Source organism: Lactuca sativa, chromosome 8 (assembly GCF_002870075.4).
Source record: "Lactuca sativa cultivar Salinas chromosome 8, Lsat_Salinas_v11, whole genome shotgun sequence".
Classification (NCBI taxonomy): Eukaryota; Viridiplantae; Streptophyta; class Magnoliopsida; order Asterales; family Asteraceae; genus Lactuca; species Lactuca sativa.
Window position 1 is genome coordinate 52591305 of NC_056630.2, and position 70889 is coordinate 52662193.

The window sequence follows — 70889 nt, forward strand, 5'->3', positions numbered from 1 at the left end:
TCGAGTCGAACTGACTGATAATGGTTTCAAACGAATTGAGACCTACATGGAATTGTTTGAAAATCATGTAGACACAGCTAGTTTGCATCGGATGCAAGTTCCCAGTTATCGGCCAAAGATGTAATCTAATTTAGAATATGGATATTGCAATGTCTTTTGAAACCGAATTTTGTAAAAGGAACAATATGATTATCTAAAATGACAATTATCCTTTTTTTTTTATTAACATTATTGCAAAGAGCGTTATAAATCCTAATACATACTTAGATTAGTTTCCACAAATTAGAAAATTATAAGGGATACATATTTTGTTCCCGGTCAATAAAATCTCCTCTAATTCTAACAACATCTATTAGACGAACCCGTTCTACACGCAACTTATTGATCTCCGCATTTGATTTTCAATTCACTTATTATCTTGTTTCACTTCTTTCATAGCTTCAACAACCCATTTTTCTTTTTCATTTACTTGTTCTGCTAGATCTTCTGCATGCTGATTTAGTGTGTGACTTCATTCAGAGTCCCCTTCGCTTTCTTCTTCAGCAACGTTCATAGCTTGGAAAATGTCATCAGACATTTTATTTGGGAGTGGGAAATCTAGGCCTTCCGGAAACGGGTTATTATCTCAACAAACATAACAATCTTCTTATTCACAATGCCAAACACCATTGTGAGGTGAACTCATTCTGATTCTATTTCAACATTGAGGATGCATGCTAGGTACATTTTAAGGTCCAAAAGCAATGTCTGGAATAAGTTTCCGAAATATCCATTTCGGAAAGTGGCTCTGGAATGGGGTTCTGGAATGAGTGTCCGAAATACTGTCAGGAATCTATGACATTTACTGTTCGGAATGACTACACATACTGTCAGGAATCTATGAATTTTACTGTTGGGAAATGACTACACATATGTCAGGAATCTATGATAATTACGTATAAAATCAATGTCTAGAACAATGGCTCGAAATAGCCGATCCGGAACGTGGCTCCAGAATAAGAGTCTGAAATACTATCAGAAATCTATGACATTTATTGTTTGGAAGTGCTACACATATGTTAGGAATCTATGACTTTTACTGTTTGGAATGAATAGACATATGTCATGAATCTATGACAATTATTGTTCCGAATTTAGGGTCCGAAATATCAATTCTGGAATGTGCCTCCGGAATGTGTTTCCAGAATAGTGTCAAGAATCATAATTGTAGTAAATGTGATAATTATATAAAGGAATTCAAGCGTCTAAACTCTTAAATTTACTACTAAAAATTCATTTCTCATAATCCAAAGAAATGGCATAATGCGATTGTGGCTCTCAAGGTATTATAAGGAAATCAACGACTAGAAATAAACCTGGACGGATTTTTTACTCTTGTCCTAAAGAGGTATGTGGGTTATATTTTCTTTGAATTAATGTCAATTTACACAATATACATCGTGTGTTTGATCTTAAATTTTCAGGGATCACAGTTTGGGTTTATTTGTTGGGTTGGAAAAGCAACAGACAATAATTCGTTGATAATCAATTACTTATTTCGATCGAAGAAGAAACTTGAAACCCAAAATATGCACTTGAAGATAGTGTTAATTTATAGTTGGATTTTCTTTTTTGGAATTGTTGTGTACAAGTTGTAAGTTTTATGTTCATCAGTTTCCCTTCTGTAACGCTTATTAATCTTTTTAATATGAATGTTTTCTTGTTTATTAGTATTACTATGGTATTGGTAAATTATGTTTTTTCTATCTTTGTAATATGTAACAAATATTAGGAAAATAATAATATTTTTCATTACACACTGCAAATCAATTACAAACAGAATTAATTGCAATTACATTGGCAATAAAAATGCAATCAAAGGGCATGGTTTGTGTTTGGTAGGTAGTCTGAAACACATCAACCCGATAATATGTCTGAACCATATCAGGTAATTCATGAATGTTCGAATGACGTGATGTCGTAATAGCATGACCGCACGCTATACCCAGACTACATCATTTCCCACATGAACATGTATGACAGTTCAGATCAACAAAAAAGTTTTTTTTTTAAATCAAAAACTCGATAAATGTCGTACGGGAGCGGAGACGGGATCTCTGGCGGGATCTTTCTTGCTTGCCACCGACCAGACTTTTGCATCCTTTTATGAAGCACCATTACAACATACAGGGTGAGTATGGTAGTCAAACTCGTTGAAAAGTAAATATGATCAAATAGAGTTCTTATACAAGTAATTAAATAAATTTAATATTTCACCCGATATTTTACTTGCCATTAAACTGCATTCAATGAAAGTCCGTTGAATGTAGTCACGGATTGCCTCTCTAAGCATTATTATCGGTACATTGTATTGATTTACTGATAACACATAAAAAATAAGGAACATCAATGTTGACTACATTCCAACGGATGTTAGGGAAATAGGCTCTTGCCCTTTTCGCATGACCGATGTTGGAAAACACTTCTCGAGCATCAGGGTTAGCCGACGAAAGTTTTCTTCAAAATCAGACACGGTATATGAGTTGGATGTCATCCATAACAAATGTTGTAATGTTATGCCAGAGACGCCTCATGTGCGAATATACTTGAACACACTTTTAGAAGAATACACATGATAAGAATCAAGCAATACATGTTCTATGCAAGAACTAACGACATCTTCCATATTTGTTATGAACGATACTTCCATACCTCGTCTAAGAGCTTCTATTAACCTCATAAGGAACCAAGTACAACACTAGAGATTATTTTCCACAACCAAACTAAATGCTATAAGGAGGACTTGGTTGTTCCCGTCGATAGCAACCGCTACAAACATTGTTTTTAGGTAGTCCCCTCTAAAAGGGACACTACCTATGAAGATCACAAAGATCACAGGCAAAAAGCAGCCTATGAATGCATGAACCTGTATTTTTTTGGGAACAAAAAAAAGAATTAGTTTAGATGTAGAAACATTATCAATTTTAAAGAAACAATAGAAAAATACAAAAAAAACAAATATATCACTCATCCAATAGCCACAAAACAAGCTTCAAAACGATCCATCAAATCAGTTTTGATGTAAGTGTAAGTATGTGGGTTAGTTCGCCTAAGGTTGTGAAGGTAAACATGCAGGTTGTTAAACTTTTTTTTTCGTGCCGACTCTCTAAGAAACTATTTTAAAGCAGTTTGATAAGAGATAATTACGAATTACTTAGTTGAAGGTAAGGTTTTATATATATATATATATATATATATATATATATATATATATATATATATATATATATATATATATATATATATATATATTATGGTTGCAAAAATCAGGATTAATCGGCGATTAAATGTAGATTAATCGCTTGGCGTTCTCCAACTGTCGAGGATTAAAGCATTAATCGGAAATTTAGGATTAATTGGGTTTGGCGGGATTAATCGGCCTTGGCGGGATTAATCGGTCAACAAAAGTCAACAAAAGTAAAAAAAGTCGTAAAAAGTCAAAAAAAAAAAAGGTCAAAAAATTTTTAAAAAAAATCAAAAAACCAACTTTCTTTTTTTACTCCAAAATTTCGAATATTATACCAAAATATTCATATTTTCGTATTTCCAAATTTCCAAATTACAATTTTTCTTATTTTCTAATTTTGAAGTACTAGTTTTTCTTAAAATATATTAATATGTAATTAATTTTAATATTTTATTAATAATCTTTGGTCCCCGATTAATCCTCGATTAATCCCCGCCAAAACTAATTAATCCCTTAACACCAATTGACCGTCGAGCTACCGTCAAACGATTTTTACAACCTTGATATATATATATATATATATATATATATATATATATATGGTCTTAGAGAATATGTGGCTGTCATGTACCTAAGCTTATATATAGAACCCTCAAAACAATGTAGTTTTGATCCATTTATATCCAAACTAATCATGATATCTCTTTTACTATTCTTCCTTAATCATGTGACTTACTAAATCGATCGAATTTATGTTTTTTTCTTCATTATTTCTAAGAACTTAAAGCATTAAAAGTCGTGACCATTTAATCAACCTATTAAATTCTAAATGAAAACTAAGAGAATACAAGATGAAAGAAGAACATGTCATAACTTAATCAAGACTTTCACAAAATCATTGGATATAGTTTTTCAAATTGAAAGACAAAATGTTTGAGTTATATTCGTTAAAAAATATTGGTTTTTTATTTTCTCTATAAACTTCAATAATTATTTGTAATAAAAATATATATAGTTGATCTTTTTCATTCTATAATTGAACTTAATTTAATGGTATTCTATTAAAACAAAACTAAGTGAAAATGAAATTGGATTTGTTTTGTTTAAAGCTATGTCGTTTAAAAGGTTCTATACATAATCTTAGGTACATAACAGCCACATATTCATTTTTTCTTATATATATATATATATATATATATATATATATATATATATATATATATATATATATATATATATATATATATATATATATATATATAGGGAGTGGTTAAAATGAGAACCACAAAAGATTAAGAAGAACCCCATTTTATAAGTAAATATGTACATAATACTTATTAAACATGTTAAAATCCTTTTTTTTGTCTTTTTGGTACGAAAAGGGAAAAATTGTGATTTTTGCAGTCTAAAATTTTCATTCATACATCGATTCATATTTTAACACAAAAATTATACAAAAATTTAAAATTTAATACAGTCCATTCATAGTTTAATACACAAAATTTACAATTTAAATACAATCATAATATCACTAATTCACTAGTTTAGGAGAGTCAAACCCAGACTCTACCACCAACACCACCAACTACCACTCGTCAACACCAACCATTTATGTCAACGTCGCAACCATCATTTTTTTCAAACCAAATTTGTATATAAAATCATGCGTTGTTAGCTTAAATATTATATCCATAGTTTAATAAACCTATTAATTCACTAATTTAGAATTTAATGCATAATTATAAAAACTAATACATTATTACATATTTACTCTACAAAAAATACTCACAAGAAAATTAATCCAAATATTCATATTTTAACATAAAATTCATAAAAAAATCACAATTTAATACAATCAATTCATAATTTAATACAAACAATTCACAATTTAATACACAAAATTAACAACTTAATATATTAAATTCACGGTTTAATACACAAAAACCATACCTTCATATATATATATATATATATATATATATATATATATATATATATATATATATATATATATATATATATATATATATATATATATATATATATATATATATATATATATAGTTTTTGTTAAAATGACCGTTTATACAATTTCCCTTCCTAAATTTCCATTTACTAGCGTCAAGATCACTTACTAGCATCAAGATCACATTATTGAGTGGCAAAAATAAAGTTGAGTGGCAAAAGTTGTTCCCTTTCCAAATGCATAGTACAAAAGTTGAGTGTCAAAAATAAAAAGTTAGAGAAGTCGAAGGACTTTTTTGAAACTTCACTTCTTTTATTAATGGATCGTTGACGCATATCGAATCAATCTCCATATCTCCGCTAGCAAACCCATCGGGATCACATTATTCATCTGGGTGGATTTGCGCACAACTCAACTGGAACCTGTAGGTTTCGACATGGGTATCGTCGATGTTCTAAACTCAATTAACTTTGAACACGAATCATATCCAACCTATGGAGATTTCGCAGCTCTTCCTGTCTTTGCTATCTTCTTCCCAACTGTTAGATTTTTCCTCGACAGATTAGTTTTTGAGGTAATTGTAGATTTTGTTCTTCATCTACTTATTTCATCGATTTCTTTTGCTATTTCATCAGTAGTAATAACGAATTAGATCGAATCAATCAGCTTGGTGTAAACACTAGCTCCATTGATTGTCTTTTTCTCGAGAAACTTTATACTAAGTATATATGCTTGGAAGCCCTCCAATCCCAAAAGGGATATGAGGTTATTTTTGGAAAAATTGGTATTGAAGTTTGAATTGGTTTATAATAGAATATTAAAGTCCATATCAAGTAAACAACCATGGAAAGTGACTATGAGGAACAAGTCACACTTATCTTTAGTGAAAGAACAGAATATTAGCTCATTCACATGTAAGTTTTTGAACAAAAGGTTATCTATCCAAGAAAAAGTTTTAAGTTTTTATAGGCCCACATTACTTTTGATGGTGGCTCAGTTAAATGGAAACTAACTGGAGCTTCAAATTTACATAGATTCCTAATGTTTTAGGTAAATTATTTTAGGGTTTGAGCAGTCCATTACTTGGATATGGTATGTAACATTAATTGGAAACATAGTTTTAAAGAAAGCTTGAAGATGATGATGATACATCTATGTCCTTGATAATAACAGTTACATATTTATGCCTATTTGTTTATACAATATTGATATCTATAGCGATTTGGTATAAGTGTATAACTGAGGTAGCATTACTTGAATACATGCTATGGTTTTAGTGTGAGCAAATGACTATTTTACCCTTGTGTAGAAAAGACAAGCCAAAAAACCAGGTGGATTTGCATAAATAAGATCATATTTAGGACATAAAAAGGAGGAATACATATCTTGAAGCTTTTAAAGACGATTAATAAAAAAAGTTGTTTCTTTATTGATTGTCTTGGAAATTTATAAAGACAATCAATACACAAACCTGACTGGATAAACGGTTTGAATTTTAGTAAATGACCATTTTACCCTTCTGTGTATAAGATAAAGCTAGAAACCCAGTTGGGATTTGGATAAATAGGTAGAATAAAAGGGCACAATTCGAATCTTGAAACCAATAAGGGATGATAATCAAGACTTGTTTCTCTTTTCGTTTCAAAGAATGTGAGTAAATGACGATTTTACCCTTTTTGTGTTATGATTGTTGCAGCGTGTAGGTAGGTGGTTAATATTTAACAAGGGGCAGCAGAAGTTGGATGTTGAGACAGATGACAGGAATAAAAAGATAAGAAAATTTAAAGAATCAGCATGGAAATGTGTTTATTATCTTTCAGCAGAAATCCTAGCCCTTGCTGTAACGTATAATGAACCTTGGGCGACTAACACCAACAATTTCTGGATAGGCCCTGGAGATCAAAGATGGCCTGATCAGAAAATGAAGTAAGCCCTCCTCCCAAATTCCAATTCCATTGGAATCCATGATTCCATTCCATCACATGTTTCCTTAACAAACACACACATAAATCCAAATCCTTTTGCATCTTTCAAATCCCATGTTTGGTGGATTCCAGCAATTTCACCATTGGGTTGAAGAAATTCAATTTCATTCTTCATTTTTGTTAAAAGACCAAAATACCCTTTTGATTCCCATCGTTTATACTAAGTCATCTTCCTTGGTTTAACAATTCTGAATTAATTATCAGGCTGAAATTGAAAGGACTTTACATGTATACGGGTGGATTCTACACCTACTCCATCTTTGCTTTGATTTTCTGGGAAACAAGAAGATCCGATTTTGGTGTTTCCATGGGGCATCATGTTGCAACTGCTATCCTCATTGCAATGTCTTATATTTGCAGGTATCTCCACCATTAGATCTCCATAATAGCAACATACTTTTTATATTTGTTTACCCATAATAGCAACGTAAATTAAAATTGAAAAAAAATGATGTTTCTGAATATTCGATTTTGCATGAAATCCAAATTAAGTTTTCTTGGCTTATCCCAAATATGGTTTTGTGTTATTCTGTCATCATGCCATGTCAGTGCCACATAACCAAATAGTACATGAAAATACGGTTATAATATAATTACATACTTATAATTTATACATAACATTATGGTTTGAATGTAAAAAACCTTGTATTTATACAAAAACTATGGATTTTAAATGAAAAAATATATTTATATGGTTTCAAATGTACAAAAAAATATTTATACGGTTTCAAATGGAATTTAAAAAATGATGTCTGATTTGGAACAAATATGGAGTGTCACGTCATCAAAACAGCAAAAAAAAATGATGATCAATTCGGAACAAAAAAATCGAGTCTCAAAATTGAAAAAAAAAATGAAAACATAGTGTCAAAATTGAAAAAAGTGAAAATTTAATGTCTTACAATAACATTTTCTTTGGGAAATCTCTGATAAAGTCCCAATATTTTGGGTCAGTTTATGATTAAATCCCAACATTTATTTTTTGAACAGAAAAGTCCCGATTATCTAATTTTATACGATAATCTTTCATTTTCTAGTTTGAAAAAAAATATGGACTATTTCATTAATTTAGGCAAAATATAAAATAATCAAGACTTTTCTATTCAAAAAATCAAAGTTGGGATTAAACTGTAAACTTATCCCAAATATTGAGACTTTATCGGAGATTTCCCTTTTTTTTTTTTTTTTTTTCAATTTTGACACGTCATCATGCCACATCATCAAAACCAGATTGACCGGTCAAGCGGTCAGAATTGTAACAAATCGGAAAACACAGTGTGAAATTAGAATTTTGGTGTAAACTTAGTGAGTTTTGTGGTATTTACCCGTAATAAAATATAAGTACATTGCTATTATGTTGCTATAAATAATGTGCAAAGAAATATAATAAGTATGTTGCTATTTCATGTTTTTTTTTTTTTTAAAAAAAAAAAGAAAAAATAAAAAATAATTTGTGTAGGTTTGCACGAGCTGGATCGGTTGTTTTAGCACTTCATGATGCAAGTGATGTGTTTCTTGAAGTTGGAAAGATGTCTAAATACAGTGGAGCCGAAGCACTTGCAAGCTTTTCATTTATTTTGTTTGTAATTTCATGGGTGCTTCTTCGCCTTATTTATTATCCGTTTTGGATCTTATGGAGTACAAGGTTATTACATTTTTTTAAAAAAAAAAAATCTTTTTTATTCCAAATTTTTATTATACTAATAATGATTTGATAATTGCAGTTATGAAGTTGTTCAAACATTGGATAAAGAGAAACATGTTAAAGAGGGGCCCATGTATTACTATGTCTTCAACACCCTTCTTTTCTGCTTACTTGTTCTTCATGTTTACTGGTGGGTCCTTATGTATCGCATGCTTGTCAAACAAATTCAAGATAGAGGCAAACTTAGTGATGATGTTCGCTCTGGTATGTTTTTTTTTTTTTTTTTCTAAATTTTTTTAACTATAAAATATAAATATAATAAGTAATAACCATTTTGTGTAATTTACCATATTTTTTTTGTTATTGTGATGTTTGTAGATTCGGATAGTGATAAAGAACATGAAGATTGATTGGTGATGAGAGGGAAGTCAAAATGAAGTCAACGTGGGATGGGAGTCTAATATTTAAAAAGTATTAAGATCTTTATGGATTCAGTTGTTTTGTTATTATTATTATTATTAATTTGCAGGTGGAGGGATGTTTTTTCAATCAACCTTAAATCTGTGTGACTAGTGAGGGAAAGACTTGTATAGATAGAGAGATTCAAATTGCTATAAAAAAAAAGTCGATCTTTCCTCATTGCATGCTAGTTTGCAGACAAGTTATCTTTTCTATTTTTTTTTTTTTTAACTTTTTTTTTTTGTAGTTTGTTGATAGTTTTTTAGGTTTTGAAGAGACTTTTATAATCACCAAGGAATTGATCTTGGTGGGATTCTTGGATCAACTTCATTCATGTACCATTAGTAGATTTTGCAATCGATTCAAACTTTTTTTCATTTTGCTTTCACTTTATATTATTGGTTTCTAGGGTTCTTCTTTTGCCCATTATGTGAAAGCTATTTCCTTTTATCTAGGTTTTAATTGGTGTATCATGCATCTTGTGGGTTTTGGGTGATTCGAATTGCTTTAAATGGGTTTTACATGATAAACCTACATTGTATTATAGTCGTTTCTTTTTAGTTGTATGTGAATGATTATTAATTGTCAAAGGTTGAGTCTTAGCAATTGTAATGTGGAAGTTTAAACTTTTTATAAGATTCGTATTCATTAGGCAAATCCAATTATAGATTCAAATCCAAGAATTATTCAAGAATTTGTTTGGATTTACATAACATGTGATGTTTTTTGGGGTTAGATAGTGTGGGCAGTTGAAAGCTATTGTAAGAACAACCCTTTGCAGAAACAAGTTGATTTAAGAATAACTTTTTTATAGAAATAATATATATTGTTATTTATAGTATATCTAAAGTTTAAAGAAGACAAATAATTTTATCGTTTGTCTATATATATATATATATATATATATATATATATATATATATATATATATATATATATATATATATATATATATATATATATATATATATATATATAACAACCAAATAACTAAAAGTTAAACATATTTTTATGATTTTCTACATCTATCATCATTGGAAAATACAACTTCTTGTCAACAAGCTTATTAAAATAGTTTCAAAGAAGTATTTGCACTTTCAATATTGAAGGACCCAACTTAAACAATGTAAAATTTTAAGGTGGCTATCAGAATAATATGTATAGAAAAAAGGGGCTTTTCTAACAATACCCAAATACTTCAGGGACCAAAGATGGAAAACAAATTATCCCGATTAAGACGAAATGCATAAAAGAGGCAACCTTGAAACCTCAAGGCAGATTTCAGTGGCCATTACCGGATTTCTGCCGGAGCTTTTCACTTCACTACTCTAATTTTGATTAATAGACGCCGGCTTGATTGTAATCGGTATGTTTTCTTTCAGTTCTAATGCATTTTTAATTACAATCCAATCGTTTCTTTCTGCTCACGAAATCTGGAGATTAACTTCTTGTAAGGGTTTTTCTCCCGCTTTCGTGTCGTGATCGAGTAGACGTTTACGTTCTGAACTAATCAACGTTTTGATAAGTAGTTTAGTTGAATTGTAGATGGTGTAGCTGAGCAAAGTAGTAGATGGATTAGGGTCCGAGGTCAAAAAATTCTGAACTATTTTATGTTTATTTGTATGATTTGTTTGACTAGAAAGGTAAGTTTAACAACACGAATATAACTAAATGGTGTATTCTCGTTGATTTTGATCTCATATAGTCAGTAGGAAAGTTAAATCAGCTATAATTGGAATTGTTTTATCGATTTACAAGAGAAAGAACAACGTGATAATGGTTTACCTAATTATAAGCCTCTGTTAACTAGAGTTAGACCTAGGATGTTTAAATTAGTACTCATTGTAAGTTTCTAGTTGTTCTTCCCAAGAACTTTTGATTTTGCCCAATGTTACGTATCAGTATCTGAATACTGAAGTCATCAGTTGACATGGAATTCATCATGATGCCATGTTTGACTACTCTGAAAAATGGTGTTTTTACAATAGTTAGACATTGTTACCCTTTTGTATGCATCATTAGGTCATATTGAATGACCCAATTCCATAAATTTTGTATCTTTTACATATGCTTGCTTTCATCAACTTACAATCTATGTATTGATCACACTTGGACCTAAAGTGATATGAAATCATCTATTCTGATTATAATTTATATCTCACATATTCTTGCATAAATAAATTCAAGGTAATAATCAAAGAAAGACATGGAAGATGTACTAACAGAACAACCACCTCCTTCAAGGTTCTTCTTAGAAGATCTCAATAACTTCACCCCACCCTCACCTCCCCTCCCATCCCCCTTCTTATTCCTCTCTTCTCCAAATTCCAAAACTACCCTTCAACCCTCTCTCCTAATCATCGCCCTTTCTCCCCCATCTCTCTCCTTACTCCACCACCTATCCTCAAAAACCCTAATCGGAACCCTAATTCTACCCGAAATCTCCCCCTCAGGAAACACCATCACCCCATCTCCAAAAGACAAATCTTGCAACTTATACGCCATTAATGACTCCATAATCCTTGCAAACTTCCAATACTCAGTTCCTTCAGAAAGAACACATGCGATTGCCAAAACCCTAATTGGCGAACATATTCTTCCCAAAAGGGTTTTGATTCTTGATTCGATTCAAAGGCGTAACTTTCGTGGAAGAATCTCAACAGATGATACATTTGCAATGAAGCTAGAGACAACAGCTGAAAGAAAAGAAGCTCCATTGTTGAAAAGCTTGGACTATTTGCCCTCAGGAAGTGTTGTTGAAGGGTTGGGTGCTGCTTTGTTGGGACGGTGCCAGATGAAGGGTATAAAGGGAATTTTGTGTGTGACATGGCCAGAGGTTGGTGGCTCTGTTACATCAATGGTTAAAAGTTTATTGCTTAAAGATGTTTTCAATGGAATGGAAGTTAGATTTGATGATAATGGTGAAGATGAAGGGTTGAAGTTTGGTCTTAAGAATCATTACTTTGATTCTGAATTATACACTTAGTTATACTTTATAGTTTATACACTATGTTTATTAAGAATTTAGGTTATGACTTATGAGATGAGTCTTGAATATGGGTTTTTGATTTGTTTAGAAAAAAAAAAAAAATATGGATTTTGTTTTGTTTAATTTTCCTTCATGCAAGACTAGTAATTTAAACTTGTTGGTCTTTGTTTTATGAGTTGGCATATTTGTTTAGTTCTATGGTAACTTGTTGAATTAAGATGTGTGTAAGTGAAGCCACATTGTTGTTGATTGCCATAACTCATAGGCATATGATTTTGTTATTTATTTATTTTTCTTTCTAGGAGTGAAATGATGTATGTTATAAAATTGATTATTTAATTAAAGTCGTAATAATCAGTTTGAAGCCCTAAGGTTTGAGGGGTTTGGGTGAACAAAAGACGGCTGAATATCTGATTTTTATGTCACATGGTATAGACTTTTGATAGTGTTGCGTGATTGGTTTTTAAAGAAATCAACTTTTTGGGGTTTAGACTAGAACTAACTATTCGTGTTCTTGTGCTCTTTGTAGTCATGAATTGTAAAATGTGTTTTGGGTATCAAACACTAACAAGATACGTAATTAAAATCAGTGTACATGTATTTAATTTGTGTGTACATGTATATACGTGTCACATGTTCATATATGTGTTTTTACATGTTACGTGTCACAAATTTAATTCATGTGTTTTTTGGAAAGAGAACTTCCCTACTGAGGGTTTTCAGGCCAGCTTTTGTGCACCGACTAATCTCCCGTTGTGAACATTAGTATATGTCTCATGTCATGGAGTCACTGCAGGTGAACCTCCATGACCACAGAGACTGAGTAGTGCTAGGATTTGAACATGGGTCAATAGGTTATCTACCATATCTTCTACAACAATACAAGTGGTTAATTTAATTCATGTCATATACATGTTTAAACATGTAAATTCGTATTTGACATGTGTAAGACACGAAACACAAATTTAGAATTCGTATCGACATGAATAGACACGAAACGTGAATTTCTAAAACTCATACATGGAAAACTTGTCATGTATCGTGTCATGTATCAAATTGACGGGTCTAGTTTGAACGGATAATTGGTTTGTAATGTATGGATAAAGTGATTTTGATTGTGATTCATAGATTATGTAAGAGTTCAATAGTTAGTTTGGAGAATGACTATCACATTAGTTGCAACAATATAACTAAAGTTGCTTATTAATATATCCTTTTTACCTTATTCTAAAATTAGTTATGAGTTATCCATCTTTTTTCATCGGTTTTGTTAGGAAAATAATATTTATCAGAATTATTGATGATAATTTTTTAAAATCTATCTATCAAAATTGTTATCATGGTTGAATATTTGACATTTCAGTTCTTCTAAAAATATAAGAAACAGGGGCGAGTTTAATATATGTTAAGATGTGTCGTTTGATCCATTTAACTTTTTTAAAACTTACTACAAATAATATACAAAAAAAATATTAGAATCTATCTTTAAAAATATGAACCTACCTTAAATAGGGAGGTACACGACGACAAAAACCATATTTAAAAAATTAAAAAAAAAAAAAATGCAAGTTTAGGTCCCAAAAGTTAAAAAAATCATGAAACTCAAAAGATTATTCTTTCAATTTACTTACAGTATAATATTTAGTCAATTTATGTATATTTGTTTTTACCATCTTTCGTCAAGTAGTCCAATAAAAAGGTTTATCGGTTTTAAATTAGTATTTATTAGCGGTATTATAAGTGAAATCTTTTTTTTTAATTATTATTTATCAAGGCAATCACGTAAATATTTCCACAATCATCTCCATTATAATATTTAGGGAAGTGATATTTCCACTTAATAATTTGATCCATTCACATAAAGTACAACACCTTTGCAGCTATCGTATAAGTTGGTAAAACATACATTTTAAGTGGATAAATCAATTTATCAAGTGGAAATATCACTTCCCATTTAATATTTACCATATTTAGTTAGTCAAAGTTTACCATGTATTGTTATTTTAGGAGTAATTGACAGCTACCTTTATTCCTGTAAATACTCCTGTAAAGGCTTTATATTGGTCACTTATTTTCCCTGTAATGTGTGAAATTCAATATTAAAATCAATACTTTAACATGGTATCAGAGAGCTCTTTTTCTCCTCTGAGAAATCTCGATCCCAACTGCCTTCCTTCTTCTCAAACTTGCAGAATCATCACAATCATGTCAGAAAAATCAACTCCTTCTACCACCATCATTCATCTCACGGCCACTACCCACTTCCCTATCAAACTTACAGCATCTAATTTTCCTGTTTGGAGAAAACAAGTTCGTTCCACCCTCATCGGCCTTGATCTCCTCCACTTCATCGATGGTTCTTCAAAACCTCCCAGTAAAACCAATGCTGAGTACTCTCACTGGTACAGACAAGATCAGATCTTGTTCAGCGCCTTACTTGGTAGTTGCACAGATGCTATACAACCCTTGCTATCTTCAGCTGAAACATCACATGAAGCTTGGTCCCGTCTCACCACAAGCTATGCCAACGCTTCCCGTTCCCGAATCATCTCGCTCAAATCTAAACTTACCACCAATCCAAAAGGATCACGCACTGTTACTGAATATCTTCACGACATGCGATCCATTGCCGACGATCTTGCCTTAGCCCAAAGTCCGGTCACTGATGAAGACTTGATGATTCACATCATCAATCAACTAGGAGATGACTTCAAAACCATTGTTGCTGCTATCAAAGTCCGGGAAAACCCAATTACTTACTCCGAACTCTATGACAAATTAGTAGATTTTGAACGACTCTTGAAGGAAACAACAATTCCTCCTCCTGATGTTGTCACAGCCAACTACACCTACACTTCACGTAATGGGTCTACTCCTCTAAACAGATCCATGCATCCCCTGACCTCCAATCCACGGTCACATCATGGGTCTCGCCAGGGATCACGTAACTCACGCCCACAATGGTCAAAATCGCCAAACTCCTACACCGGAAATCGCAACACTCGCTCAAACTCTCACTGCCAATTCTGCTCCATCGATGGCCATGATATGAAGGAATGTCGTAAACTCTCACGGTTTCTACGTGAGAACAACATTGAAATAAACATAGGACCAGTTGCCAACACCACAACAACTAGAACAAACCCAGTTCAACCCACTTGGCTCTTTGACACGGGTGCATCACATCACTTTACATCAGATCCATCTAACCTGCAACCTCTAATGGACTATGGAGGGCCTGATGAAATTGTTCTTGGCAATGGTATGGGCCTCAAAATTACTCACACCGGTGACAGTAGTATCCCTACATCGTCCCGCTCTCTCTCCCTACCTCATATATTATGTGCTCCTAATTTACGTCGTAATCTAATTTCGGTTGCCAAACTATGCAAAACTAACAAAGTTTCTGTCGAATTTTTTCCCTCGTGCTTTGTTGTGAAGGATCTACTCACGGGGGCGCATCTACTTCGGGGAGTGAACGATCATGATGTATACTATGCACCGGCCTCATCTCTTCCTCAAGCAAACACAATCACAATATCTCCCGCTCATGATTGGCATCATCGTCTTGGTCACCCATCTATCAAGATTTTTAAATCTATTGCAAAGTTTCTTGGCTTTCATTCAAATAAAATAGTGAATCCTACGTTTCACTGTGAATCATGCTCTATAAATAAAAGTCATAAACTTCCATTTAATGACACATCATTTGTGACTACAAAACCATTGCAACTTATATATACCGATGTATGGGGACCAACTCAAAAATCTATTGATGGTTACCAATACTATGTAATATTTGTTGATTTCCACACCAAATATGTATGGCTCTATCCCATGTCCCATAAATCTGATGTTTCCACGTTATTCCCTCGCTTCAAAAAGTTAGTGGAACATTACTTTCAAACACCCATCATCTCCATTTTCTCGGATAACGGGGGGGGGGGGGGGGGGGGGGGGGAATATCAAGCCCTTATTCCTCTTCTTCAATCCCTTGGTATCTCTCACTTCACCACACCACCTCACACACCGGAACAAAATGGTACCGCTGAAAGACGTCACCGCCATGTGGTGGAAACTGGACTAGCTCTTCTTCACTATGCCGGTCTACCTTTAAGTTTCTGGTCACATGCATTTCAAACGGCAGTTTACTTAATCAATCGGCTACCTACACCCATCCTCAACCAAAAAACGCCATATGAACAATTGTATCGACAACTACCAAACTACACCAAACTTCGACCATTCGGTTGCCTTTGCTACCCATGGCTCAAACCCTATTCACCATCTAAACTTCATCCAAAATCCTCCCGGTGTCTCTTTCTTGGCTACTCCACCTCCAAATCCGCCTACAAATGTCTTGATATTGCTTCCAACCGACTTTATCATTCTCGCCATGTTCAATTTGTGACACATGTCTTCCCGTCACGTGATTCACATACTACCACCACCACACCTACTCAACTTGATGATTTTCTCTCAACCACACTACATTCCTCACCCACTACTTCCCCAACGTCATCTACTACTTTCCCTTCTCATGCAAACCCCTACACACTTCCAAATTCAAACCCCACTATCCCTACAACATCTATTAACCCACCTACCATCAACCCATCTTCCACCTCACTTACCCCTCCCTCCTCTCCAACTACATCTACTACACCAACAACTGATGTCTCTTCACCATCTCCAGTCCTAAATGATCATCATGATCACCCTTCCACACCAACGACACACCCTCCTACACCTCCCACCTCTCCCACCATCACCACCCAACCCGCTTCCACCTCGCCCTCCACGAACCCGGAAACTTAATTCCAAATACTATGGTGACAACTATGTCAACCACACCACGGTTCATCCTCTACCAACCACCATAGAACCCACTTGTGTCTCCCAAGCCATTAAAGATCCTTTATGGAGACAAGCCATGGACGAAGAATACAACACCCTACTTCACAACCATACGTGGGAACTTGTTCCACAATCGTCCAACACACCCATCGGCTGCAAATGGGTATTTCGTGTCAAACGGAAACCTGACGGGTCTATTGACAAGTACAAAGCTCGTCTTGTGGCAAAAGGTTTTCATCAACAACACGGCAAAGACTATTTTGAAACCTTTAGCCCGGTAACCAAACCGGTCACCATTCGAGTTATCTTATCTCTCGCCCTTTCCAAAAATTGGACCCTTCGTCAACTTGATGTCAACAACGCCTTTTTACAAGGTACTCTACATGAGGATGTTTACATGATCCAACCTCCGGGGTATGCAAATAAAGAATTTCCAAGTCACATTTGCAAGCTCCGAAAGTCCCTCTACGGCCTCAAACAAGCGCCACGAGCATGGTACATGGAACTCCAAGCCTTCCTCTTAAGTTACGGGTTCAAGAGATCTCAATCGGATGCCTCCCTTTTTATCTATTGTCATAACGGCTTGATTATGTATTTTTTAGTATATGTGGATGATATTGTCTTGACAGGAAATTGTACAAGCTTCTTGAACAACTTTGTGACTCTTTTGTCGAAAAGATTCTCCCTCAAAGACCTTGGCAATCTTCACCATTTTTTGGGCATCGAAGTCATTTCCACACATCAAGGCATGTTCTTATCCCAACATCGACACATCAGTGATCTTCTGACCACCTTCCATATGGATGGCGCAAAAGATGTTGTCACTCCCTTAAGCTCAACTGAATCTCTCACTTTAGAAGATGGCTCATCCAAAATCGATCCAATCACTTACCGAAAAATTATTGGATCTCTACAGTACTTAGCATTCACTCGCCCAGATGTTTGCTTCGCAGTCAACAAGTTATCTCAATACATGCATGCTCCTTCCACAAAGCACATGCAAGCTCTCAAACGGGTCATGCGGTACTTAAAAGACACCATTCACTATGGGTTGTTCTTAAAGCGTGGATCACCGGTTCACATCACTGCCTTTGCAGATTCTGACTGGGGTGGTATCAATGATGGGGGCCGATCCACCTCGGCATATCTCATCTACCTTGGATCCAACATAGTCTCATGGAAATCCACACGTCAAAAAATTGTGTCCCGGTCCTCAACCGAAGCTGAATATAAGGCTTTGGCTAATGCTGCAGCGGAAGTAACTTGGGTTGAACACTTGTTACAAGAGCTCCATATCACAACTTCTACACTACCGAGCCTATATTGCGATAACACCAGTGCCACGTATCTGTGTTCCAATCCAGTCTATCACTCCAGAAGGAAGCATGTCGCACTAGATTACCACTTTGTTCGGGAAAAGGTTGCTGCCGGACAGCTAAAAGTCTATCATATCAACTCCAAGGATCAACCAGCCGATGCTCTCACCAAGCCGCTCGCTCGTCCACTATTTCTCAAATTTCGATCCAAGATTGGTGTCTCCAATGGAGCCTCCATCTTGCGGGGGCGTATTAAGGCAATCACGTAAATATTTCCACAATCATCTCCATTATAATATTTACCATATTTAGTTAGTCAAAGTTTACCATGTATTGTTATTTTAGGAGTAATTGACAGCTACCTTTATTCCTGTAAATACTCCTGTAAAGGCTTTATATTGGTCACTTATTTTCCCTGTAATGTGTGAAATTCAATATTAAAATCAATACTTTAACATTATTTTTGTATAGTATAAGAGTATTCACAATTAATACATGGTTCAGTAAAATGGTTTTAGTGAGATGAAATGTCAAAGTTCACATACAATGAATTTTGAATGGTTGAGAAAAAACATGGTCGACATTCTTAATTATTTTACATAATAAATATGTGTTAGAGTTTGATGGACAATAAACTAACTGACAAAGTGGTAATGTTAGTGATAATTCAAAACTTTGTAGAGTTAGGATTTTTGTAGAGTTAGAGTGTGTTTGGCATCAAACGTTTGGAAGAAGAAACTTTAGCTTTTAACAAAAAACTTCTTTTAAGAGTGAATTGAATAACAAACCGAAAACCGGACTGATTATCATTAACCTGTTCCAACAAGTTCTAGTGCAGGTTTGGTTCCACTATGAAATGTTCTATTTAAGAAGGTGTTCGGAACCAGAATCGGACCGGAACCAAAATAACCGAAAACCGAAAATGATGGATTGGGGGAACCAGACCGAGTACCACTAATCGGTTCCAACCGGTTTCGGTTTCAATCTTTTCAGTTAAAAAGTTTGTTCCTAGTTTAAACAAAAAACTTCAAATTTAAAAAATAGTTCATGTATCATTTAAGAAAAAACTATTGAGTTTTTTTAATAATTTTCAGAATTGTCTTTAAAAATATATTTTAAACAAATAATATTTGTTAAGGAGCTATGGAAATTAAGGATGAACATATTTGGAGTCGTATTGTTGAAGGTTGGTAATCAAATCATATAAAGTAATTAATTCCAGAATCAAATAGAATCTTCAATATGATGTAATTAACACTTCTCTTGCTACATGTACAAGAACCTTAGCTCCTACTATTTTTCTATTATTTAAATTTACAACACGCCAATTCCTTTAGTCAAGGCTAAACTTAATTATTTGCCTAGAACCAAAAATAGCCTCAAAAAGCAAGGGAACGGAGGCCTTTTAATGTAGGTCTAATTCTATATTTTTACTAAAAATTGACGTCACAATAGCAATAATCATTTGAAAAATGATGCTCACAATTCGAGGTATCAATGCAAGTCTTTCGAACCAAAAGGGGAGATAGCTAGGAATTAAGACAATTGTGTAGATAAGTTGAAATGGTAAAAACAAATATGTCGTAAGGAAAGTTGAATTTGGTAGCTTGTTTTGCTAATTCCCTCTTTCTTACACACAACTTGCAAATTTAATTTGGTTAGCCAATAGTGGTTCCATCTTCTTTGACTAAAACTATATTTTCACACGTATTACTCTATTATATAGCCTCAGTCGCAACCATTTTAATTAAAGTACAACCCAAGAAACCAACAAACAAAATGGAAATCAAATCAACCATGATCATCATCTTCAATATTCTTTCAGTTTTCAGCCTATGTTGCCTCACATTCTTGCATGCATCTGACCCTCCATTGTCTTTAGATTACTACAAGTCTACATGTCCAAATGCCGAAGCTATTGTCAGGAAAGAAATGGAGTGTGCTGTGCAATCTGATCTTCGAAATGCAGCCTTCATCTTACGTTTACACTTCCATGACTGCTTCGTGCAGGTCTGTTTATGATGATGATCCGAAGCTTCTTCAATTTCTTTCTTTCATTATCATTCCAGTTTTGTGATTTAAAGATTTCATGATTCATTTGAACGATGTAGGGTTGTGATGGATCGGTGTTGCTAGATGATACATACACGTTACAAGGAGAAAAGAAAGCTCCGACTAATTTAAATGCTTTGAAAGGTTTTGAAATCATCGATAGGATAAAGAACACGCTTGAATCTGAGTGTCCTGGAATAGTTTCATGCGCTGATGCTCTTACTATTGCTGCAAGAGATGCAACTTTGCTCGTAAGTTCATATGCTATTGCTATCTTTAAAGTTATAAAGATGGTGTTTTTAATTTGTTTTTTCCAAGATGATATTGTTTATGTTGTTAATGGTGTATATAGGTTGGTGGGCCTTATTGGGATGTCCCAGTTGGGAGAAAAGACTCGAAGGCTGCTAGCTTTTCGCAAGTGGAAACAAATATTCCAGGTGCAAATGATGGGCTGCTTTCGATGATTTCTAAGTTTATGTATCAAAGCCTCTCTGTCACCGATATGGTTGCACTTTCTGGTAAGAAGTTAATCCCTCTTAGTTAGATATGTGGAGTCTTGCATTTTCTTTCCTTATGAGCTCATCAATATTGAGGGTAGATGCTACTAGCTAGACTCCAAGCGTATATAAATGGTTAACACTTATAAAATGCTCTTTGATTTGACACCTTGTTACCAATTTTTTTGTAAAATTGTGACAAAAAGTTCAGATTTGTAGACCAAAGGTGCTTATGTGTAAAGTCATAGGTTCATTTAATTAACTTAACTTAGAGCCTCTAAAATATGCATAGAAGACTTGAATGCATAGTTTACGGGAGAGTTGAATGAGATGAAATGCTTAAGGCATTCACAATTGGAGGTATTCGTTTGGATGGATCGGTTTGATCCGATCAAATTAAGTGAATCCAAATTGATTTCGGTTTTCAAAACATGGATCCGAATAGTCCAATCTAAATTTAAATCTGATCCGATCCAATTCAATTACAATTTGGTTGGATCGGTTTTTTATAATTCGGTTTTCAAAAAACGAAACATTTTAAAATGATATATAATTATAATATTATCCAACTTTACACAAGAACCAAAAACAAATTATTTAGTTGTGTTTTGAAATTTATAAACACCTACTAAGAAGATATATTATAGTTAAATATTTTATAGATAGAAAACTTTTGATAGAAAATGCATAGTAATGTTTTTTTATCGGGTGAAACGTTTTGAAACTATTTGAAAAAATAGATTATCAAATTAATAAATAACTATGGATATATATTATAAATAGATAACTAATAAATGTTTATTCGGTTTTTTTGGAATATTCGGTTCTTATTTTATAAACCAAAACCAATCCGAAATCCAAAATAATAATTCGGTTTTGTCAAAAACCAATCCAAAAATCCGAATATCCGAACCAAATAGACCAATCCAAATTGTACAATTGGATAATTCGGTTTTATCCGAATAGTGAACAGTCCTATTCACAATTCATTGAACTCTGTAGAGTTTAATGAATTGTCACATCATCTTTCTACAATTCATACAATTCTATTATTTTTTTCTACAATGTATTGAACTCTACAAAGTTTAATAGAATGACACAAAATGTAATTTATAATAAATATTTAAGAATTAAAAATTTTCTTTTTTCTCATTGAAGTGTTCAATGATCATTGAACTCCAAATCCATTGAATGCAAATGTGGCATCTTATAATGATAAAGTTTCATCCATTAAATGACACATAGATTTGACACATCATTCAACTCTCCCATTGAATTCACTATTGTGGATGCTCTTAGTTGACATTTAATGGGTTAAAGTGTTGAACTCAACAATATTTGGCGTTCAATGAATATGTAGTTTAATGGACGTTTAGTCGGAGAAACGAAACTTTTTTAAGTTTAAAATAAATGTTTCATTAAAATTTTATAGAATTCAATGCATTGTAGGAAAAATTGCTAAAGTTGTAAGAAAAATAAACTAACGATGTGTAAATTCATTACACGCTTAATGCATCGTGGAAATCCTAAGAGCATAAAAAATGCATGTTTTAATATGGTCATTAGTTAATCATTCAATGATTTAAATTCAATCATAATAGGATGTCAAGTTGATATTCAATAAATTTGAAGTTTAATGGTCATTAAACTCTTAAAATAAATATTTTTTAAACAGATTACATTAAACTTTATAATTTTCAAATGCATTGTAGAAATTAAATTAATGATAAAGTTATATAAAATATGAAATGCTAAGGTAACAAATTGTGGATCCCCTAAACACCTTTTGCAACATTAATATCAAATGATGTACCAGGTGCTCACACAATCGGTAAGGCTCGTTGTACAAACTATCGAGCAAGAATCTATGGAGACTATCAAACAACAGCAACTATGAACACAATCGCAGAGTCAAACCTAAAAAGCTTGAAGTCAACGTGTCCAGCTGCAGGGGGAAGAGACAATAACGAAGCACCAATGGACTATATCTCACCTAATCTTTTTGACAACTCCTATTACCACATCCTTCTTAGAGGAGAAGGGCTTCTTAACTCTGATCAACAACTTTATTCCAGCATTCTTGGAGTACAAACAAGCAAGCTTGTCAAACAATATGCTGAAGATCAGATAGCTTTCTTCGCACAGTTTTCTGAATCCATGGTGAAACTGGGAAACATTACAAATCCTGAAACTTATGTTGATGGGGAAGTTAGGAAGAACTGCAGGTTTGTGAACACATAAAGATGGTGGTGTTAATTAGTAATCCATCCTTATGATCAAGAAGAAATTTGTTTTTGTTTGCATGAAAAAAAAAGTGAGTGCCAAATGATGGTGAAACACAAATTAAACTATTTTGTTACTTATAATTAAGGTTTTCATTTTATTCTTTTCATGTTCAAGATGTAACACATTAATTATTATCTTTACTGGAAATTATATTATATTGTTCTTAAACGTTTATATATGGTGTAATTAGTTAACACCAGAAGAAGTTGAATTAGGTGACTAGGTGAGCAACCTAGCAACGATGCCCGTAGGCCATACGCATTCATATATACGTATATATCATGAAAATAATCTACGACCCACGTCTCATTATTTTATTAGCGGGCCTCCTAATTAGGTTTCCCTATATAACTTAATTTATTGATTATTTTAAGTAATAAATTTTGTATCATAATACATTATTATTTTATCATAATGCACAGGTGCCGGAAAATGAAGCACCGCCATAACTGTGGACAACCACTATCGAAACCCCTTTTTACCGCTGCCACTAACCACCACCTCATTTACCCTCCTTTTATTAACAAAACCCAAAAAAATTGCATCAAAATAATATCAGAAAATTCTAAATCTTTTTGTAAACCCAAAAAATTATATCAAAACAATCTAAAAAATTCTAAATATTTCTCTAAATCCAGCAAATGCATAAAATTTTTAGATTGGTACAATGATTGACTCCTCCAGATGCATATCAAAAATGTCAATCGAGGGTTTGAATTTTGACACTTCAGATAGCGACGATGATTTAGGGATTGGGGTTACCCATCCCCTTCTCTAACCATCTCCTTTCCCTCCTTGGTCGTCTTTTTTGTCCGAGTTTGTCGATCTATTCTTCCTTCCGTCAAGGTTCGCTAGAAGTCGGTGTCTTCAGAGAGAGAGAGAGAGAGAGAGAGAGAGAGAGAGAGAGAGAGAGAGAGAGAGAGAGAGAGAGAGAGAGAGAGAGAGAGAGAGAGAGAGAGAGAGAGAGGGTTGTTGGAGACGAGGTAGAGTGATGAATGAGTGAGGGTTTGATGACATAGTCGGAGGTAGGGGTGTTCAAAACCGGATATCCAAAATTTCGGATATCCGAAAATTCGGATAGTTGATTATTGATATCCGAATCCGTATCCGAAATTTCGGATACCGATTCGGATATTAAACCGGATATCCGAATTTCATTAGTTTTAAATAAAGAAAATAAACCCTCCAAGAACAAGAACGTTTCCATGCATTTGTTAGGTATAATAAGACTTCATTTGGTCCGGTTAAATGCAAGTTACCTCATTATACCTGAAGATCTTGAGAAATCAAACACAAATTACTAAAATCAACATAAAAAAGTAACATTTATACCATCCTCACTTTGCGTACCAAGTAAAAATGTTAATAATTTGTCTTTTTGAATTTCAAATGAAAAAACCCAATGCATTAAAACTATTTTTAATAATTTTTTATATTATATATTTCGGATTTCGGATATCCGAAATATCCGAAATTTTCACATTTTAATATCCGAATCCGAAAAACCGGATATCCGAATTTCAGGTATCCGATTTTTCGGGTATTTTCGGATCGGATTTTCGGATTTTTCGAATCGGATGTTCGGATGCGGATATTTTTGACCACCCCTAGTCGGAGGTGTCTTGGAGTGGTCGAAGATGCCTTGGAGCTGCCAGAGTACTAAGTCGGTGGTGATACAGGTGGCCGGTGTTGGTGGTGATGGTAGAGGGGAACCGTAGTGAATAAGAAGGGGGGAAGGCGGGTTATGAACGGTGTAAAGTAGGGATGAGAGTGGGTCCAAATCCGAACCGGTATACTCGGACCAGGGAACCGGTTAACGAGATTTTTTAGGATTGGAAACTGGACCGGTATATAGCAACCGGTTCCGGTTCGGTTCCCGGTAAGGTACCGGGTAAAGTGAGTCTAGAACCGGAAAACCCAGAAATATCAAAGTGGGTCGAATGGAACCGGGTAAAGTGGGTTTAAAACCAAAAAACCCGGGGAACCGGGTAAAGTGGACCAAATGCATGTTTTAGAATTTCACAAAATACAAAAATAAAGTTGAGAAAAAAAATCGCAGCTTTGATATCCCAACTTTGGGAGACTATAAATCAATGAATATGAAACCAAAAATGACAAAATTATAGTCTAAATTAATCATGTACAAACTCTATACTACACTTTGGAAAAAATCGCATGCTATTCCGACTTCAAATGAATTAAATATGCATGTTTTAAATCTATCACGAAATACAAAGAAAGCTGAAAAACATAAAATTTTCAGCTTTGATATCCCGACTTTGAGAGACTATAAGCCAATGAATAAACACCTAAAAATAACAAAATTATAGTCTAAAACCATGTACAAACTATAAACTACACTTTGGAAAAAACCTCATGTCAATCCGACTTTAAACGAATGAGATATGCATGTTTTAAAACTATCACAGAATATAAAAAAAAAAAAAAAAAAAAAAAGCTGAAAAACATAAAATTTCCAGTTTTGATATCCCAACTTTGAGAGACTATAAGTCAATGAATATAAACCCAAAAATGACAAAATTATAGTCTAAAATCATGTACAAACTATAAACTATACTATGGAAAAAACCTCATGTCAATCCGACTTTAAACAAATGAGATATGCATGTTTTAAAGTTATCACAGAATACAAAAAAAAAATTAAACTGAAAAACATAAAATTTTCAGTTTTGATATCCCGACTTTGAGAGACTATAAGTCAATGAATATTTACCCCAAAATGACAAAATTTTAGTCTAAAATCATGTAAAAACTATAAACTATACTATGGAAAAAACCTTATGTCAATCCGACTTCAAACGAATGAGATATGCATGTTTTAAATTTTCCATAGAAACCGGTTCCGGCCCCTAAAACCGGTTCCGGTTCCTAACACGGTTCTGGTTCTTAAACCCGGTTTACCCGGACCCGAAGGGCCCGAAACCCGGATTACCCGGAACCTGGATAGAGCCATTCTTTAAACTTGGGACCCAGACCAGTTTATATATTCTGGTTCTAACGGTTTCGGTTCCGGTCCGATTCCGGTTTCGGTCTGGTTTTCTGGTTCTAAATCTCATCCCTAGTGTAAAGGGTTTAGGGCTATTTATTTCTTAAGGCAGTAAATAAATATTTTTTATAATAAACAAATTAATAAATAACAAATAAATAAAAAAATAAATAAAAAAAATACAAAAGAAATATATAGTCATTTATGCGTGTTAGGGACGAAACATACAGGTTTTAAACAAACGAGGAATGATCCGAGTTAATTTATAAAAATAGGAACTTAACATGTTTTTTGACACTTACACGAAAGACGATTCAAGTAATTTACTCTAAATTTTGAAAGCTACCTCGTCACTTTCCTTTTTAAAGTGTTCAAAGTCTTTCAACAAAACTAAATGGACCAATTTCGTTTCTATGGCATCCTCAAAACTTTTCCTAATTTTTTATTACACGAAAGAAAGACGATTCATGTAATTTACTCTAAATTTTGAAAGCTACCTCGTCACTTTCCTTTTTAAAGTGTTCAAAGCCTTTCCAACAAAACTAAATGGACCAATTTGTTTCTATGGCATCCTCAAAACTTTTCCTAGTTTTTTATGTTTACTAAAATAACTATTATATCATAATATTCAATGGGATTTTCTAATATATATGTCCTTGGGCACATATAAACATATAAGAAACATTAGTTATAAGAAAATATTATCATAATTAAATGTGAAATTAATTAATTGTAGAAAATATCATCCATAATCTTTATTGGATAAGGAAGATTTCGAAAATCTCATACTATGTATGTGCTCTTTCTGGTCCTCCTCCTAGTTGTTTTTATTATTATTATTATTATTATTATTATTATTATTATTATTATTATTGTTGTTGTTGTTGTTGTTGTTGTTGTTATTATTATTATGCTCTTTTGAGTTCATTGGGTGTGAACCAAGAGAACGATTATGGTTTGGATCATTTTCATCCAAACAAGGTAGCACACACAAGAGCACAAGCTAGAAGGATATTGGCCGCAAGATAGATATGTGGTTCTTTTTTTTGTATTCATGTTTTCATAAGGTAGCAATGATTAGAATGAAACTTAGATTCTAGATTGCATGTATGCTTAGGTATATCATTGATTTTCCGCTACCTAGTTTAAGTGTATTTGATACATAGAAATCTAATAGTATATGCAAGACAAGCATTGCTACAAGACTGGAACACTGAATGACATTCTTTTGAAGGTGGAGCTCTGCAGAGTCAATTCAAAGAATGAAGTTAAACTTGTGTCTGGCATGTTGCGATGGTGGATTATAGCTCTTCACATTTTTGGTGAAAGTACTTGAAGACTTATTTCACGACTCGATATAAATGGGGAGATTGTTAGACCTATTTCTTTTAAATACAGTTCTATTTTTTGCTCACCTATAATAGGGACCGAATGATCCATATTGTTGGCTTCAGTTCTTATTATAAAATACAATAGATACATGTCAAAAAGTTTTGTCTTTTCAAAAACTTAGGTGCGTTTGGTTGTGGAAAACTGTTTTCATTTTCTATGAAAATATTTTCAGAAAATAGGGTTGAGTTTTCATTTTCAATTTTCAATAAAAACGCGTTTGGTTGGAACAGGTTGAGTTTTCATTTTCTATCTTAGAAATTTGGAAAACTTTGGAAAACTGTAAAAATCACTTTTCTAATTTATATACAATTTGGAAAACTAAAAATTTTCATTTTCTTAGAAAACTTTGGAAAACTGAACGAACCAAACAAGTTTTCAAAATTTCCATTTTTCTTGGAAAATTTTCCTAGAAAATTGGAAAATTTTCCACAACCAAACACACCCTTAGTGTTTCAATATAATAACTATTTTCTTTATATCTTTTAGAACAAATTACACGAGTGATCCTTTAACTTTACAATTTTTCCCTGAAATGGTCCTTACGAAACTTTTTCCCTAAGATAGTCCCTAAGGAGCAAGCCTTGCACACAAATGGCCCTTATGACTAACTTTGTTAACATAATCTGTTAACTATGTGTGAAAAGACGAAAATGCTCTTTGTTTTTTTTTTAATTTGAAATTAAGAAAAAGTTGGGCAGATCCACTCTATTGGTACCTCTCTCTCTCTCTCTCTCTCTATCTCTCTCTCTGAATGTTTATTCTTATGAACTCAAACATCACCTCCCATATTTTTCCAAACACTATCGATTAATTTGTTTCATAACCACCACACAAAATGGAGTGTCCCAAAAATTTAGACTATAAATTTCATTTTTAAATTAATAAATCTATACTCCAAAACATCATCACAAAACCAGAGTGGAATCAAATGTATCAATACATCATAACATAACTGAGTAAGTCACAAAATGCGGAATAAGGCAGTGTGTGTGCTCTACAATCATCCTGAGCTCTTCTCTTTTGAACCAGATGTACGTAAAACATCTACTGAAAATCGTAAGCACAAAGCTTAGTGAGTTTCCTGAAAATACCACATACCATACATACAACTAAGCATATATGGGTGCTTGTAATCCCCATCGGTCTATTTCAACAGGATATCGGGTCTATTTCACCCCTACCATTACCATACATATCAAACATATAGTGGGCCTTGCCCGGCATCGAGCCCTGATCGATATACAGATATGTTAATCATCAGGCCCCGCCCAATATACATATAAACACATAATCATACAAATCCATGCGATAAATCACAAAAGATAATAGCATACAATACAGTCATCGGGCCCCGTCCGGCATCGAACCTTACCCGGTAATAAAGATATGACTTTATATCGGATGTAATGAAGATTTTTTTAAATATAACATGAGTTGACAACTTGGCTTCACTTGTATTATTTGTGTAGGATATGTATGTATTTAATAAAGTAAACATTTTTTAATTTTTATCAAAATTAACTTATCATAAGTCTTTTAAACAAGATAATACAAGATTTGTGTGACCAAGTTGCTTTCTAACTTCCAAAAACCGAAAGGGGTCCAAAGTCCAAACCCATAATATGGGGCCCAATAGCCCACATCTATTTACCAAAAAGTGGCCACAAAATCGCAATATTTTACCCTGATATTTTCTTCGCCCAAAGGGTTTATATACTCTCTCCCCTGCAAACTAGAAATCCTGCAGATTCTCACTTCCCAAGAAAATCTCGGAAAATCATACCTTTTTATGCATCGAAAGGAAGAAACTTGAACTCCGAGAAAAAAAATCAGTTTACATACACATATAGCTATATGTATGAATACCTCATTGCTGACCAACTTTCTGCATTCTTTTGTTGCTCAAGTCTCACGCCCACTGTGTAATCTTGTTCTAAAACCTCTGAATTGATTACCCATTTGATCAATTATCGTTCTACACTAAAAGGGACCCCTCATTGGTAACTTTTCTACTGCTCTGTTCTTCGCTTGTTGTTTTGGCGATTAAGTCGGTTTGTTCTGATTGTTTTTAGATCCAATTCTAGTTTTCGAAACTTCCCCTTTTGAACAATACATTCATTTTTTTTGGTTATGAATTTCTTTATGTTTTATTTCATGTTTGATTGATTAGTTTTGGCACCATATGGAGCTATTGTGGTTGTTATTAAATCTTTATCGGGAAACGTGAAGATCGGTGACGTTGATCCCATTCATGGCTTTTTGTGTGTTTTCTTTTTCGTATTTGATTTTTAGAAAATAAGAATGTCGTTCGTAATCTGCTAGCTTTACAAACGATTCAAACTGTTCGATCAACTTTTGCGACAACAATTTGAAAAACTTTTATGTTTTTGATAACGAAATTGAATGCACCATTGCTCTTACTTTCAGATTAAATGGCTCTTGATAACTCAATGGGTGAATCAACTTCAAGAAAACAAGGTCTGTTGAAAGATCAAGTTCGTTTAGTTAAGAGAAAAGATTGTGATCGATCTGAAATTGTTCAAATTAAAGATACATTATCGTTTGAAAAGGGGTTTTTTGTTGTAATTCGAGCATGTCAATTATTAGTCCAAACAAACGAAGGGATAATTCTCGTTGGGTTAGCTGGTCCTTCTGGCGCTGGAAAGACTGCTTTCTCCGAGAAAATCCTTAACTTCATGCCGAGTGTTGCTGTCATATCAATGGATAATTACAATGATGCCACTCGTGTAATTGATGGTAACTTCGATGGTAAGATTTTCAAATCATTGTTTGTCTTTTTACAATTGGTTTGAAAACATATAACAAGCTTTTTGGTTTCAAAAATCTCCCAAACAGATCCTCGATTGACAGATTACGACACTTTACTTCAAAACATTCATGATCTAAAAGAAGGGAAGACAATTGAAGTTCCAATTTATGATTTCAAATCCAGTTGTCGCACTGGTTACAGGTTTGTATCTTTTTTAAAAACATACATTGTTACATTATAAATAAATAAATAAACATAAACTTTATGCTCTATAATGTGGCGATTGTAGGACACTTGAAGTCCCAAGTTCCCGAATTGTGATTGTTGAAGGCATTTATGCTTTGAGTGAAAAATTACGCCCTTTATTGGATCTTAGAGTATCAGTGACAGGTGGCGTTCATTTTGATCTTGTGAAAAGGGTTTTGAGGGACATACAAAGAGCTGGACAAGAGCCTGAAGAAATCATATACCAGATCTCTGAAACGGTTTGTTTGTTCTTCTTCATTTGGTAAAATGACTATTTTACCCCTGACATTAATATGGCTTCCAATATGAACAGGTTTATCGGATGTACAAGGCGTTTATAGAACCTGACCTTCAAACAGCTCATATAAAGATTGTTAACAAGTTTAATCCCTTCACTGGATTCCAGAATCCCACTTATATTTTAAAGGTTTTTAATTTTTTGTATTTTGTTTTCTTCAATAAATAATAAACTTGTGTTTTCACTATTTGAAAATCGAAATACATATTTGATATTTCAGTCATCAAGAAATGTGAGTGTGGAACAAGTGAAATCTGCCATGTCAGAAGAACATACAGAATCTTTGGAGCAGATTTATGACATTTTTCTCTTGCCACCTGGCGAAGATCCAGAAACTTGTCAATCATATTTAAGAATGCGAAATCGTGAAGGAAAATATAATCTTATGTTTGAGGTTTGCTATAAATCTACACTTTCTTTAAAGTTATTCATACTATATTTTTTGTAATTCTTTTAACATAATTCTTTTTTTAAAAAATTTTAGGAATGGGTTACGGATCCTCCATTTATAATATCTCCAAGGATAAGTTTTGAAGTTAGTGTTCGTCTTCTTGGTGGCTTAATGGCATTAGGGTACACAATAGCTTCAATCTTGAAAAGAAGTAGTCATGTTTTTCGTGATGATAGAGTTTGTGTGAAAATCGATTGGTTGGAACAAGTTAATCGTCATTATGTTCAGGTAAATGAATGGAATGGAATCGTTCATTCCAATCCGTTTCATTTGATGGAATGGAATTGACTATTCTTGAAGGGATGTCTTATGTCATTCCTTAATCCATGTAACTTTTAATGACATCAATCTTGTTTTTTTCGAAAAGATAACAAATTATAATTTAATATTTTAAAAGTAACTAACAATTATTTTATTTCATGAAGGTGTTAGGAAGAGATAGGGCAAGTGTAAGATATGTTGCAGAGCAATTGGGACTTGAAGGGTCATACATTCCACGTACATATCTTGAACAAATGAAGCTTGAAAAGCTCTTAAATGAAGTCATGGTATAAAAACTATCAAAACCAATTTCATATTTTTGCTTTGACCTTTGCTAAATTACGAATTTACCCTTGTTTAGGTACTACCCGAGGATATAAAAACAAAGCTAAGCATAGATGAGGAAATGCTTTCAACCCCTAAAGGTTCGGTTACTCTTGCTACAATGAGAAACAAGTATCTCAAAAGGTACAATTTTTCAAAAGTCAAAAAGTCAAATAAATGAAAGTTTGTTGCCTTTTTTTTTTGTAATTATTTTTTATTTGTGTAGTGGAATGTCTCATTCGTATTCAACTGCAAGGGATAAAAATTTGAGCTCCATTACTGGATTTGGTGCCAATAGTCAAAGGTTTGATGATAGGAACACCGAGTCAACAGCCACATTAGCAAGCGAGGTAATCTTGTAAATTACATATTTGGTCCCTTGAGTTTACTCAAAATGTCAGGTTTAGTCCATGTTTTATTTTTGTTACAAATCGGTCCTTGTGGTTTCCTTTTGTTGCAGATATGCCCCATGGGTTGTTGAATCTAACTACCCAATTGTTAATTTTTTTTTATAGAAAATGACCATTTTGCCCTTGGACCAAACTCGTAAAAACAATAGTCTCGGTCCAATGAAGGTTTTACGGCCTGTGTTGTCTTGTCTTGTCATGTCAGTATTTGACTTTTGTTCTATACATGTTTTGTCTTGTCCTGTCATGTCAGTATTTGACTTTTGTTCTGTTCTGTCTTGTCTTGTTTTATCTGTATTTGATTATTGTTGTTTGTCATCTTCTAAAGGGGGCAATTAGTCAGCTATCGGAACAAATTTCAACATTAAATGATCGAATGGATGAATTTACATCTCGGATTGATGAACTGAATTCCCAATTCACTAAAGGGATAAATTATAGTAGTCAACAAAAACCCGAATCATGCAATAATGGATCTGGATCCGTATCAACTTCTTACTTCACATCTGTTGTTGGTGTTGCAAATGGTTCATCTGGATCTTTGGTGCGACATTCTTCATCTTCAAATCAATTAGCCAAAGATTCTCCTTTGATTGAAGAGGTAATTCATTTCTTTTCACTTTACATTTCTTTTACTTTGATAAAATCTTGTAACATATGTCGGTGTCTCTTTGACTTAATACAGAAAGAACGACTTAATACAGACTCTTACTACTTGATCTTGTGAAACAGATATCAGGAATTGCACGGAGTCAACAAAAAATTATGCATCAATTGGACATTCTTCACACAAGTATTCGTGATAAAATGGGAGAGAGATCTCGTGTAGAAAGAGAATCCAAGAAAAGTAAAGGTTTGGAGGTTGATGCAATCATGGTTTCTTTGCTATTAGCCATGGCTTGTGGTGGTGTTGGGATCTTCATGTTGAAGTGGGTTTCATCAAGAAATTGATTCTTTCTTCTAACTCATTTGTTTTTTTTTTGCTAGTTTTTATAACAAATCTTGATGTTTTTAACAAGAATTTTTTCGGATATTCATGGGTCGAATTGATCTGCGGTTTTAGAGATATTGGGGTTTGAGTTAAAGCTCTTAGGCCCCTTTTGAGTTTTGACAAAGAAAGATATGTCTTTTTACCATTTTAGCCTTATTGTGATTTTGCCTTTAAAGTTAAGATTAAACTAGTAGTTTGAAAAATTAGATATACTACATGACTAACTATAATTGAATCTATGAAAATGGACGAATGTGAAACGTGGAAATATGACATTTGTAGTAATCCTAAAAAATGTTTTGTGAAATGTCTTATTTTGTAGAATATAATTGGGAAAATCAAACTCCAATATCATTAATGAACATATGGACCCAACCCAACATGTAATTTGATATTGAAACAAGACAAAAAAGTAAAAACCATGAAAAACAAAGAATAAAGACAAAAATATTTTTTGTAAATTGAAAATATGAAAATATGCATCACATGGAGACAAAAGTGTTAACTAATCTAAATATGACTTGAAAATATGAAATTAACACTTCACAAAAAAATCCGAATTATTCTTATTTTGCAAAATGAAGCTAGAACCGGATAATAAGCCAATTTGGAGCTTATTAAGCTAATCACAAGAATTTAAAGAATAGTTATTGCTTTGAATCCATTTCATTACCCAAATTGATTGCAAGAAAATTTGCACTTAGAAAGAAATTATAAGAATTTCCGAAAGGTTTTGATAGCAGTGTCAAAAAAAAAAAAAAAAAAAAAAACATTAATTTTTTAGGACCATTTTTTCCATTTTGCAATCGCAAAATATTATTTGCAAAATTTGCGATTATTTAAATATAGATGTAAAAAAATGGTTATTTGGTGTAACACAAAAAACACATGACTATAAAAAGGTAAACCAAATTTACATAAAAAAATAAGCCAAATGTAATAGCAAATATTAACAATAATAATGGAAGCTGAAAAATAATGAAAAAAGATGCTACCAACCCAAATATTGAAAACAGATACAAACAAAAGACAAACATGACAATGAATCTAGTCCTATTTGTGTGATAAATAATATTCTTTTTTATTTTATATAAAAATAACTGTTTTAAATAAATAAATAATACATGATCCTGTGGTGGGGCCTGAATTAAGAATCAAAGGTCTTCTTGTTTTCTTTGATGGTCTCTTTCTCACTGACTCACTCACTCACTCTGTAAATGAAGAATCGTCATCTCTTTCGATCAGCCATGGCTGCTAACTCCTCCAAGGTTAAACAAATTTTCATTTCTTTGCATCTTCTTGTATCATTCACTTGGCCTTATCATCATCTATTTCCTGTTTCATAGTCCTCTGATCCTTTCGTTCTCTTTTAATATTTCCCTATTTCCTAATTTATCATATCATCGCATTATCTTGCCGTTTTTGGTTTGAAAATTAGGGCTTTTTGTGTGTACTTTGACTAATTCTTGAGTTAAATTGTGTTTCTACGACTAAAAAGATGAATAGTCAACGTCTTAGTTTTCCCGATGATACTTGAAACCTTTTCAATTACCAAATTAACGTGAATTTTGCTGGAATTATCACCAAATATTTGCTGGAATTATACAAAATCGTATCACGCCTTATTAATTTATAGCATAAAGTTCACTAAATCAGGAAATATTTGTTTGGCGATTCATGATACAGATTCGTTCATCAGTAAGAAATGTGCAAACTCTTTCCACAGTCAGATGGAACACTACAAATGCTGCCATTGCTGATGACGATAAGTATGTCCTGTAAACATTTTGCTTCAATCTCTTTTTTATGTTTTTTCAAAACTTTTATCAATTTTATATATATTTATTCTAAAATTGTTAAAATTCATTCTTAGATACAAGGGACATGGTATGTTAGCACCTTTCACAGCTGGATGGCAAACTACTGAATCAAACCCATTGGTGATAGAGAAATCTGAGGTATTCTTTTATTAATTCGGTTTATTATCTTTAAAATTTGACAAAATATGTGAACTTGAAAGCAAATTTTGATTTTTTTTCTTATATTCTTCAATGCTTGTAGGGATCTTATGTATATGACATAAATGGGAAAAAGTATCTTGATGCTCTTGCTGGTTTATGGTGCAATCCTTTAGGTAATTCTCATTTTCTCATATTCCTATTTGAGTTTTTTTTTTTTTGTTTTTCTTTTTATTATTACATTTCTTGATTTATTTATATGTTGTTTTGAATTGTTTTATAGGTGGAAATGAGGCTCGACTTATTGCTGCTGCAAACAAGCAACTGAATACTTTACCTTTCTATCATTCTTTTTGGAATCGTACTACAAAACCCTCTTTGGTAAAATTAAATTATTTTTATGAGATTCTTTTGTTATGTGATTTATAATTTTATGTATTTATGGTTACAGGATCTTGCAAGTGAACTCTTGGGAATGTTTACAGCCAATAAAATGGCAAAAGTTTTCTTCACAAATAGTGGATCAGATGCAAATGATACTCAGGTTCAGCAACTAATGACCATTTTACCCTTTTCAAATAAATACACAATTATTCATGCTACCCTCATAAAAATCAAACTTGAAGCAGTTATCATTTATAGGTGAAGCTGGTGTGGTATTACAACAACGCCCTTGGAAGGCCAAATAAGAAGAAAATTATTGCAAGGATAAAATCGTAAATTCACATCTTAACAGATCTTTATACGACTTTTCTTTCTGGCATAGCACAATTCTGATGTGTAGTCTATATTCTCACAGCTACCATGGATCCACTCTTGTATCAGCTAGTCTTTCTGGGTATGCCATGTTTCAAAAAAAGAAAAAGATGAATAAGTTTGACTTATGAGGTCAACTCAACTAAAATTCTAACTTCAAAATCGATATTAATAACAACACAATTCATCACCAACTCTTTTGTTATGTAATTATCTTGTAAAATTCAACTTGGGTTTCAAAAATTTTCCCTAAAAAGCAAAATTCCATCAATCTTGAAGTTAACAAAAAGCTTACTAGTTTCACCATAAAAGTCAAAGTGTCCCTTATTTGTATAATCTTGTTTTCTTTCAGACTTCCAGCATTACATCAAAATTTTGATCTTCCCACTCCATTTGTATTGCACACTGATTGCCCCCATTATTGGCGATTTCATCTTCCAGGTTTTTTTTTTTTTGTTTTTTGTTGCTACTCATGAGCATTTTAATTATCAAAATGATGTGATAATTAATTAATTAATTAATTATAGTGCATTATTTTAGGTGAGACAGAAGAAGAATTTTCAACAAGGTTGGCTACCAATTTGGAAAACCTCATCCTAAAAGAGGGACCCGAGACGGTAAGGTCTTCTGTTTAGGACAGAACAAAACAGACTGTACTGTATCTGACATCACATGACATGACAAAATTTTAATAAAAAACTTTTGGCATCACATTTTGATTAAAAAAATTTGTTTTTTTTTTAGATAGCTGCATTTATTGCGGAACCAGTGATGGGAGCAGGTGGAGTGATACTTCCCCCTAAAACATATTTTGAGAAGGTCAAGTTGACTAATAAATGTTTTCATGCTATTTTACTATTTTACCCCTGTGCATCTATGTTGAACCATGAATAGTAATAGTAGTTTTGTGTGTTATGCAGATTCAAGCTGTTGTAAAAAAATATGACATTTTATTTATTGCTGATGAGGTAATTGATTGTTATAATTTGTTTTTTTTTTGCATGTTTTATTAATTTTTAAAGCTTTTGTGTATTATTTTTAAGGTAATATGTGGATTTGGGAGGCTTGGAACCATGTTTGGTTGTGATAAGTACAACATTAAACCTGATCTTGTCACCATAGCTAAGGTATCACTATTTAAAATTCGGTTTTTAAAAAAAAAATTAAATTGTTAAAGGATAATTATAAAGTATATTTTTTGTTCAGGCTCTTTCCTCGGCTTATATGCCAATTGGTGCTGTTCTTGTGAGCCCTAAGGTTGCTGATGTCATATATTCTCAAAGCAATAAACTTGGTATGTGTATATAAATTTAAAAAGACTCATGATATTTAATTATTTATAACTTTTTATTATTATTATTATTATTTTTTATTTTAGGTTCATTTTCTCATGGATTCACGTATTCCGGACACCCTGTAGCCTGTGCTGTTGCATTAGAAACACTCAAGATTTATAAGTATGTTCTTAACATTCTTCATATCAAAATCCTATATTTTTTTTCCCTAATCAAGATTTGTTATTAAATTTGAAGTCTTTATATTAATTTTTTTTTATAGAGAACGAAATATACTTGATCAAGTAAACAGCATCTCCCCGATGTTTCAAGATGGTATAAAAGCCTTTTCCTCAAGTCCCATAGTTGGAGAGGTATTAAACTATTAATAATGTTCATGGATTTTATAAAAAAAAAATTAAATTTTTTTGTTAAAGTTGATTATGTTTTTTGTAGATTCGTGGAACAGGGTTGATTTCTGGGACAGAGTTTACAGATAACAAGTCACCAAATGAATTGTTCCCACCAGAATGGGGTAAGATTCCAGTCATAAAACTTGGCTACTTTTTGGTATGATGGAATCAGGATTGAGGAAAGGAATGGAATGGAATGGTTGATTCCATTACCTTTTGCTTATTCCATTTGTTTGAATGATAGGAATCGGTGCATACTTTGGAGCACAATGTGAGAAACATGGGATGTTGGTTCGTGTTGCTGGTGACAGTATAATGATGTCTCCACCATTCATTATGACATCAAATCAAGTTGATGAGGTTGATAGTATTCTCTTTTTTTCTTTTTTCTTATTTTAAAAAAAAAAAAAATTAAAAACTAAAATTTCATTAATGGCTAAAAAAGTTTTGATGTTTTGTTTCAGTTGGTAAGCAAATATGGGAAGGCATTGAAGGATACTGAAACAAAGGTGGAGGAGCTCAAATCTCAGCTCAAGTAGTAGCCTAGTAGGTGTTAGAGACCTAAAGTTTATATATATATATATATATATATATATATATATATATATATATATATATATATATATATATATATATATATATATATATATATATATATATTCGGTACTAATGTATCTCATCAAATGTTAAAAACAAGATGTAAAGATTTGAGCGACTAAAGTGTTCAACTTATATGGAATTAAATAATATCGTATCAGAAATATTAGATACGATATTATTTATTTCACAATATAATATGGTAACTTGTAAATATCCCATGATACCAACAATATGTAAACATTTTATTATATATTTTAAAGATTAAATGCGTAAAGAAGAAAGAAAGAAATAATTGATGAATCATAAACACACCACGTATAGAGCACACAATCCACAATTTCTATGTCAAAATATAACCCCCAAAGAAGACTTTATAAGATGAGTTCGTTTGAAATATGGTTTGTTTTTTTAATTATTCTTTAAAAAATTAAGTTATATGTTTTTAATGTAAAATATTGTTTTCACTTGGTTAAAGATATGTATTTTATACAATTATAACTATTTAGTTATTAGCTTGTAAGAGATTTGATTCTGTTTTTTTATCCTTACCAAATAAATTAAACCGTATTATTGAACATATTTGTTTGAAAAAAAAATGTTTCAACAATAATTTATTTCTATTTAACAAAGAAATATAAAATATAATATTAAACGTCTATTTAATGAAGGTCGCAAGTGATATTCTTATAAGAAATGTTGTATATGACTTGGAGTAAAATGGTTGCAACATTTGGATATCAAACAAGCATAGTATTGAGGTATATAAAAAGTTGAGGTTATATTATTAAGTATATACATGGATCAACATCGGCATTATTGGTATACATGAAGACAAATATGTACTCTAACTACTTATGATGTTGCAGACTCCATTTATTTCTTTTGGGGTCACATGGGAGTGATGCATTTGGAAAGCAACTCCAAACTGCATTTGTAAAAGTTGGTTGAGAGAACTGAGAAGACATGAAAAGGGTCGATACGAAATTGAGAGTTCCGTTTCTTTTCTAGGTAAAGGCAGTGCTAAAGTAAGAAAGTTGGAGATGGTTTAAATCAAGAATAATTTACAAAAATAGCCCAAAACAAAAATAATTTAGCCATTTTTAGTAAAAAGTTAAGTGATTATCAATTTTAACCATCAAAATCATATGTGATTAAGGTTACTAGCGACTTTACCTATATTATCTACGAATTCACTATAATGAGTTATGAAATCGGCTCAAGTGTATAAACCCCAAAATTTTGAAATAACCCTCATTTTAACACTTTCAAGTTGAAAAAAAAATCTTCTCTGGTCTCTCTAATGGCTTAAAAAAAATATTCTTCTGCAAACTTTATAAGTTATGTAAACGTTTTTATTCGTCTTCTAATATGTTTTATACATTTAGGATGTGTTTATATATGATTTATGTTTAACAAATAGAGGTGCTAGAGTTTTTTAGAGGAAATCACGCGTACTAGAGGTTAAATCGCTAGATGGTCTTTTTATACCTAAAGGTCACCGATGCATACGTCTTGCATTAGTGATTGTACATCCGTAAAAAAAAGTAAAAAGTAAAACCGTATGTCAAGCAAGAGGAAATCGCAGGTGGCTAAATTTGGGTATGTATTAAGGGTTTTGGCTATATTTGTATTCTTCTCTTAAATTAAAGTAACATCCATTTAAATAAAACCAATTCTATGTAGTTACGGAATTGAGATATCAAACAACAAGAAGTTACTTAGACTAAAACTTAAACTAAGAACATTGAGATCAAATTAGAACCTAATATCTAAATAATGCAAATAGCAACCTGAAACCAGAAAAACCAACATCTAATGTAAATAGCAAAAACAAAAACATTTGAAGAGTAGAAGCATGCACATAATCCTGTAACTTAAGTGTTTGCTGTTGTTTGACAAATTATGATACTCTCATGTTCGTATTGAGTAATAAAGTACTAATTTCTATTTTCAAATAATATGATTAAATGTAACAAAACAATCAATTTGTAACATCCTGTTTTCCAGATAATAACTTTATAATTTTGCCCTTAAGAGTTTGGGTTGGCCACATCGTGGTGGTAAGTAGGGATGAGCATTAGAACCGACGGAACCGGAACCAGACCGGAACCTGAACCGGAATTGGTAATAGGTCAGGTTACCGGTTCTCTATTTTTATGAAAACCGGTCCCGGTTCTAAAAACCGGAACCGGTTTGACATTTTTTTCATTTTTTAAAATGCGTATAACTCGCTCATATGAAATCGAAACTATTTGATTTTTTTCCAACATGTAATTTGGAGTTTGTAATTCATTTTTGACGGTACAAACATATGTTTTTGTTAGATATGGAATGAGACACATGCCCCGAAAGAAAGCATATCGATGTTGCGTTTTTTTTTTTTTTTTTTTTTTTTTTTTTTTTGAATATGTCTCATTTTTTAAAAGTGTATAACTCATTCATATGATGTCGGAATTATTTAATTTTTTTTTCCAGCACGTAATTTGGTGTTTGTAGTTCATTTTAGACTATAAAAACACATATTTTGGTTAGATATTGAATCAGTTATAGACCCCGGAAGAAAACATATCAATGCTGCGTTTTTTCTGTTTCGGCATTTTTTATTTTTTTGGAATTTGTCCCCGCTTTTAAAATGCGCATAACTCACTCATATGAAGTCGGAATTACTTGATTCTTTTTTCATCATGTAATTTAGTGTTTGTACTTCAATTTAGAATGTAAAAAGTCATAATTTGGTTAAATATTGAATCATTTACAAGTTCTAGAAGATAGCGTATAATCTATAGTATTTCAACCGGTTCTATTTTGAAAAATAACCGAAAAACCGGGACCGGAACCGGAACCGGCGCTAGAACCGGCTGTTTGGTTCCCGGTTCTTATAATATAGGAAAATCGTTTCCGGTTCCAAAGTTCATCCCTAGTGGTAAGGATCGCCAGGGCGTGGTAGCCATTTTAAGTCTGCGCATCATTTAAGTCGCCACGACGTGGTGGCATGCTTTCCACGACATGGTGACGACATTATGGAAAACCCTAAATTTCCAGGCCTTGAGCCTTATTTTAAAGGAAGTGATCGCTAGGGTTTCCTCAACCCTCAACATTTATCACCTCCAAAGATCCCTTGTTAAACCATAGCCTCCTCTTTGCAAATTTTGTCTTAGTGGGTTTTGAAGTAAGAAGAAGGAACTCAAGTGCAAGAAGTCAGCAAGCAAGGCATCCCCATCCTTTGTGCAACTTCTGGACTCTTTGTAAGTCTTCAAGCTTCTACCTTTTTAGCTCCTTGCTTGTAGTCTAGGTTTAGTGTCATGTTTTGGTTCATATTTGAGATTTGGTTAGTTGGATGAGATAAAGTTTGCAACTTTATGGCTCACCTTGGTCCCTTGGTCATTATATCTTCTGGATCTAGATGTTGAATGAGTTTTGGAAGCCATGCATGAGTTTCAGGTCATTTTCCCATCTTTTGACCTAGTTGGGTGAAGGACATGCATGGGTCATGCATGTCCATAAATTTTGGATTTTTATGGACCTTTAGGGTCCCAAGATGCTTTCTAGAAAGTATAAGCAAATGACTTAATGGATTAAAGACTCAACCCATTAAGTCGTGCAAGTGTAGTAACCTTGATACGACAAGACGGTTTCCAAGACATGGTGAATGAAAGCTTCACGATTGTTTTGTCTAGATGTTTTCACAGAGTGGTAGCATACCTGACACGACGTGGTAATGAATTTTGATTGCAACTGAGTTAGGTAGCAACGACGTGGCTATAGATTGGCCACTACATGATGACCTTCCGAAGTTGGCTTTGACCATTGACCATTGACTTTTGACCTGGTCGGCTGTAACACCTTTGTCCTTGGTTGAATCGAGTTAGGGTTTTGGAGGGTCAAAAATTGGATTTTGGTGAAAAAGGGGTCTCAAGACGTGAAGCATGGAGGCTCATGACGTGAGGAGGGCCGCATGAAGATTTTATTTGGGACTGAGCTCCTGACGTGAGCAGTAAGAGCTCATGACTTGAGGAGCGTTGCGGCCCAAGCCCACGAAGTTTTAGGGTTTCCCACGTATTTAATCCCCTTTAACTCAATTTTAGGGTTCATTTCTCAGCCTATACCTTCCCCTAACTCAGTAAAACCCAAACCCTATCCTTTCTTTGTGTTTCTTGAGCTTTTGGTGGAGTTTGATGGCTTGAAGAGGAGGAGATCACCATGGAAGCATAGTTGCAGTTTGGAAGCCTCATTTGCAACCTTTAACTACATTTATGGACCAATGTGAGTAATCAAGATCCAAGCTTTATGTTTCCTTGTTGCTAGATCTAAGGTTTTATGCATATTTATCCAAGATCTTAAGAGTTGGAGTGTTGGGACTCCATAAAGTTGGCAACTTTATAGGTCCTTAGGGTCCCTAGATGCTTATATGTCATGGATCTGAAGCTTGGATGATGTTGGCGTTCATGCATGAGAATTTATCCTCTTTTTCTCCATGAATGACCCATTTTGAGCTTGTGTCTTGTATTGGACATAAAAGGTCTTAAAGCATCGATTTTTATGACCCTAGGAGTGTTAGGAAGCCTCCTAGAAAAGATGGATTGGTAGCTTAGCGGATTAAGAGGTTTTTGCATCAAAATGGCGTTTAGACAAATCTCATGATGTGAGGTAGATTATGAATCTGTCTGACTGCCTGTACACTGTTTATATGTTTATCTGTTATATGGGCACATATTGTTGGTGGTTGAGGCATTGCTGCTATGTATGTGAGCCAATAGACCGGGGGGATTCCAACCCGATGGATGATTGGGCTCGAGGGTATTCCATCCCAAGGATGATTGGACCCTTTGTATATTGGCATTCTAACCCGATGGTTGATTGGGCCTGAGGTATTCCAACCCAATGGTTGATTGGATCCAATATGATAGTATGGTATGTGGTGAGACCTGACTGCTCTCAGTCAATAGGCCTAGGGTATTCTAACCTGATGGTTGATTGGACCCGATATGTTTGGTATTCCAACCCGATGGTTGATTGGACCAAACTGCTTATGATGCGAGGGTATTCCATCCTGGGGATGAGTGGGCCTATCGTATACATGCTTGGTAATCCATGTCGAGGCTGATTGGGCTAGGCATGAGTGTTGTGCATGCGATTTGTTGTGTGGTAGTATTTTGGGGGAACTCACTAAGCTTCGAGCTTATAGTTTGGTTTATGGTTTTAGGTACCTCGGAGGACCGTGGCAAGGTGAAGGTGTGACCGTACACATCCTTGGTTTTACGACTAAATGGATATTGGGAGACTCTGATTTTAAATAATGTTTTGGAAATACTTATTTTGTAAAATCTTTTATTAGTAAATGGGTTGTTTTGAAAAAGCTTAAAATTGTTAAAATGTTTAGGATGTTACATTGACCTTTATTCAAATAGCTAGTTTTCAAAGGTAGACTAAGGGTTTACATTGTATTATTCATTAAGAGGTGTGTATAACCTGCTTTTCAACCGTGTAAGCTCGTTAGCTGTCGACTGCATTGTGAGGTGAGTTTTCTCACTATACTATGTAGGATGTTAGACTGTCTTTGTGGCTCTTGCATGAAAGAATGTGATTGGATCACAATACTTGTATAGAAGACCATGGTTGAAGATTAGTATTGCGGAAATTGTTCCTAGAAAACATGATAATTATATTATCAAAGCATTTCCGAAGAAATGTATTTTGTTTATATTAAAATTTGGGATGTCATCGTCAATACAGAAACATAAGCATAAACAGACATTGCATTCATTTACACTAGTGATTTACATCTCCTTTAATCTCATTTACACTGGTGAGTACATACGGTTTTCAACCCACAATAATATAGTTATTATGTTTAATCATCAAACAATCAACCTAATTACCAATCCCCATTATCTTCTTTATTCTCAAGGATCTACCTTAAGAATCAGCTATCCTTCATTCATACATTCCTAAGGATATTCCTAAGGAATAGGCACGGATTCCATCGCTGCCAGGGTTTATATAACATGTACTAAGTCCATAGCTACCGATGTTAGGCACAACTACCAATGTTCTTTCATGAGGCACTAAGTCCATAGCTACCAATGTTATCTGTCAGGCACCAAGTCCATAGCTGCCAATATTCATCTATAGGACACTAAATCCATAGCTGTCAATGTTCATTTGTAAGGCACTAAGTCCATAGCTGTCAGGATTTGTCTAGTTGGCACTATGTTCATAGCTGCCAGGGTTTATCTATCATGCACTAAGTCCATAACTGCCAATGTTCATCTATATCATCTTTCATCTCCATCTCCATCTTATTTCATCTTTAATTTACCCATATTTATCCATCATAATTATAGGTATAAAATACGTATACAATTTAAATCAAGTAAAACATGTATATTTTGTTCATCCAATATAGATATCAAGAACATAGATAATATACACACATAGCACATAATTTATGCTAAATATTTCATATCTATGTGTAAGATGAAAGTAACTATGCACTCACTTGTCAAAGTGATGATTCCAAACTCGGACAACGCTTCGCTTCTTAACAATATAATTTCCTTCTACAAAACCTAGTTTTATTACCACTAGATTTTAGTCTAATATTTATCACGACTATTTATGAGCGTTGTTATTTTATAAGTGCTAAACAATAGCTTTCAACCACTATGCATAGACAGGGGCTAGACATGAAACACCGGGGGCAGGACCATTTTGGCATTATAGCACTTCCGAAATCCAACAACCTTATGCGACCCTTCAAACCAGATTCCTCGTACCACGAGTAGTTAAAATATATTATAATAACACTTTATATATTATATTTTATTATATATATTGTTTATAAGTTCATAATAACGATAATAAATTTAAACCTAAGCTATACTTAAAGTAGGGTAAGCATAACTCACTTACCGAGAGGTTTGCTAGAATCCAGGCTCTGTAGGAGCAAAAATTTCCAAGCTGAAAAGCTCTTTTTCTCGGAGCCTTCTGGCGTTCCGGGGGCTTTTCCCTAATACTTAGAAGATATTAGAGGTTGGGAGGCTTTAAAAAGAGGTTAGAGAGAGAAAGAAAGGGTGAGTAGTGAAGAATAAGGGCTACCCTCGCACCCTTTATATAGGGGCTGTGTAACATCCCAAATTTCAAGACTAAAAATTTCTTTTATAAAACATTACTTAAAACATAATTATCAATCCATAACATAATCAGAGTATTAATTTCAAAACATATGTTCATTATCAGAGTAAAACATCCCATGCTGTCCAATCTATGGTGTGTACCATGCGATCACCCCGAGCTCTTCCCTCCGCTACCGGAAGTACCTGAAACCAAAACTGAAAACCGTAAGCACGAAGCTTAGTGAGTGTCCCCCAACCAACCACATACCATGCATAAACACATACTGCACATACTGGGCCACACCCGCTATTCTGGGCCTCACCCCCTACCTCGGGCCTCGCCCGCTATATCGGCCCCGCCGCTCCAGGCCCCGCCTGGCTTCGAGCCCCGCTCGGGTACAGATCTGTTTCTCTTAGGCCACGCCTGCCAACATATACTAACACATAAACATATCACAACACATAGACTAAACATATACTACTGAATCCTGTTCTAAGGCCTCGCCTATCTTGGGCCTCGCCCATGTCCTGCAACTGATGAGTCATGGAACCCCGTCCACGCTCCTACTGATAGTGAGATACGGGACCGACCCACACTCACTCTTTCCCTAACCTGGGCCTCGCCCCTACTCTGCTGCTAATGAGATATAGAACACCGTCCATACTCTGCTGTTGGCGAGATACGGGACCTCGCCCACACTCACCTTCCTACCAGGCACATACATGTATCACACAGACAACAAGTATAACTATCATGCAAACCATTCCTTGGGCACCCGCCCGCTAACATTGGACCTCGTCCTGAATATCATACTAGCATATTGTGCCTAGGGCTAACCCCCGGGTCTTCCTACTCATAACTGCATGGGTCGGCATTGTGGTCGTAGACCCATCCACACAAAAGGGAAACTCACCTCAAACTGCTAAACTTCTGCTGCTACTGATGACTGATGTCCGATATTTCTCTGAACCGTTGGTCCACTAGCTCCCCGAGCTACCAATACCAATACAACACTTAGTCTAACTGTCCTCCGAAAGTCAACTAACTCAACTCTGGTCAAAGTCAAAGTCTTGGTCAACCCTACTCGCTGAGTCTGCCTACTGACTCGCCGAGTTCATACGCTCAGAGTCCTTCCATTCGCGACTCGACTCGCCGAGTCAGCCCATGACTCGCCGAGTCCACCGATTTCCGAGTCCTGCCCTGTCCAACTCACTGAGTCTCCACTCAACTCACTGATTCAAGTCTTAACTCGAAGGGTTTGGGGTTTCGCGACTTAACTCGCCGAGTCCAAGAACAGACTCACCGATTCCAAGGCAATCTTCAACAGACTCACCAAGTTGTTCATCTAACTCGTCGAGTTCTTCCTAATCTTCATACTACTCGCCGAGTCCACTCGAAGGACTCGCCGAGTCTATTCAGTCCTTCATACATTCAGAGGCTTTTTAAGTCATGCAGGGACTCCAAACTGTAGATATACTCTTCCAAAGCCTATTCCTTACGTAAAGTTGCAAACTTTACGTGTAGCGAAGGAGATCTAGGTCCAAACACTCCATACTCGGGTTTAAGACAACCATGCTTCACCTACACCCCCAAGACTGATACTTTATGACTCTTTAGGCCATAATACACTTAGATCTGAAGTAGCAACTTCAGATCTAGGCTTCTAACTCGAAATGGTTCTTAAACATGGCATAAAAGCCCCAAAACTCATAACCAAGGTAGATCTAAATGAAGAAGGGTGAAAATAATGACTTAATACCTTTAATAACTCTGAAAGGTGGCCCAAACTCCGGGTCTAAATCAAATCCTTGAAGCTCCAATGATTCCTTCCTTCTTCCTTCAAATCACCCAAAAATGGCAAGAGACTTGAATATGCAACAATGGAGGCTGAGGGTTCGGTATTCTGGATGAGAGGAGCTGTAAAGGAACCCTAAGGAAGAGAATGAGACGTTTAAATAATGCACAATGTCTCAGATTTAGGGTTTCTCTCTTCAGACCAGACTCGCCGAGTCCTCTTGCCGACACGTCGAGTCGGTCACTTACTCTTCGACCCGGATCTCGCTTGGACTCGTCGAGTTCCTCCTTGGACTCGACGAGTTGACCTCCCTGACTTAGGGTTTTCTTTCCTTTCTTGGTCTTTCTGATTTTGGGTGTTACAGGCTGGAACCTCGGTCTACGCAGTGCGTTCCTCGGAGGAGCGCAATGCTTTCCGGTGCGCAGGGTGTACAAGCCTACGCAACGCGTACGAGGGGGCGCATGTCCGAAGGCTGCTGGGGCGACGTGGCTGATTCGAGGCCAAGCATACGAACGCGAGGCGTTCCTATTCTCTGCGCGGGGAATTCATTGATCAGCTTCGCATTTCACACTCCCGACTTCTAAAAGCCGTAACCGTTTTCGACGTTCTTTATATCCACGCATAAGTGGAGACGTACGTACTCTACAACTTTCGTTTAGACTCTGTCGGCTAATTTTGAATTTATTCTTAAAGTTATATTTTTAACAGGCCGGGACAGGAAAAGTTCGTTCAAATTTCATAACTTTGTCATCCGAAGATCGTTTTCGTCTGTCTTTTCATCGTTGAGCTCATATCAACGAGATCTTCGATTCGCGTTTAGGTTATGTAGGCTAAAAATGGTCGATCTAATATTTGAATTCCGAGCCGCATACTATGAATTTGGTTTAGATCTCTAAGGCTAAAAAGTACTTTATCGTAAACTCACTTTTTACGTCACACATCGTCATGCCGGTTTTGTCGCGAAACTTCGACATGTCGTAACTTCTTCGTTATAACTCGGATTTTATTGTTCTTTATATGTACGGAATCCTTGTGACATATACTATAACTTAGTTAAGATTATTTATTCTAAATAATCTTCTATTGAAAAGTCATCCTTGACACTTATTGTCTCTAATTTGGCTAGTTCGGATCTACGGGCGTTATAGAAGACTACAGCTGGGTTGTAGCAACAGAAGTGATTGTAAGTCTATGGTTGGATCATAACATTCACTAAGGTTGAAATATATCACTAGGGCTAGGCCCACTGATATGTATTTTATGTGGTATTTTAGGGAAATCACTAATCTTTGTGCTTACGCTTTCATGTTCTAAATGTTTCAGCCACTTCTGGTTCTAGAGGGAAGGGTCTGACTTGATCGCACTTCATCCCCTGAATTTTTATTTCCGCATCGTTGATTTATGATTTTTACTTTGATGTTGAAAACATGTTTCACTCTGACTGTCTTTTGAAAAAATGGTTGAATGATTTTAATGATTGAAAAATGAAATTTTTACTTGATATTTTGGGACTTTACACAATTACTAATTCATATCTGGATATGTAGAATTTTAAATTTTGAATCAAAACTTGGGTTTTCATATTTAGATATTATTGAACACCCCTGTCACTCACCCTCTTGAAGATGCTCCGAACAACCAACCTTGCGTGCATAATATTTATTATCTTGCAACGTTTTCGAGAAATCAAAGGGCGTTGCTATAAACTTATTCTATCTTTTTTCAAAGAAAAATTGTATATTATTATCAGAAGACTCCTAAGAAGTGAACCAAGATTATTTGTTATTTTAATTATTATGTAACACCCGTGTTCCAGATTGCTTAAGCTTCCTTTTCATCAAAGACCAAAGATAGAGTTTTTAGGAAAGACTCGGTGCCACGATGTGGTGCAAGGATGCCCAAGACGTGGAACAAAATAAATGGAATGTGTGTTTTGAATGAGTGCAACGACATGACAATAGGTTGGCCACGACATGGCAGCTGTTCTGGCCCAAGCCCGTAATTTTAGGGTTTCCCCCCTTATTCAAGCAACATTTCCAGAAGATTAAGGCATCCTCTTCAGCCTCCAACCCTCTACCTCGAAACCCTAACCCCCCTTAGAGTGTTTTGGTTTATTTTGGTATTATTGGTTCCTAGAAGAAGAAGAAGAAGAAGGTGTTTTAGTGCATTGATCCAACAAGAAAGCTTCATCATCCTTTTCTTGTATATTCTATGGACCTTTGTAAATGTCCAAGATCCAATCTTTTGTTCCTTGTTTCAAGATCTAGGCTTTTTGTCCCTTAATCTTCATGGTTTGGAAGTTTGGAAGGTTAGATTCCATAAACTTGGCAACTTTATGGATCCTTGTGGTCATTTTGTGTTATATGTTTAAAATCTAAGGATCCTTGGAGTTTTGTTCCCATGCTCAAGCTTTAAGTACTCATTTGCCACTTCTCATAGAAATAAAAAAACTTCTCGCCCACTTCCTACAATCCGGCCTGAACCTTTGGGTAGGCACAACCCGATCTCTTCAACAACAGCATGGTGGTTATTCATGGCCTTCAAGGTTTCATCTCTCCGCTCTTTTTACCTAAAATGGAAGGGACATGCATTGGACATGCATGTCTATAAAGCTTTGATTTTATGGCCCATTAGGTGTATGAAACCCTTCTGGAAACCTTGGAAGAGTAACTCTAGTGATTAAGTGCTTAATGGGTGTTTGCATGCCTCGAGTTTCCTTTAAGGACTTAGGGTTTGGGATCTTGACTTATTGAGATGCCTTAACGGATAAAATTTAAAACTTTTTCCATCAAGATCATATATGAGCTTTAGAGCTTTTGGAATTGTTGGATAGAAGCTTAATATGTTAAGCTGTTCAGACCAGTCCCCATGGCGTGACCTTAGGCTGTCACGGCGTGGCGACTGGGCCAAGATTCGATTGTTTTGGCGTCTTATGCCCACGACGTGGGCAAGGGAGGCTACGACGTGGAGGGTCAGTGTTGGCAATTTTGATATTAGTTTTGACCGTTGACTTGTTGACTTGGGTTAACTTTTGGGCATGATTGTTGGTTCTAGTGTGTGTGTTTAAGGTTGGACCTTGTATGTTTTGATAGGAGGGTTATAACATCTGTTGTGGGGCATTAAGTTGTGGTTTAGCTGATTTCGTGAGTCAGGTGAGTCTTCTCACTATAATCTGTATGATGTTATTTGTCTTTGTGACTCTTGCATTGTATGGTGGGTTTGGGCTATTGGTATACATGTTGGGTTGGGCCCACTTGCATGTTGGAATTGGCCCATTGATATGTTAGGTTGGGCCCATTGATATGTAGGGTTGGGCCCGTTGATATGTATGATATGTTGTATTTTGAGGAACTTACTAAGCTTTATGCTTATGATCTATGCCTGTGGTTTAAACATTTTTCTGGTACTTCCAGTTCTAGAGGGAAGGGCTCGACTGATTGCACTGCATCCCTTATCGTTTATTCCGCATTAGCTAATTGTGATTTTACTATGATTTTTTGAGAATACTATTACTCTTATTATCTTTTGGAAGAAATGAACGAACGAGTGATTGATTAAAAATGAAAATTTTACTTGGTATTTTAGGACGTCACATATTGTAATAGGGATCAATGTATATTTATAAACTTATAATATCTTTTTTCAAAGAAAAATTTTACTATCTTAAAATATGTCGGTTGTAACATCCCTTATTTCATTTATTTTTCCCTTTGAAACACTATTCAATTATTTTGCTTTTATAAGCTTTATCAATGTCATAACTCATAATTCATAAAGATCGTCTTTTAAAAAGAAGGGATAATGTCATAAAAAACCTTAAGTTTGACAGAAAATGTCGGTTTTACCCTTCGGTAGATTTTTGGTTCGTTTATACCGCAAACTTGTCATTTTTTTGTCGGTTTTGCCCTTGTTACCTGCAATAGCAGGTTTCCAGGTTATTCTGACTTATTTTTTGCGAAAAAACCCTTAAGTTTACAAATATTTTGCAAAAAAACCCTTAAGATTATAAACATATAAAATATAAATATATATTCAAAATTTTATAAAACTAAATAGTTTTCTACTGAAACATATTTTAAGCTTTATGTACGGTAACTTTTATATTTGTTCAATATAAAGTTTTTATATTTAAATTTTAAAAAAGTTACCTAGTTTTATCAAAATGTAAATATTTATTAATTAATACTTCAACTTTTCAAAGCAACATTAAAAAACGTCTGTTAGCTAATAATAATATGACATTAACATTAGTTATATTCAATTAATTTTTTTTAAAAAAAAAATAAAAATATTTTATATGTTTAAAAGATTTGTATTTCAGAAATAATAAACTATCATATTTTTTTTTTATAAAAATAAATATATTTATATAACAAATTAGACAAATATATTTATATTTTATATGTTTAAAATGTTTATATTTATTTTTGATGTTTAAAATGTTTATGGTATTTTTATAAAAAAAGTGATAATATTATTATGTATTTAAACATATAAAAAAATATGATATGTTAGTATTTCTGAAATACAAACCTTTTAAACATATAAAATATTTTTATTTATCTTTAAAAAAAATTAATTGAATACTTGATACCATATTATTCATATTAACTATTTTAGCATAATTAATTATTAACTAACAAATGTTTTTTTAATTTTGTTTTGAAAAGTTGAAGTATTAATTAAGAAATATATTTAAATTTTGTTAAAACTAGGTAACTTTTTTTAAAATTTAAATATAAAAAGTTTATATCAAACAAATATAAAATAATTCATAATTAAGAAATATATTCAAAAAAATTTTATAATCTTAAGGGTTTTTTTTGCAAAATATTTGTAAACTTAAGGGTTTTTTCGCAAAAAAATAATTCATAATAACCTGGAAACCTGCTATTGCAGGTAACAAGGGCAAAACCAACAAAAAAATGACAAATTTACGGTATAAACGAACCAAAAATCTGCCGAAAGGTAAAACCGACATTTTTTGCCAAACTTAAGGCTTTTTATGACATTATCCCTAAAAAGAACACTCGTGAGACATTTTGGTACCATTGGGCTAAAAGGCCCACACTTAAAAAGGAAAGCGGTGCATATCTTGTATTATATGCTTTCATAGTTTCATCCTTCGTCTCCTTCACTTCATTCTCTTACCTGAAAAATCGAGGATCATCAGTCTTAATCTTAGGTACGAATCTTCTTCCTTTCACACCTAATTTGTTCTAATTTTTATCTTTTTTCAAATCGATTTAGATTCCTAATTTGTAAAAATCTATCTTTTCTGCAAATGGGTTTGATCATTATAGTTTCTCCTTCTTTGGGTTCTTTTAAAGTTTGCAAATTGGATATAAAAATCCCAAATTCACTTACACCCCATGTTTGATAACTAAAAAATTTAAATAATTTGCTATCTTATCTTGTAGATCCTGTCCTAATTGGACTTGCGGTTTCTTGAATAGTTTGAATGTGTGTTCTTTTGTTAGTTTTGATTCATATGAACATATGCACATTGTTGAGTGATATCCTGATCAATTTTCATAACTCTTTTAACATAATATTCCACTGAAATTCTTTCTATTTATTTGAGCTTGACGATTTGCCATTGAATTTATAATCAGGAATCAAGAAACCCCAAAGCGATTCTTCTCAATACATTGTGTATAAACCCTAGTGTCTTACAATTAGGCAAAAGTTTGAATCTTTTCTTTAACGTCTTAACATCTAAATTGAATATAGATGAGGACGTTACAATTGAGAAACAAAAACAACGAACAAATCAACCTCGAACTTTTCTTTTTTCTTAGTTTTCTTTTGGATAAACGAGTTAAATTGTTGATAAAACACGATTCCATTGATTTGTAGGGAAGAAGGGACAAAATGCATATGGAATTTGAAGACTATATAACCGATCTCCCTCAAAGTATTATTGAAATCATACTAACAAAACTTCCACTGAGAGAAGCTGTAAGAACAAGTATATTATCTTCTAAATGGAGATACAAATGGGCTACACTTACAAATCTTGAGTTTGATGACAAATGTGTATCCGGGACCCACGATAGATCACTTGCAGAAACCAATCTTGTAAAATTTATAACTCGGTTTCTTTTTCTTCATGATGGACCTATCAATAGATTCTCTCTATCTACAGCTTATTTACAAAGCTCCCCTGATGTAGATCAATGGCTGCTTTTCTTATCAAGAAAAGATGTTAAAGAATTGCTTCTTGAGTTAGGTGAAGGCGAGTGGTTTAGAGCACCTTCATGTCTTTTTTCATGTAAAAAATTGATTCGATTGGAGCTTGTTAGATGTGAGTTAGATCCTCCATTATCTTTCAAAGGGTTCCCATATCTTAAACACCTTAATCTTCAACAAGTTCTTATTGCTCCTGAAGCTGTTGAGAATTTTATCTCGGGTTGCACTCTTCTTGAAAGTTTGACTTTATCATATTTTGATAGTTTAGAACTCACAATTCGTGCTCCAAATCTAAAGTTTTTAATCTTGGAAGGCGAGTTTAAAGATATATGTCTTGAAAATACTCCAAAATTGGTTGCTATATCTGTTGCTATGTACATGACTGATGATATTGCTGAACATTTTGGTCAAAGTTCAAGTTGTAATTTTGATAAGTTTCTTGGTGGTGTTCCTTCTCTTCAAAGACTCATTGGACATATTTACTTTACAAAGGTAAGATTTTTATCCAAGTTTAGCACTTACAAATGTTCTTTTTTGTATCTTGCATTATTTGATTGATTGATTGATTGATTGTGCTTTTGTTTTTTATGATTCTATTTAGTATATGAGTATAGGTAACACCTTTGGGAAAACAGAGATGACATACAAACAGCTAAAAGTTATTGAATTGTATCAAGTAAGCTTTGAGGATATGAAAGAAATAATGGTGGTTCTTCGATTGATTCTAAATGCTCCTAATCTTCAAGAACTTCAAATTTCGGTGAGTTATGTTGGATTATAGTATTCATTTAGAATCTTGATTTACTTTAAAGAATCTTGAAGAGGAAAAGTAACAATTTTGAGATTTGGGATTGAATATTTAGGGTTCATCGAATTCAACATCTGCAACAGAAGCTAGGGATTTGGATTTCTGGGAGAATGAATGTCCTTTTGAGTGCAGATTTGAAAGGCTGAAGATGGTGAAGATGACAGATATGTCTGGTGTTCCACATGAGATGGGATTCATAGAGCTTTTACTTGGGAGTTCACCTGTTCTTGAGACTATGAGCATCACTCCAAGTGTTTATATGACTGAAGGAAGAACAAGATTTTTGATCGAGTTACTCAGGTTTAGAAGAGCATCATCAGGAGCTGAAATCATATTTCTTCAAGATCAAGTGTAAATCTTTACAACATTTATTATCTCATGATTGTAACTTATTACATGCTGATATGCAAATCAAAGACTTGTATGGATGTATGAACTCTGTGTTGATGGCATTAAGGTCATGGAGCTGAAATCATATTTCTTCAACGCATGCCATCCTCTCATTACTAATAAAGTTTTTGCTTGTTCTTGATCCAAACCCAAAAAGAAGATACATTTTGGATGAGGTTATTTTCATATTTAAACTTAAAAAAAATGAACAAGAGACAAACTTTTCCCTTGCTTAGAGAGTTTTCTTTCTATGTATATGTAAGCCACTATTCCAAACTTCTCACAAAGTGTCCATAGATTTTCAAGGCTCCATGTGTGGTTGAAAGTTTGTAACATATAGGGTACATTCCAATCTTTCCAAGGATTACTCATTAGAGGTTGATTTTGCATTGATACCAATTTGACTATCATCATTAGTACTACTATCAATAGTATTTTTTCATGTTCCTAATACACCACGCTATTTCCATGCATTTATAATAACCTTAGATCGATCTTACAATAATAATTCAAATAACCAAAACTATTACTTTTGTTCGGTCTTTTTTCAGTCTCAGTCCGGTACAGACCAATATAGTCCGATAGTTTTTGTGTTTGTTTCTTTCTTGTGGATTTTGTCTTTCAATCAGACTTGTTTTTATTTTATTTTATTATTATTTTCTGATTCTATGTTTTTTAACACAAGTCTTTTTGGACAGTTTTATCTCATAACATTAACATATAAAACTTCAATATTTCATTAATATAAAAAGCTTAGAAATTATTATTTTATAACTTAACTTAATTTGTAAAACAAAAACATATTATTGAAACGAAGATATGCGGAAGGAAATTCCAAAATTTGCAAGTGTCGTCGGTATATAGGTAATCATGGTTGGGGTTGTTATATTGTACTTATTGTGTAATTTGCATGTCGTTCTTGAGTGTCAACAATGAAGTCTTTATCAGTTTCTTCAACATCGGAGTTATTACATGATGACAGGTCTAGCTTTCCGTTTTTTCTTCCAAAATCTTGTTAATATATAACTTGTTGACATTGATTGCATCCAACAAATAACTTGTTTTTGTTTGAGTTGCACAAAATTATTCCCGATCGATATGGTACGGTTTGCTTTGCTACATTTCTCAAATAGTTTGTTCCAATCAAAGCCTGCCGAGAGATGTGAGATTTTTGAAGAGAAATAGTGATTAAGCAAGTAGGAACCATTAGGGCTTGTTGTGGGATTAGAGATATCAATAAGACCAAATGAGGGCGTAAATAGCCTCCCCGCCCCAGAATTCGTCTGTTTCCCTTGACCTTGAACTTGACCTGAGTTCCTCCGTTTACCTACCTCGATCCCCCCCCCCCCCCCCCCCCCCCCCACCCCCAAAAAAAAAAATAAAAAAATAAAAATCTTCCGTTTAACCTTATTTTTTCACTTGTTTATTTTGTTAAACCTTACATATTACACTAGTTATCCATATACAAAATATATATTACATAATGGCTACTCTAAGTTTAATATTTATTTTTATAAATAAAATAGTTAAATATTAAATAATTATTTTGGGGCCCATGCGGGATATTTGTGTTGGGTTAATCGGATTTATGAGCGCAGGTATTTTAGGAAAAATCTTTTTTTTAAGTATTTGATTTAGATTAGGAAGTTTTCTGCTTGCTTAACAAGTATTACGTATTGGTTTAAGTTATTGCTTTAATTAGTATAAATAAGGACATGTATTCGTTAGTTTAGATAAAGATCTATAGCAATAAAATCCATTGTGATAGTTTTTCCTGTTCCTCTTTTGTTTGGTCTTGGACATCAAGGTATTACCAGTTTAATACCTTACACTTGGTATCAGAGCCTAAGGCTCGTGAAGTCATAGGGCGGCTGGTTCGACAGTTGGTTTCAAGAAAGAGTGTAACCTTATGTTGTGGGGCTAATGCAGCGGGAATCAGGTTCAGTTTAAGGGTGTGTGCATTGTTTTTGAGCGCGAGTTGAACATCTAAACAGCAGCCCCGATTTTTCTTGACCAAACTTGTTCTAAGGTAGAGATAGACTAACTGGAGGCGTGAAATAAACGTACGAGAAGACGTCAAAGCAAGTGAATTTGATTCCGTTCGTTTTGCGGGTGACGACAGTCGGTAAAGGTGGTTGTAAACTTGTCTTGTTGTTCGGTGGAAAAGTGCTCTCAGATTAGGATAAAAATGGGACGGGGTTGGCCATCCCTGTTCCTATCCCCGAGTGTCTAACCTCGTCCCCATTTTCATCCCCATCCCCAACGGATGCGGGGAATCGAATCCTCCCCCCTTTAAATTTTGGGCTTTTCCCCGACCTATCCCTAACCCATCCCCGATCTATCAAGATAATAAACTCAACTTACGCAAAAAAAAATCAGGTTTAATAAGTGATAAAAACAGAGGCCATAATTAGATAATGATTATATCAATCATAAAGTCTAACTAGCATCAAAACAAGAAGTGACGATTTAGTATACGGATTGTCGAACAAAATGCTAATTTAACAACTCTTGGAATTAGGAACATAATTTGGTGTAGAAACTTTGTCTCTGATGTTCTAATAAAAATCAATTCATTCTTAGTGGACTTATTTCATATTCAATAGATTATTAATATACTAATATATATATATATATATATATATATATAGGGTTAGGTTATATTGTTCTAACTATCTATTGTGTGCATGTAGAATTGATTTTGGACCAATCATTTTAGTTATTTTAAGAAAGTAATTAATGCATATTAGGTGTTAAAGATATAATGAGCATTACTTAGAACTTCAACATTTAATATGCATTAATTATTTTCTTAAAATAACTAAAATGATTGGTCCAGAATCAATCCTACAAGCACACAATAGATAGTAAAAACATTTGAACCTAATTTTTTTTCTCTCTCTCTCTCTCTCTCTCTCTCTATATATATATATATATATATATATATATATATATATATATATATATATATATATGATGTCATTAAATTGGGGATAGGGCGGGTTGGGGATTGGTATACCTAGCCCCGACCCCATCCCCAATTTTAGCATATGGGGATCCCCGACACCCATTTTTGTGTGGAATACCCGTCCACGATTGGGGCGGGTTAACCGGGTTCCCCACTGGGTCAGGTGAAATTTTCATGCCTACTCTCGGAACAAGCTTGATTAAAAAGGTCTGGGTGGTGAAAAGAGATAATAGGATGTTGATCGGTTGAAATCAGAAAGCAGAAAAGTCAAAGGGATTGCATGGTTCTTGATCGGTTTGTTCGTGATAAGGGGATATCGAAGTAGGTGCGTGAAAAACTGGTAAGAAGGATCCGTCAAATCAGGTAGCTTTGGATTCAGTTCGTTTGACAGATTGAAAGAAAACGGTGGAGCGGGTGGCTTTGTTTTCTTAGTCGGTAGAGATGCCAATTTGAAGAACGGTAATCGAAACAAATGAAGAGATTGGAGAAACAACACGTTGTGAACATTATGATGGTGGAAGCTCATATTGGATGACTTTGGATTTGGCCGGGGAGAGGTCGCGCATCCGAGAAAAGTCTAGATGGTAATGCACATATCCAACGGGATGCCATGTTACATGTTACGTGTGTTGTGAACAATCAAAGGGGTTGAAGGACTTTGGACGTGACCGAGATGGATGTCGGGTGTCTGGGAAAAGTCAGGATGGTTTGGGAAGATGGTGATTCAACACTCTTGTGAACGAGAGGTATGATCAATCCGATTAAGAGGGTGATAGTTGGGTTAATCGGATTTATGAGCGCAAAGATATTTTGGGAAAAACCTTTTTATTTTAAGTATTTGATTTAGATTAGAAAGTTGTCTGCTTGCTTAACAAGTATTACGTATTGGTTTACGTTACTGCTTTCATTAGTATAAATAAGGACATGTATTCGTTAGTTTAGATAACGATCTATAGTAATAAAATCCTTTGTCACAGTTTTCCTATTCCTCTTTTGTTTGGTCTTGGGCATCAAAGTATTACCAGTTAAATACCTTACAATTCGGAACAAAACTCCTTGCCTCACTTCTGTCCCCGACCATACAGGGTACTCTGCTCCCGAACCCAAAAACATTGTAAAATAACCCGTAATGGGTAATGGGTTTTTGACCCTATATAGGACCGCCGGATTTGCAAATGGGTAGTTTGACCTATGACCGTCTGGACCGCTTTAGAATTGATGGTCTTAGACCTGTCCGGTCCGGTCGTTTCTTATTAGACCGGCCGTCCGTACAAAAAAAGGAAATCGGTATATAACGGTGTATATCATCTTTGTATTAGATGCTTTCATCCTTCTTCTCTTTAGCTTCCCTCTCATATCAGAACCATGAACGATCATCGGTCTTAATCATAGCACGAATCATCTTCTTTCACATCTAATTTGGTAAAAATTCTTTCTTTCTGCAATAGCTAGGCGACTGTTATTTTCTGATATGATCACATTCTCTTCTAGATTTCAACATAACTGTTTCTCCTTCTGTGGGTTCTCTCAAGTTTGCAATTTGGATAGAAAAAAAATCTCATTTCGACGCCACGCCTCTTTGATACCTAAAGAATTGTTTTTTTTTTTTTTTTTGTTCGAGTTTTGTAGATCATGTCCGTTATAGGGCTAGGGTTTTCTTCAATCGTATGAATTCTGTTCTTTTGTCACTTGCTTAAGTTTTGATTTCATACGAACACATGTTCATGGGTAATTGATTTTATTTATATGGAGTCCATTTTCGTCACTGGTTTATAGATTAGGGATGTGGAACCCTAAACCTAATGATTATTACAATGGAACTCATCCAGTTTTTCGACCTCCAAAATTGGCCTTTCAATATTATAGATTAAGAATTTGGAACCCTAAAGAGACTCTTTTTAATACCTTTCGCATTTCCTTACAACCTCTCCTTCATAAATGTATGTCATTGTTTTGTAGGGAAGAGGGACAAATGCGAAGAAAAATGACCTCTAGAGTCGACTATATAACTGATCTTCCTCAAAGTATCATCGAAACCATACTCACAAAGATGCCATTAAGAGATGCTGTAAGAACAAGTATATTATCTTCCAAATGGAGATACAAATGGGCTACACTTACACACCTTGTGTTCAATGATAAATGTGCATCAGGGACCCCAGATAGATCACTTGCAAAGTTTATAAGTCGATTTCTTCTACTTCACCATGGCCCTATCAATCGATTTGTTCTATCTACAGCTTATTTACAATCCTCCCCTGATTTAGATCAATGGCTGCTTTTCTTATCAAGAAAAGATGTTAAAGAATTGGTTCTTGAATTAGGTGGCGAGTGGTTTAAAGCACCTACTTGTCTTTTTTCATGTCAAAAGCTGGTTAATTTGGAGCTTTTTAGATGGGCTTTAAACCCTCCATTATCTTTTAAAGGCTTCCCATATTTGAAACACCTTAGCTTTCAACAAGTTCTTATTGGTTCAGAAGCTCTTCAGAATCTTATCTCGGGTTGCATTCTTCTTGAGACATTGAATTTATCGTATTATGATAGCTTAGAACTTACAATTTGTTCACCAAATCTAAAGTTTTTAATCTTGGAAGGTGAAATTAAAGACATATGTCTTGAGTATGCTCCAAAATTAGTTGCTATAACTGTTTCCATGTATATGACCGATGATTTAGCCCAACATTTCGGTCAAAGTTCAGGTTGTAACTTTGACAGGTTTCTTGGAAACATACCTTCTCTTCAAAGACTCATTGGTAGAAGTTACTTTACAGAAGTAAGATATTGATATAATTATATAACTTCATTTGTTGATTTTATCAGCTGTTGAATTACTTTTTTTTTTGTATGTTATTCAGTATATGAGTATAGGTAACAACACCTTTGGAAAAACAGAGATGAAGTATGATAAGCTTAAGTTCATTGAGCTCTCTCAAGTAAGCTTTGAGCACATGAAAGAATTAAAAGTTGTTCTTCGATTGATTCTAAACTCTCCAAATCTTGAAGAACTTCAAATTGCAGTGAGTTTAAAGAATCTTTATCAATCTTGAAGATGAAAAGCAACCCATTTGTGATTCGACTCTAATTTTATTTTGGATATGATTTTTAGGGTTCATCGAATTCATCATCTGCAAGAGAAGCTCCGGATTTGGATTTTTGGGAGAAAGAATGTGAGTTTGATTGCAAATTTGAACATTTGAAGATGGTGAAAATGATGGATATGTCTGGAGTTCCACATGAAATTGGATTCATAGGATTTATGCTTGGAAATTCACCTGTTCTTGAGACTATGAGCATCACCCCAAGTGTGTATATGACTGAGGACAGATTAAATTTTTTGATTGAGTTAACAAAGTTTAAACGAGCATCACCAGAAGCTGAAATGATATTTGTTCAAGATTAGGGGTAAATCTTGTCTATTTATATGAATTTCTCAATCTCTTATGACTTGTATTTTCATGTAACAAGTTCCAACCTTAGTTCTACTATTTGAAATTTTTTAAGGATGTTACATGTTTTCTGATATCTTTGGTGAGATATTTCCACATCAGCTTTTGTGATGATATAAGTTCACATATAGAAGATTGTTTTCACATGTGGATTTTGGTCTTGAGGAAGAAGCAAAATAGTTGTAGGTTTCATGAGAAGGTTCGGGGTGGAAGTTGCATGTTTAATGTATTGCGTCTCGTTTCATAGGGAAAGGATGGAATGGTGCTTTCAATAGTTATATAAAAAATTGTCATTTAATAAAAGGGAAAATGCCATCTAATAAGAAATCGCCATGTAAATTGCATGTTTAATGTATTACCAATAAAATTCGTTTCATTTTTTAATCACAGATAAATGTGGTTGATTTAAAAAACTTATTTAACGTTCTATGATTTATGGGATATATACATAAAGTCCTAATATTTTTATCAATTTGACAAGAAAGTTCTAAACTTTATTTTTTTGACAGTAAAGTCCAAATTACCGGGAGTTTTTAAGATTTTTATTATTTTTTTTTTTCGGTTAGCCGGTAATTTGGGATTTTTTGTCAAAAAAAAAAAAATAAATAAAATTTAGGAATTTCTTGTCAAATCGTTAATTAGAACTTTACTGTAAAAAAAAAAAATAATAAAGTTTAGGATATTTTTGTCAAATCGTTGAAAATATTTGGACTTTAGTGTATTTTCGTAACCCAAGAACTTTTAATTGTCACTTTTGTTGCAGCACCACTGTTTTTCTTACCATTATCATCTTTACCCTGATACAATTACGATCATGATAAACATATGCAAAAGAGAGGGCGAGAAAGAGTGAAAATACTTGGTAAAACTTTCTTCTTGCTTCGCCGTCAAATATTAAACTAAAAAGTAAGAATAAATTATACAAACACAAACAACACATGTTTAGTAAAAAAAGTGTGAATGTGTAGAAAGGAAAGAAGGACAATTTTGTTTTTTTTTTTGGGTTTCTTATTTTTTCATTTTTGAGACTATAAAAAGTCAACACAATCTTGGTTCTTTCTTTCTTTATTGATTATTTCAATTTTTTTCAATATCAGTTTGTTGAAATTAAAAAAACGATTTAACAAAAGTAAACGTTAATGATTTCAAAAGGATCTAGCTAACTATAGAAGGTTTCAATAACCTTTATACTTAAAGAGTATCATATCATTAAATTTCTAACAAAAAAGTGATATATACACTAAAGTCTCAATGTTTTCAACGATTTGACAAAATTGTTCTAAACTTTATTTTTTTTTACAGCAAAATCCTAATTGACGATTTGACAAGAAATCCTAAACTTTATTTTATTGACAGAAAAATCATAATTATCGGCTAACCGAAAAAAATATATATATATCAAAAATTACAAGTAATAAATCCGAATAACACAGGTACTTTTGAAGTCAAAAACCAATTAAACAAAACCCAATAAATCCGAACAACACAGGTACTTTTGGGTTTTGTTAGCATTAGACTATTAGGGATATAATTAGAGGTTAGGTCCCGTTTGTTTACCATAAGGCCTTTAAAGTGGTTCGTGCTTAAAAGGAAAACCGGTATACTTCTTTCGCTTTCCTGCCGCTCGATCATATTAGAACCATAAAGTACGAATCTTCTTCTTTTTACGTCTATTTTGGTCAATCTTTTTCTTTTTTGCAATAGCCCTAGATGCCTGATTTTTTTTTTTTTTTTTTCTGTTATGATATGCGTTTTCTTCAAATAGGCTTCATCATTATTGTTTCTCCTTCCCTGGCTTCTTCTAAAGTTTGCAATTTGGATTAAAAAAAAACAACTCAATTCACTAGCACGCTTGTTTGATATCTAAAGAACTTTAATCAAATAAAATTTACTTGATTTAAAGAATTCTAAATAGTACTTTTTTTTTTAGTTCTGTAGATCATGTCCCTAAAGCTTAGGGACTTTCTTAATTGTATGAATTATTGTCCTTTTTGTAGTATGTTTACGTTTTGATTTCATATGGCTCATTCTCGGTTTTTCATGGAAAGCCAACCATTGGGTTATCGATTTTGTTTATTTGGACGGAGTTTTTTAATAGATTAGTAATTTGAGGCCCTAAAGTGATTCTTCTTAATAAAATTTGAATAAACCCTAATATGCATTCGTACAACTACTCCTTCCAATAAGGATTGAAAGTTTAACTTTTGAGTCTAAATAGACTATCTTTAAAACTTAATATTAAAATCAACAAAAAATGTACATGGCATAAAAATTAAGTCATTGTTTTGTAGAGCACAAGGAACAAAATGGGAAGGAGGGGAATTATTCGGTTCAAGAAAGACCATATAAGCGATCTGCCTCAAAGTATTATCGAAACCATACTCACAAAGATGCCATTAAGAGATGCTGTAAGAACAAGTATATTATCTTCTAAATGGAGATACAAATGGGCTACACTTACACACCTTGAGTTTGATGATAAATGTGTGTCTAGGACTCATAGTAAATCACATGCAAAGAGCAATCTTGTAAACTTTATCACACGTTTTCTTTTTCTTCACGATGGTCCAATTAATGGGTTCGCTTTATCTACCACTTATCTACGAAGCTCCCCCAATATAGATCAATGGCTGCTTTTCTTATCAAGAAAAGATGTTAAAGAATTGGTTCTTGAGTTTGGAAAGCGCAAGTTGTTTAGAGCACCTTCTTGTCTTTATTCTTGTCAAAAACTGGTTCGTTTGAAGATTGTTAATTGGGAGTTGGCGCCTCCGTTATCTTTTAAAGGGTTCCCTTTTTTGAAACACCTTATTCTTAAACACGTTAGTATTGCTCCAGATGCTATTGAGAATCTTATCTCGGGTTGCATGTTTCTTGAGAGCTTGAACTTATGCTCTTATTATGCTTTACAACTCAAAATTCGTGCTCCCAACTTAAAAGATTTAATCTTGGAAGGTAATTTTAAAGAATTATCTCTTGAGTATACTCCAAAGCTAGTTGCTATATGTGTCAACCTGCTCATGAGCAATATAATTTCAAGTTGTAATTTTGACAAGTTTCTTGGTGGGGCATTGTCACTTGAGAGGTTTATTGGGCGCGATGACTTTACGCTTGTAAGATGTTGATCTAAGTTTTCATGTTATTTATATCTCCATTTGTTAATATTGTTAATTGGCTGATGAATTGCTTTTTTGTTTGTTATCCAGTATACGAGTATAGGTAACACCATCGGGAAAACACAAATGAAGTACCAACAACTAAAGGTTATTCAACTCTATGAAGTAAGCTTTGAGAACATTAAAGAAGTAATGGTGGTTGTTCGATTCATTTTAAATGCCCCTAATCTTGAAGAACTTCAAATTTCGGTGAGTTTAATCAACATGTATAGATTTCATCTTCAAATTCTATTGTGGTCACATAGAAATGCGGTATAAAAGCTTGGTGAGTTATGTTGTGACAAAAATAACGAAAGTTTGAAGATACAAAATAGTTGGTCACAATATATTATTGACAATTGACCCTTTGAATTGCGGTATTCATCTAGAAATTTTTGTTTCCTTATGAAGTTTAGCTGATAATTCAAAGAATCTTTATCAATCTTGAAGATGAAAAGTAACCTATTTAACCTTAAACATCGATGTTGTTATGTTTTTTTATTAACCTTTTTTTGGAAAAATTTAGGGTTCATGGGAGTCATTATCAGCAACAGAAGCTCCAGATTTGGATTTCTGGGAGAAGGAATGCCCCTCTGACTCCACATTTGAAAGGCTTAAGATTGTAAAGATGACACATATGAATGGTTTTCGACACGAGATTGGATTGATAGGGTTTTTGCTTGTGAGTTCACCGGTTCTTAAGACTATGAGCATCACTCCGAGTGTGTACATGACTGAGGACAAATCAAGCTTTTTGATCGAGTTATTGAGGTTTAAACGAGCATCAACAGAAGCTGAAATCATATTTGTTAAAGATGAGGTGTAAATATTGCATATATATGAATTTCATGCATATTCTGAATTTCTGATGCAAACACGAGATCAATGACTAATTGGTATAGGTTTATAAACTTCGTGCTAATGGTATTAAGGTTATGGAGACAACAAATCAAATGCTATCCAAAGGACTATTTCGTTGGATGGAATTGAATCACAAAAGAATAGAATTGGTCACAGTAATAAAAATGAGACCTATATATTAAATGATGATGTTTGATTGGTATGTAGGAAGGAAGTGCATGTTCATATGAATTCTTTTTATATTATATGTAAGAGAAATATCACCGTGGCACATTAAAGTTAGTTCTTTGGTTCAATTTAGTCACTAAAGTTTTCTCTCCGTGCAATAGGCCATTAAACTATAATTTATCTCATTATAAATCATTTTTTTAGTTTTTAACAGAGCTTCCGTTAACCAGTTTTACGAAATTACACGAATGGTTCCTATGGTTTCAATTTCTTTCGTGAATGGTCCCTTACCATCACTATTTATCATCGGCACCACTACCGTTCACTTCCCGCAACCACCATTGTTCTCCTCCGACAAGTCTTAGTCTTTTGCGACGGCGTCAATGCCCCTCTTCTCGTTTCTTGCGGTCAACCCCACCAAAACTTCATTAGCCAATTGCCGATGTGTCAACATATTTCTAAACCAATGCCTTGGTTTCCACTGGTTAGTAACAACATCAATCCAAAAAACAGCTGACGATGATTGAACAAATTAAAAAACAAAATTATCATAATTGAAGTTTCTTAGTGTCGTAACATGATAAATATAAATACCTTTTGGTGCCATTTTCTAAAACCCAATCTATGTTTGCACTTTCCAGTTAAATGTTGAATGTTTATTTGAGAGGGTATTACCTATTACCACAACTTAGAGCCTCTCCAACCATAAACACCAAAATGATAATTATTTAACACCATTTTAATGATTTCATTCTAGCCAACCTCTAAAATGGTGATTTTTAGAGGATTTTATATTTAACTTCTATATTTCTTCTATTCAAACTTGCTCAAACATGAAGGACATAAGACAACAACTTAGATCTAGCAACGTTGAGCAATAAAGTTTGAGCCTTTGACACTTATAAATGTCCAGAAAGAATATCAGGTGATGATGATGTTGTTGATGTTTCCTTGCAAGTTCCACCAATAGAACACCTTCTTCTCCTTCTTCTCTTATTCTTTAAGCCAACAATTGCTCCAAAAAGGCCAATAATCACCAAGGGAATTAGGGTTAGGATTTTTCTGAGGTAATTAAAAGGGTGACGAGGGCTGAAAATGAAGTCTAAAATCGACTTAGAGAAGTTTAAATACGGAAGAAACCCTAAAACATTATAGGATTGGGTTGCTGCAAGCTTCACGTCATGACACCGTAGGTCTCACATCGTGAGGACGGTTCCGAAACGTGCTTCTCATATGGGCTTGTCATGTCATGACCACCTTATGATCATGTCCTGATACTCGATTTTCTCCAAAAATCAAGCTTTTGACTCCTTAAAACCCTAAATCGATCCATCCTGAAAAACGGGTGTTACAAGCTTTTTCACCACTATTGATTCTTAGTAGTCACAACAAGAAAAGAAGAGATTAGGGACGACCCTTTTTGCGACGACATGAGTAATAGCGGCGACACCAGAGTACACGCGTTTGGTGTCGCCGCTAAAACTTTGATGTCGTCGCTAATAGCGACGTCGCTAAAGATCACCACCGGTTATCCGTCGGAGACACGCTACTTTCAATCCGCACCCTTGGTTCGGCAAATAATCCAACGGATAGGGTTTCTTCGTGTGAATAAGAATTAGAGACGACGCTTTTAGCGGCGACGCGTCGCCGCTAAAGGTGTCGATCCGTTGACCAACGTTAGACCAAATACCGGCCCTACGATGCTTTCCCAATCCAACGGTTGGGAATCGCCAGAAAGCGCACATATGATTTCCCTCCAGCTTGTCGCCGCAAATGGACCCTTGTTGCCACTAAAAGCTCCTGCGTTGTCGCCGCTAATAGTCCCTTACCTTTTAGTTCCAGTTCGTCTTCCCCAGACGACATTTGCTCCCAATATTTGTTGAAAGGGCGATCGATTCGTATATCTCCGGCGACGACCCCTCTTTTCCACCGGTGTTTGGGCTCCAAAGTCGACTCCCACCCCCGATTTGCTTCCAAAGCCGAGTCCCACCACCTCCTCAGCCGATTGCCGCCAAATTGCCGACTGGAACTTCGATTTTCTGTTGATATCTCTGACGAGGTTTGTTTTCAAGACCAATTTCTCTTTCAATTCTTATGTTAACACACAGAAAAACCACCGATTAATTCTATTTCAATTGATTTTTTTTTTTAAATTTTTTCTCGTTCCAGTCGGAACGTCGACGATTGCAGCTTCACCACCGCATTTACCTTCGTTTTTCCGGGAGAGAAGAGGTTAGTTTCATTTCAGTTCTTAATATTGACTTTGAAATTTGGAAACTGTGAAATTTATTTTGACTTTGAAATTTGGAAACTATGAAAAAACTGTTAAATTGAATGTGTATTTATATCTGATTGAAACTTGTTAACTTTGTTAATATGGAAACTGTACTGTTCAATTGAATGTATATGATTTTAATTTTGACTTTGGTTATTTTGATTTTTTTTTCACTTGTTTGAATGTATGTTGAATGTTTAACTTGTTTGAATATATATGTAAAACTGATTGAAACTGTTAACTTTGTTTGAATGTTTATGTAAAATTGATATGTTTGAATGTATGGAAACTATTGTATGCAGGAACATGGTATTTTGATTAGTTTGATATGTTTCATTTGTTGATAATGTAAGAATTGATGAATTTATATGTAAATTGATATGTTTCACTTGTTGATCATGTATGTTCATGTATGAGTTGATGAATTTATATGTGAAGTTGATGTATATATATGTGAAACTATTGTACATCATAATAGATACTTTTTTTTTCTATAAGATAATAAAGAAATATTGGTCAAAAAGGTTTTTAAAAGAAAAAGAAAAATAATAAACTAATTAAATAAATAACAAATATATAATTACTAAGTTATAATTACTCAAAATAGAAAAAATTAAAATTGGCCAAAAAGGTTTTAAAAAGAAAAATAAAAAAAAGTAAAATTGTTTAATGTACTCAAAATAGAAAAATAAATCAAAATTGATAAATCTAAGTTATAATTACTCAAAATAGAAAAAAATAAAACTGTTTAAAGTACCCAAAAAGGTTTTAAAGAAAATCTACTAAGTTCTAATTACTTAAAATGGAAAAATAAAAACAAAAATAAGTTGATAAATCAAATTGGTCAAAAAGATTTTAAAAAGAAAAAGAAGAAGAATAATAATAAACCATAATAAAATAATTAAATAAATAACAAATATATAATATCGGTTAAAGTAAAATGTTATAATAAAAAAAATTAAATAAATAACAAATATATAATATCGTTTAAAGTAAAATGTTATAATAATAAAAAATTAAAAATTAAAACGCTAAATCCACTAAGTTATAATTACTCAAAATAGAAAAATAAAAACAAAATTAAGTTGATAAATCAAAATATGAAAAAAAAATGATATAAATAACAAATATATATACTATCGTTTAAAGTATCATGCTATAATAAAAAAATAATTTTTTTTGTTTAAGCCTCTTCTTTTTAAATCATCAAAAGCCTAGAAATACCCGTCCGAAATTGATTTAGAAATTAATTTCGTGTTGTCCCCGTTTTGGGACTGCTTTTTGAATACCTTATCTCATTTAGGATGCATATGTGTATTATATGATTGATTGTTTAAGAAATATTCGGTTGTTATTTTCTCTTTGTTCCTCGGTATATAATTTTATATATACTTAGGAGCTAAAGGGAAATGCGTCCAAATTTTTCTTAAACCATTAATCATGGAATACACATTTGCATATGAGGTAAGGTATTCAAAAAGTGGGTTTAGAAGTCTACCCTTGTGAATAATCTCCTATTGTCTGGTTTTCTATTCCATCTGATTGAGCGGTTACTCCATCCTTATAAATATCCAATCCAAACTCTACTTCTTGTAGAGTAAACACTAAAACCTAACTTATGTTTCAATTGCAACATGCCTATTGATAAAACGTGGACTACTATTGAAAACCGTAACTCTACCTTGTTCCAACAAGGACTCGAATCTTTTCTCGAGAGGTCCAAACCACATGTCGATAACAAAGGTCAAACTAGATGCCCGTGTAACAAATGTAATGTCAATAAATTTATACCACTAGCCATAATGAAATTCCATATACTTCAACATGGTTTTAGTCCACATTATATTATATGGAAGTATCACGGCAAAAATACAACTCACCCGGTTGTCGAAGACATACCGCGTAGTAACGAGATGACCGATGTTATTGATGATGTTATGGGGGGTGTGATTGAAAATGATACCAACTGCAACGAAGGGAACCCAGATACATATGGTAGAGGTGTTGATGATGGATTTCAAAAGCTGTTAGAGGAAGTCCAATTCAAATTATATCCAGGATGTTCGTTTTCGTCCCTTGACTTTTTAGCAAAGCTGATGCATAACAAGGTGATCAACAAATGGACTGATAGTTCATTCGATCAGCTTCTTGAGTTGTTGCAAACTGCATTTCCTGAAGGAAACAGGGTCCCCCCCGTCACATTACGAAGCGAAAAAGACACTTAAAAAGATCGGCTTAGGTTATGAGTCAATACACGTATGTAAAAATGACTGCTTTCTTTTCTGGAAAGAACACGAGTTGTTGCAAAAATGTCCAGTTTGTAATGAGAGTCGGTGGGTTGATGAAAATACAAAGGGTAAGAAGGTGGCTTATAAGGTTTTACGATACTTTCCCGTGACCCCTAGACTACAACGTTTGTACTGTTCAAGACACACAACTAAAGATATGATTTGACATAGTACCGGACAATCCAAAGATGGTACGATGATTCATCCCGTTGATGGTACTTCATGGAAAAAAAATTGATATGAAGTATCCTGGCTTCTCGAGGGAACCCCGAAACGAACGCTTAGGGCTTGCTGTTGATGGTTTTAATCTGTTTGGTAACATGTGTAATCCTCACAGCACGTGGCCGGTCATACTCACCACTTACAATCTTCCACCATGGCTATGCATGAAAGAGTCATCTTTCATGTTGACCTTGTTGATTCCCGGCCCCAAAGCACCCGGGAAGGACTTGGATGTGTTCCTTAGGCCGTTGGTGGATGAGTTGAAGCAGTTATGGAGTTTTGGAGTACGTACTAAAGATGCAGCGACAAATACATTCTTCAATATGAAAGCGATGTTGTTATGGACAATAAACGCCTTTCCCGCTCGTAGTAGTTTATCCGGTTGGAGCGGACAAGGGTACAAAGCTTGTCCAACTTGCAACGAAGACACTCCGTCATACCGAGTATCAAATAAAGTTGTATATGTTGGTCATCGCCGCTTCTTAGATGCTGACCATCCATGGAGAAAAAGTTTGGACTATAATGGCGAACATGAGACAAGAGGTCCTCCAAGACAGTTTAGTGAGGAAGAAATACAAGCGCAACACTCTCGTCTATTGTTTCGTCCACTGGGTAAAGTAGCTGCTCAACGAGTTGGTATTAAGAGAGATCGTGAGGATTTCGAGTTGAATTGGTGCAAAAAGAGCATATTCTTTGAACTTGAGTATTGGTCTTCTCTGGAGCTGAAGCACAATTTCGATCTTATGGATGTTGAAACAAATGTGGGTGAGAGTCTTGTGGGT

The 70889-nt window shown here is 33.9% G+C and overlaps 8 protein-coding genes across 9 annotated transcripts; all 8 read left to right on the forward strand.

The window, feature by feature from the left end:
- Positions 1 to 5524: 5524 nt before the first annotated feature.
- Positions 5525 to 9461, forward strand: LOC111910445 (ceramide synthase 1 LOH3). Its single transcript, XM_023906278.2, has 6 exons — positions 5525 to 5766; positions 6889 to 7118; positions 7382 to 7537; positions 8637 to 8822; positions 8902 to 9086; positions 9201 to 9461. Exons 1-6 carry the CDS (start codon positions 5629 to 5631, stop codon positions 9230 to 9232), a joined length of 927 nt encoding a protein of 308 aa, XP_023762046.1. The 5' UTR covers positions 5525 to 5628; the 3' UTR covers positions 9233 to 9461.
- Positions 9462 to 10500: 1039 nt separating this feature from the next.
- On the forward strand, positions 10501 to 12507 carry LOC111910446 (uncharacterized). Its single transcript, XM_023906279.3, has 2 exons — positions 10501 to 10647; positions 11469 to 12507. Exon 2 carries the CDS (start codon positions 11488 to 11490, stop codon positions 12265 to 12267), a length of 780 nt encoding a protein of 259 aa, XP_023762047.1. The 5' UTR covers positions 10501 to 10647; positions 11469 to 11487; the 3' UTR covers positions 12268 to 12507.
- A 7678-nt stretch (positions 12508 to 20185) lies between these two features.
- On the forward strand, positions 20186 to 23452 carry LOC111910447 (peroxidase 11). Its single transcript, XM_023906280.3, has 4 exons — positions 20186 to 20453; positions 20555 to 20746; positions 20848 to 21013; positions 22809 to 23452. The coding sequence occupies exons 1-4, from the start codon at positions 20223 to 20225 to the stop codon at positions 23231 to 23233; spliced, it is 1014 nt and encodes a 337-aa protein (XP_023762048.1). The 5' UTR covers positions 20186 to 20222; the 3' UTR covers positions 23234 to 23452.
- Positions 23453 to 29356: 5904 nt separating this feature from the next.
- Positions 29357 to 33571, forward strand: LOC111910448 (inorganic pyrophosphatase TTM2). The gene is made up of 12 exons (XM_023906282.3): positions 29357 to 29677; positions 30105 to 30446; positions 30534 to 30648; positions 30737 to 30932; positions 31007 to 31120; positions 31212 to 31385; positions 31476 to 31670; positions 31868 to 31990; positions 32065 to 32171; positions 32254 to 32377; positions 32763 to 33035; positions 33167 to 33571. Exons 2-12 carry the CDS (start codon positions 30110 to 30112, stop codon positions 33383 to 33385), a joined length of 1977 nt encoding a protein of 658 aa, XP_023762050.1. The 5' UTR covers positions 29357 to 29677; positions 30105 to 30109; the 3' UTR covers positions 33386 to 33571.
- A 979-nt stretch (positions 33572 to 34550) lies between these two features.
- Positions 34551 to 38676, forward strand: LOC111910449 (gamma aminobutyrate transaminase 3, chloroplastic). 2 transcript variants are annotated; one of them, XM_023906284.3, is made up of 19 exons: positions 34551 to 34693; positions 35112 to 35194; positions 35299 to 35383; positions 35487 to 35559; positions 35667 to 35764; positions 35835 to 35927; positions 36026 to 36099; positions 36183 to 36221; positions 36492 to 36580; positions 36680 to 36756; positions 36884 to 36958; positions 37060 to 37107; positions 37183 to 37266; positions 37346 to 37433; positions 37518 to 37596; positions 37697 to 37787; positions 37870 to 37948; positions 38071 to 38186; positions 38291 to 38676. In XM_023906284.3, the coding sequence occupies exons 1-19, from the start codon at positions 34643 to 34645 to the stop codon at positions 38363 to 38365; spliced, it is 1497 nt and encodes a 498-aa protein (XP_023762052.1). In that variant the 5' UTR covers positions 34551 to 34642; the 3' UTR covers positions 38366 to 38676. The 2 variants fall into 2 exon arrangements, with proteins under 2 accessions (XP_023762052.1, XP_023762053.1); XM_023906285.3 differs by lacking the exon at positions 36183 to 36221.
- A 13732-nt stretch (positions 38677 to 52408) lies between these two features.
- Positions 52409 to 54827, forward strand: LOC111910450 (F-box/FBD/LRR-repeat protein At1g13570). Its single transcript, XM_023906286.3, has 4 exons — positions 52409 to 52522; positions 53197 to 54021; positions 54131 to 54289; positions 54393 to 54827. The coding sequence occupies exons 2-4, from the start codon at positions 53212 to 53214 to the stop codon at positions 54690 to 54692; spliced, it is 1269 nt and encodes a 422-aa protein (XP_023762054.1). The 5' UTR covers positions 52409 to 52522; positions 53197 to 53211; the 3' UTR covers positions 54693 to 54827.
- Positions 54828 to 58966: 4139 nt separating this feature from the next.
- Positions 58967 to 61217, forward strand: LOC111910451 (F-box/FBD/LRR-repeat protein At1g13570). The gene is made up of 4 exons (XM_023906288.2): positions 58967 to 59117; positions 59655 to 60468; positions 60551 to 60712; positions 60802 to 61217. Exons 2-4 carry the CDS (start codon positions 59668 to 59670, stop codon positions 61093 to 61095), a joined length of 1257 nt encoding a protein of 418 aa, XP_023762056.1. The 5' UTR covers positions 58967 to 59117; positions 59655 to 59667; the 3' UTR covers positions 61096 to 61217.
- Positions 61218 to 63283: 2066 nt separating this feature from the next.
- Positions 63284 to 65422, forward strand: LOC111910440 (F-box/FBD/LRR-repeat protein At1g13570-like). The gene is made up of 3 exons (XM_023906271.3): positions 63284 to 64251; positions 64345 to 64503; positions 64820 to 65422. Exons 1-3 carry the CDS (start codon positions 63448 to 63450, stop codon positions 65117 to 65119), a joined length of 1263 nt encoding a protein of 420 aa, XP_023762039.1. The 5' UTR covers positions 63284 to 63447; the 3' UTR covers positions 65120 to 65422.
- The last annotated feature ends 5467 nt before the right edge of the window (positions 65423 to 70889 follow it).

Bases quoted from the DNA above. Each gene is read 5' to 3' on its own strand.
- LOC111910445 (XM_023906278.2), top strand. From the start codon at position 5,629: ATGGGTATCGTCGATGTTCTAAACTCAATTAACTTTGAACACGAATCA. The intron at 8,823-8,901 runs GTTATTACATTT...TGATAATTGCAG, and splicing joins TGGATCTTATGGAGTACAAG to TTATGAAGTTGTTCAAACAT. The intron at 9,087-9,200 runs GTATGTTTTTTT...TGATGTTTGTAG, and splicing joins TAGTGATGATGTTCGCTCTG to ATTCGGATAGTGATAAAGAA.
- LOC111910446 (XM_023906279.3), top strand. From the start codon at position 11,488: ATGGAAGATGTACTAACAGAACAACCACCTCCTTCAAGGTTCTTCTTA.
- LOC111910447 (XM_023906280.3), top strand. From the start codon at position 20,223: ATGGAAATCAAATCAACCATGATCATCATCTTCAATATTCTTTCAGTT. The intron at 20,747-20,847 runs GTAAGTTCATAT...TGGTGTATATAG, and splicing joins CAAGAGATGCAACTTTGCTC to GTTGGTGGGCCTTATTGGGA. The intron at 21,014-22,808 runs GTAAGAAGTTAA...ATGATGTACCAG, and splicing joins CGATATGGTTGCACTTTCTG to GTGCTCACACAATCGGTAAG.
- LOC111910448 (XM_023906282.3), top strand. From the start codon at position 30,110: ATGGCTCTTGATAACTCAATGGGTGAATCAACTTCAAGAAAACAAGGT. The intron at 30,447-30,533 runs GTAAGATTTTCA...TCTCCCAAACAG, and splicing joins AATTGATGGTAACTTCGATG to ATCCTCGATTGACAGATTAC. The intron at 32,378-32,762 runs GTAATCTTGTAA...CATCTTCTAAAG, and splicing joins CAGCCACATTAGCAAGCGAG to GGGGCAATTAGTCAGCTATC.
- LOC111910449 (XM_023906284.3), top strand. From the start codon at position 34,643: ATGAAGAATCGTCATCTCTTTCGATCAGCCATGGCTGCTAACTCCTCC. The intron at 37,788-37,869 runs GTATTAAACTAT...TGTTTTTTGTAG, and splicing joins CAAGTCCCATAGTTGGAGAG to ATTCGTGGAACAGGGTTGAT. The intron at 37,949-38,070 runs GTAAGATTCCAG...TTTGAATGATAG, and splicing joins ATTGTTCCCACCAGAATGGG to GAATCGGTGCATACTTTGGA.
- LOC111910450 (XM_023906286.3), top strand. From the start codon at position 53,212: ATGCATATGGAATTTGAAGACTATATAACCGATCTCCCTCAAAGTATT. The intron at 54,022-54,130 runs GTAAGATTTTTA...GATTCTATTTAG, and splicing joins GACATATTTACTTTACAAAG to TATATGAGTATAGGTAACAC. The intron at 54,290-54,392 runs GTGAGTTATGTT...TTGAATATTTAG, and splicing joins TTCAAGAACTTCAAATTTCG to GGTTCATCGAATTCAACATC.
- LOC111910451 (XM_023906288.2), top strand. From the start codon at position 59,668: ATGCGAAGAAAAATGACCTCTAGAGTCGACTATATAACTGATCTTCCT. The intron at 60,469-60,550 runs GTAAGATATTGA...TATGTTATTCAG, and splicing joins GTAGAAGTTACTTTACAGAA to TATATGAGTATAGGTAACAA. The intron at 60,713-60,801 runs GTGAGTTTAAAG...TATGATTTTTAG, and splicing joins TTGAAGAACTTCAAATTGCA to GGTTCATCGAATTCATCATC.
- LOC111910440 (XM_023906271.3), top strand. From the start codon at position 63,448: ATGGGAAGGAGGGGAATTATTCGGTTCAAGAAAGACCATATAAGCGAT. The intron at 64,252-64,344 runs GTAAGATGTTGA...TTTGTTATCCAG, and splicing joins GGCGCGATGACTTTACGCTT to TATACGAGTATAGGTAACAC. The intron at 64,504-64,819 runs GTGAGTTTAATC...GGAAAAATTTAG, and splicing joins TTGAAGAACTTCAAATTTCG to GGTTCATGGGAGTCATTATC.